At 42.3% G+C, this 72,089-nt stretch overlaps 1 non-coding gene across 1 annotated transcript; it reads right to left on the bottom strand.

Annotated features, from left to right (window-relative positions):
• Nucleotides 1-47,387: 47,387 nt before the first annotated feature.
• On the bottom strand, nucleotides 47,388-47,493 carry LOC134405215 (U6 spliceosomal RNA). Its single transcript, XR_010025942.1, has one exon. It is a non-coding gene; the product is annotated as a U6 spliceosomal RNA (small nuclear RNA).
• Nucleotides 47,494-72,089: the final 24,596 nt, after the last annotated feature.

Below are 72,089 nucleotides of genomic sequence, written 5' to 3'. Positions count from 1 at the left end.
CACATTTCTAGTATTTTTAAATAATCATTGGTTGTTTTTTTTAATGCTCTGCTAATAGCAGTTTCCATAGAAATGAGAAAGAACACCAGAGTCACTGGGAGTGGAAGTAGATGAGTCTATATATTTAGTTGACTAAAAGGAAGAGAAGAGGGCATGCTCTGAGTTATTGGCAAATTTATCCTTTCATTTCTGTGGGAGAAAGAAAGAACAGAAACACTTGGATATATTCATTCTCAACTTGTAGACTTAGCCAAACCATACTCAAGATAAAATTATTTCACATACCCCAAATTTAGGAATGTACTTTAAAAAAAAAAAAAAAAAAGGCCATTAAAGTTCTCATTGAACTCAGTAAGGCTTATTTCTGAACAGCCAGTGTGGTGTAGTGGCTAAAAATGATGGATTGGGAGCTGAGAGATCCGTGTTCTAGTGCCCACTTGGCCATGGAAACTCACTGGGTGACTTTGGGCCAGTGACAGGCTCTCAGGCCAGCCTACATCACAGGGTTGTTATTGTGAGGGTAAAAAGGAGAAGAGGAGGATTATGTATGCTGCCTTGAGTTCCTCGGAGGAAAAAAGGCTGGATCTAAATGCAATAAATAAATAAATAAATAAATAAATAAATAAATAAATAAATAAATAAATTAGAATATATTTATTTCTGAACTGGAAATACTCTAGAGAAATATCTCCCCTTCTCATAGTCCCATATTTCCAGCTCTATGACAATGCAACTCCACCATCCTTCCATCAAATTTTGTAAACCTCAGTTTGGGAAATTAATTCCAAAGGGCTATACAGAACAATCTCTATTAATGGGTTTGGAGGACCAGGTTATTCTGTCATTCAGAAAGCTCAAGTGGATTCCAAATTGGGATCCTTACTGAAATATATAAGCTCCCTATTGGGGACTCCAGGGATTGAACAAGCAACCTTCTGTTTTGAGGCTGGGATGTAGCCTAGGACCTTCCTAGACGAGGCCTTAGCGCGCTTTGTGGGCCGGTTTCCCTGCTGTGCGTCCAGATGACGCACAGGGGAATCCGGCGCCAGGCCGCACTGAGGCCTCCTCTAATGCGCCATAAGCAAAGTCGCTTATGGCGCGCCTTTTTCGCAGCCCCGGCCTCAGGCCAGAGCTGCGAAACGTCTAGGAAGATCCGTGGCTTTTTGCGGCTACTCGCTTGCGAGTAGCTGCGAAAAGCCACGGACCTGGCACAGCGCTCTTACGAGCACTGTGCCCATCGGCCCCGGGGTGGGGGGGAAAGAGAGGGGCAGGGGGAAGGCCGGATCTGGCAGGACAGGGGGAGAGCAGGCATAGGGGATGGCAAGGGGGGGCTTTGCCTGGGCAAGCGCCGGGCACCGCCGCCCGAACAAGCAGGCGACCGGTGCTGCCAGGGCAAGGCCGGGGGCAGGGAGGGGGGCTTTGCCCGGGCAAGCACCGAGCGCCGCCGCCCAATCAAGCAGGCGACCGGCGCTGCCAGGGCAAGGCCGGGGGCAGGGTGGGGCTTCGTTTTTTTAAAAAAACGGACTTACCTGGTCCGGAGTCTTCGGGCCGCACGTGGCCCCTTTAACCAAAAAAAACCCATGGCCGACGCTGCAGGGCTTGCGTCGTCCCTACGCGTCGGCCGTCTAGGAGGCTGGGCAGCACGCTTTAAAGTTAGCACGCTATCGCCCCGCCTCTCTGCCGGCTTATCCCGGCAGGTCTAGCAAAGCCCTATGTGTGCTTAGGGCATAGAATCCTCTTCAGGCCTGAGGGAAAACTGACACTCTTCTCTCAGTAGCATAGTACCTTCTTCCTGCTGGGTGTCAGGCTTCTGCTTTTTTTTAATACCAGCAAATTCCTCCAAATGCACACACACATCTGAATGTGGGGGAAAGTAAACCTCACAGAGTTGCCCATCTTAAAAGTTTGGGTTTGAATCCCTGAATTAAGGTTGCCACGTTCTTTTTTCATTCTTTTTTTTCTTGATGGGCTTCTTATCTCTGGCAAGCAGTTAAGATGTGTTCCTCCCCATTTTGGGAACAGCATTTCCTATTGAATTTGGCCAGCGCAGAAGGGTGAGGATTTAGTTCGGATCATGTTTTGACAATAACTTGCACATTTCTTTATAAACAAGATGGAACAAATCTGAGATTAAAAACTCAAATGTGGAAGAATGTAAAACTGACAGATGCGTCCATCTCTTGGCCAAACTACAGTTTTCCATATTCGGAGAAGATGGGAAATTTTATATTTCCTCCACTCACGTGTGAATGATACGAGAATAGTAATGGTAGCACACAATTCTGAGGTTCATGCTTTCATTATAATAAGCCATGTTTTTTTGTGGTTTTTTTGGTTTATCTGAAGTGAGCTAACATTTTTAAAATAATAAAAGGAAAAAGGTTTTTTTTATTATTATTATTTATTTATCATATTTATACCCCACTCCTCAGCCAAAATAGGCTCTCAGAGCGGCTGAGTCAGTCTGACTCTCAGTCAGTCAGTCTGTCTGTCTCTGTCTCTCTCTCTCTCTGACAGTAATGGTGCTGCTTATGTGTATATTTTTAGGAAATTTGAATCCAGGGCAGGATCTACACTACTGCTTTATAATGGTAATTGATGTGCACTGACAACCGTTGGGGCCCATGACACATGCCGTATTCTACTTTCAAACCACTTTCATAGTGTTATTTCCTGCTTGGTGTAGATCTGGCCCTTGAGCGAGTCCTATAAAAAACTTCAAGTTATAACCTGAAGAAGGTTCAGAAGGGGCTGATGAGTGTCACTTTACATAATCTGAAAGCAATCACATTATAAGAGAAAGGGAATATTTATTATTATTTCTTAAATCCCTTTAGAGAATTTTTCAGAAAAGACCGTTCTGTCAAAAAGTGACTGATACTGCAGATAGGGTTGCCCCCATGCCTCACATCATAAGAAAAGGCACATAATTAAGTGGTAGTGGAATCCAACCTATCATGCAATCTCCTCCGATAATCATGAATGATGGAATTAGGGACGACATCATTTTGTAGGACATGATATATGTCTTAAATAAAATCAGTGTTTTTGCTTTATCCAAATTAAATGTTCTCACTGTTCTCAGTTATAGAAAGACACCCATACATCCCCAACACACCTGCCAACTTAAAAAAACACAGAAGAGGATGATTGAGGCCCATCTCCCCTATCTTCAGGTCTGAGGCCCCTATTATTATGAGACTGAAAAGGGCAGCAAAGGATTTTTAATATTTGCATTTCCACAAAGTAAGCTGAAAGCATCAACAAAAAAAGCACATACGACTTTTCATCATCCTATCATGCTTTAAGGCTGAATAGAATATTGAAACACTATTCTGTTTTGTTAATACATTCTGATCTAGGCATCTCAGTTATCAGGATAAAAGTTTCTACTGTGGCATGTGAGCTTTTGAATTAAACAAAACTCTTTCCTCAGGCTGAATATAATTAAAAATGGGCAAATCAATGTTGCCAGCTGGGAAAGGGCAAAATGTTTAGCCCTGTCTGCAGTATGTTTCAGTCTTAAAATGAGCTTAAAACAGGCAGGATAAATTAAAAAGTGTGCCTTCTTTGTTTATTTTACATATTTCTATGCAGCTTTTGGGACAGCCTTCCAAAGTTGTCAACATGCAACAGCATCGTAACATCACAGTACAATCTTCACTTATAGGTTAGATCTACACTACTGCTATATAGCTGAACTCTCATCCTGCAGCTGCTGCCACCTGCCAGTAACATGGAAGAGGGAAATGAGAAATTTCCAGAGCCCTGTGTTGATAGGGACTTTAAGGCTCCCGTTGGCATGCAGGGGGGTGGGGGAATGTGTGATTTCCCAAGGCTCTGGAAATCCCCCTTTTCCACTTCCATGCTAATGGGGGCTGCCATTAACGTGAACGGGGGAAATGCACAATTTCTGGAGCCTCTGGAAATTGTGCACTCCACACACCCCTGCATTAATGGTGGCTGCCATTAACATGGAGGAGGGAGGGTGTGGTGGAAGCCAGGGAAGTTGGTTGCAGAGCTCTTGCAGGGGGCTAGCATGTGCTTAGGCGCAGGTCTGCACTTGCACTGAGAATGTGAACCGCCCAGAGAGCTTCGGCTATTGGGCGGTATAAAAACGTTATAAATAAATAAATAAATAAATAAAGTCCGAGTGGGTCTGTGTCCTGCCTTATTGGAAGACAATAAAGAGGTCTGCCATGTAATCCACAAACCTTTATTCAGACAATAAACATCTCTTCCCACCTGAAGATAATCTAACCTATAGGAACTTTCCTCTAGGAAAAACTATGCAAACTAAGTGAGACAATTGTCCTTTCAAGAAAAAGGGAAAGCCTTTTCCCAGTATGCTTTAACTTCAGGGAGGCTGGTTCTGAAGAAGACTTTGGCGAGAAGCTAGCTAGGCCAACCTTCTCTCCCTTTCCTTTAGCTCCGACTGAGTCTGTGGCAGAATCTAGGATCAGCCAGCCCTGAAGTGCCCTCCCCCTCTGAAGGATACTGATTTCCCACAGACTGTGCATTGTTAACGGTTCATCCCCAGCTTGTGAAGAGCCTGTGAGAATCACCTCCCTCACTCCCCATGTAGGCTGTTATGTTTCTGGCACTGTCTCTTCTGCTTCAGAATCTGATTCCAATTGATAGCCTGAAACTCCTTTCCCCAGCATAAGGGGAACAGGCCTAGTCAAGACATGGGGGGGGGGGGCTCCTTCACAGAGCCCATTGAATGCTTATGACCACCCAAGCAGTTGTTCCCCATTCTAAAAGGCAGAAGTGCCTCTTCCAAGGCTTAGTTACTGGCAGTAATTGCTTTAAGCTATAATTATATTTGAGAGTAGGACGGGGTTGTATTATTTCTTATGTACTTGGCTCCACTTCCTTTGTGTTTGCCCCCAGCCACACTGGAATTCAGTCTCCATGAACCTCCCCAGAACTGAATTTGGCCCTAGGTTTAAAGAGGTTCCACTTCCCTGACCTAGAAGATTCATTTGTTCCCCCTTTTCACATTTTTCTCTTTTCCCACAAGTCTTGATTTTTTCAGTGCATGTACAAACGTAATGTCCATAGGAACATAGTGAACATATTGAAACATCTGTCTTTCTGTCTCGGTATTGTCATCACACAGATTCTCCAGGAATCCAGACAAGGGTCTTGCTCAGCCCTGTATGGAGATGCCAGTAATTAAATCTAGGACAAGCTGGAGCATGTTCAGAGGAGGGCAATGAGGATGATCAGGGGTCTGGAAACAAAGCCCTATGAGGAGAGACTGAAAGAACTGGGCAGATTAGCCTGGAGAAGAGAAGATTCAGGGGAGACATGATAGCACTCTTCAAATGCTTGAAAGGGTGTCACACAGAGGAGAGCCAGGATCTTTTTTCGATCATCCCAGAGTGGTCTCAAGTTACAGGAAGCCAGATTCCGGCTGGACATTAGGAAAAATATCCTGACTGTTAGAATGGCATGACAATGTATCCAATTACCTATGGAGGTGGTGGGCTTCCACACTAGAGGCATTCAAGAGGCAGTTGGACAACCATCTGTCAGGTATGCTCTGAGGTGGATTCCTGCATTGAGCAGGGGGTTCAATTTGATGACCTTATAGGCCCTTTCCAACTCTACTATTCTATGATTTTCTATGTGCAAAGCATGTGCTCTACCATAGCACTTCCCCATTTATACTTGATACCAAATAGTCACTTTTCACCTTACAGGAAATAAACTTGATGTTGCAGAATTATTCCACTACAGGAATACTGGGGGTGGGTGGGTGAACCACGTTGGGATCTATCAATACCCAGACATTGAAGACCATGAAATCTAGTGTCTAAGTAGTTGTGTCTGCTTTGTTTGTAAAGCTGTATCAACACTTTCAGAAATCTTTACTTATTAAACTCCTCCACTTCCAGCATGAGGACATCTTACTCCTATCTCATGCCTCACAGGAAACTCAACTCATTTAATTAATCCAAGTATTCAGAAAGCAAAGTCTTAAACAGAAGTAATTCCTCACCTTCTACCTTCATTAATAATAGCACAGTTAATCCTTCCATCCATGGTAATTCCATCCAACAGATTTTAAACACTTTCCATAGTGACACAAGAGAGAGACTGTCATCATACAGATTACATTATTTCTGTTTTCAAAAAGACCGGTATTAGCAGACAAATGTTATAAAGCTCTTTTTTACCCCATTTATTCATATGATCAGCCTTGGTGAATGTGATGCAAGCAACATGTTCAAGACTGCCAACAGCGAAATCAAAGCATTATTTCAATTGGACGGTGCTTGGTGAATAAGCCAGCAATGTCATGTGATGATGAATCAACTTGGCATTCATCGCTGTGATGCATTGCGCGATAATCATAATTGATGCAGTGCATTTCTGTAGCATATTATGTGCGCGTGGAACAAAATGGATGCCTCGCAGACGGACACGCCAATGGGGGAAGGCAAAAGAGAGATGGAGAAAGAATGAAGGCAATAGAAAGCAAAAGAAGTTCTCCTTTCAAAGTCTGACGGCACTTTGGAGACCCTACATATATTTAGCTTCTACAGATCTCAAATGCAAATCACTGATCTTAAGAAAGGCAAGTTGCCAGAAACCTCACACTTGCTCACTCTGTATCAGGACTTGGCAACTTGTGGCTCTCCAGATGATTTAGGCCTTAGCTAGATGAGGCTTTATCCCAGGAATCGTCCCTGTGCATCCACATGATGTACAGGGGATCCCGGGATAAGGGAGGGATGATCTCTCCCTTACCCCGGGATCTCGCCCTCCACTTTAGGCCTGGCTTTTCTGCGGTCTCGGGCTGAGCCCAAGACCGTGGAATGTGTGGACAGGCACCGCCGTCTGTCCTTGCTCCTCCCAGTTTCTCGCGAGGAGCTGGGACCCACGCATGGGGCACAGAACTCCTCAGGAGCTCTGCGCCCATTAGGGGTGGGGTGGGGGAGTGGGGAAAGTAATTATTTTTTAAAAAGTCACTTATGTTTTGCGCACGAGTGTTCGTGTGCTGCTGTCCCTTTAACAAACAAAAAATGGTGGGTGCAATGCCTCTCTGTCTGAGGTCATTGCTCACCACATGTGAACTGAGGGGGAGATCTCGTGATAAAAAAATCATGAGATCTCCACCCCTCCGTCCCGCTAAACCGCTAGGTGTAGCTAAGGCCAATGCCAACATCATCCATCATATTGGCTATGCTGCCTTTGGCTGATGGGAGTGACAGGCCAAAACAACTGGAAGGCTACAAGTTGCCCATCCACACTCTGTCCTATCATTAGAATTGAAAAACTCACTCCATGATCTTGAACAGTTCTTCTTTTGTCAGTGTATTTAGGCAGCTTAATATTGCAACTTTCTGTCATTTCTTAGGTTAATCAGAAGCAATGGCTCAGGAGCAGCTATGCCATAGCCTTAGCTGGAAGCTATTTATATCTGCATTTTAAAAAAAGATAAAAGATGATTTGCTGGAGATTTTTTTGCTTGCCTGACTGAGGGCAATTGCACAGACATTTTTATCACACACACCCTCACCTGAAACAAGGACATTAACTAGCTTCAATTTTATGATGGGCTAGTGACCGAGTTACCCACCATGATAGCTGAAGTCAAACTAACACCTTTCTTCCTCCCAGACTTTGAGTCACCAACGGGGTTTCCAACTTTTCTCCTAACTCTATGGAGAAGGGGGCAGCCCTCATTCAAAGTTGCCCTGGACAAAGGACAGACCAAGTAAGGAAAGAAGGGCGCGTCAGAACCCATTAGCTACAGACACGTTACAGGCAATATACAACACTACTGGTTGTATATTGACCTTTGGGTGTTGTCATCTCTATCAGCATGCCATGCTACAGCACATGAACACATATAGTCATCTTTACAACACAGAGCAGAATTTAAGAGACTCACATAATTGCCTGCGAGAAGGAACAGGAGCACTTCCATAAGCGGTGCCCTGTAAATAAAACACATTTTTTTTTGGAGCGAGGGGTGTCAGCATTAACACAATCATAGCAAAAATAAAAGCGGCAAGAAAATGATGGAACTGGAGAGAAAGAGAGAGAGAGAGAGAGAGAAAGGAGAGAGACTTCCGATAAATAACGCAATCTTGTTTACCGAAGAAAGAAAGAAATTGCAGCATATGACAGGCACTTTCAAACTTGTCAGAAATTAGGCTTGGTGAAGAGTAGAGTGCATGGATTACATATTAATGTGCCCTCTTTAGTGTGAAATAGGCTCCATTACACCAGACGCTTAACTGAAGTAGTGAGTCTCTGTTTGCTTCAAGCAAAGAATGTTATTCTAAAATATAGTCAGCTCCACACACTCTCAAACACGTGACAATGTATGTCTTACATTGAATGTCCAAAATTTAGTCACTGTTAAGAATCCCAAACAAATTCCCATTTCTGTGAATGCTCAAAATGTCAGAGATGCATGGCTGCCACCATGTGAAGGAAGAAAAGGGGGCTGCCCAAACTCTCAGCAATGTCGGCAGGAACAAAAGCTTGCTCGGGCATCTCTACCCATCATGTTTATGGATCTTATTCAACAAAAAGGATCTTGTTCAACAAAATCTTTCTTTCATGTTTATTGAACACTGCAACATCTTTTAAATAAAGGATTGTCTAATTCAGGTCATTGCTGGCAGTGCCATGCAACTAATGCTTCTTTTAGACATGTTTTAGCAATGTCCAGTAGTTGCTTCTTTTTGGGAGGAGCTTATTATATGGATAAATTTTGTACAGGAACAGTCTTTAATATTCACTGATCTACATGTGCTTTTAAATTATTCACCTGCTTCGTGGACATTAAAATTTCAGCAGAAATTTTCTATGCCCTTTTGACAGCAAGAAGACTGATAATACAACATTTGGAAGGATAATCGCTCACCTCCTACAATGCCATGGATTGAGGACCTTACAACAATTTCAATGGGTGGCATATAGATATCACATTCAAATGGATACTTATTTGGATGTCTGATCTGCTTTTGTTGAAATCTATGTGTAATTCTCAGTAAGTTGTGTTTTCATATCTATGCATTCCAAATGTATTCATTGCTATGGATATATACAAACTTATGTACATTTTTTTTTAAAAAAACCTTCAAAAATAAGAAAGAAAGAGATACATGGTTCAATATGGACAGTCACTTCAATAGGATAGTAGGTATACATTTGTGAATAGTGAACAGTGAATAGTGAATTTCCCGAATGCTTTCTATTTGAAAGCATTCAAAATCAGAAAATTCATCCGTGATTTCTAGCATTCACATGTGAATGCTGACAATAGCCATATTTTGGACATTCACACCACCAAGGAAAAGACACACAGAGAAAAAAGACTTGTTTTATAACTCAAGGTGACTTCTTTTCTCACATCTTGACACAAATAGCCACACAAAGAATCCAGTTCTTTGTGTGCTTACTCAAATCACAGGACGGGCTTTTCAATCCAGTACAGTTGTAGACAGTACACCACAGTGCAAGAAGAATGCTGATATGATGGTTTCCAAAGAAGATGAAAAAGATCAGGAAAGGTTTAGAATTTGAATTCTTTGTAGCCATAAGATAAGAAAACTAAAAGAGATGGGTATGATTTGGATAGAAAAAAGAAGATTAGGGTTGATGGATCAGGGACAAAGAATCCTAGCCATTAACAAAAGTTGAATAGATACATTCAGTGTAGAATAAGAAACATTTAAACACACACACACACACACACGATTAGTGTTAACCATAACTGAAGAACTTCCTGTCCATGGAAGCAGTTTAGCAGTGCCACCAACTACTTGAGAAGATTGCAATAACCTGAAAGAAGTCATTGAATAATTATCCATTTAGGATTATTTGTTGTTCAGCGGCCAAGAGACTGAGCTACAAATCAGGACACCCCGGTTCAAATCTTGTCTCTGTAAGGATTATAACTAGATAATACATGTGAAGGACGTTGTCAATATGAATGAACTATACAAATTTAAATCATCATTATCATCACTACCCATAGAGCAGTGGTTTTCAATCTGGGATTTCCCCAGGAAATTCTGGAGGATCTCCAAAGCTTTTTCCAGGAGTGCTTCTTTGAGAAGTTCAGTATTGGTGAGCAAAATTCCTTGCAAGATAGCTTGTGTGCCTTTACCAATTGTAGCCTGCAATATGCTGCTACAGCAGAAGATGGCACACCTGCTGGTGTGAAGGCCAATGATATCTCCGATGAGGGTGAAGCCCAACAAATCTCTACAATAGCAAATGAAATAGGACACTGAGAACACACCCAATGGTCTACTTCAAATTGGGGGCATTCTGTTGCAGACCCATGGTATGTTCTTTAGTAGATAAACTGATACAGAAAGAACTTCTGGACACTAGAAAATTTGAAAACCACCACACAAGATGCCTCACATTGGCCTCTTCTAACTCCATAGTCCTATGATGTCTGAGCATAGGTAGCAGGGATCTCAGCTGGTTGCATGAAACCCCCTCAACCAAACAGGAAACTCCCTGTAGATGTTATAATAATTACAGCACTCAGATTTACAAGAACAGGTGCACATATTATGTATTCTTGCTACTTGGATGCTATACCAAGAGATAACTGTGGCATTTTTATCTAGTTGTTTGAAAGTTTCATAGATGTGGCTAAGAGGTAATACACTACAGATAACAGAAAATAATGGGAGATAACTGTGGTCTGTCTTTAGGAAACTATGGGGCTAGATGGATATGTTTCTGGATTAAAACATACTGTATGTACCCAAGGTAAATGTACCAGAACAAATATAATATGTCCACAAGCTCAGAAGATGCAAATTTTACACAAATGCAGAAACCTTTCTTGCCTTCATCTCTGCCTTCGCCGTTGCTCCATGCATAGCTTGGTCACAGTTGAAAACTCAGCCCATCTAGTCTTGTAAGCTATAAACACTGGTGCAACTAATTCTATGTGGGCATGTAATTGATACCATTTAAAAGTTCATTAGATACTTCTTATTCTACTAACAATTCAGTGTCTTGAAGCTACGGCAATTAACTTTTAATAAACAAACAGTAAGATCTCTCTTAAGTGACTGACAAAGTTTGGATGCATCACCACAAGGCTGGTTGAACAAATTACAGCAAATGCTAGACAATACTTTAGAGAAAGTGTTTTAATTATAGAAAGCTGATCTCTGATCTACTGATCTTGACCAAACTGATTTCTGCATGTCTTACTGTTAAGGTTTTGAAATCTATATACATTTTACAGACAGGTGCAAGCAGTCCCAACCTATCAGGGACCACACATCTATCCTCATGCAGAGGAACATGCTGTATGATATTGTGGTACAAGAATATAAACAGCAGCAATTTCTGCAAGGAAGAAGCTGCTAGGATCACCTACTGGTTGGTTATGAAAGCCATGAGATTTTGAGTGTGTCTGTTACAGGGACATAACCAAAAGCCTATACCACTTCCATCACTAAGCAGGAAAATACACTCATCCCTGTTTTGTTCACCTGGAAATCACTGTTCCAGAACTATTCTTTTGGAACTCTTTTGGTACAAGTAGTTTTGAATCCTTGAAATGAGTGAGTCTTTTACTGAACAGGATGCAAAAGGCAGACATTCCTTTGCCTGAGTGCCCCGATGTGGTGCCTGTCCCCTGAGCCCCTGAACTAATAGGTGATTCCAGAAAGGAGTTTGCTGTGAAGAATGAAGCCTGACTCCTAGGTTCTTTCTACACCTCCCCGTGTTCCAGGAGGGGGGGGAGAGGCTCTCATGATATCCTGATAGTGAGAGCCTCCCCCATTGTGCACATGAGGTGTGTGACATCCCGGAAGAAAGCATCGACATCCCGGGTGCCTTTTTTCTTCTTTTTTAAAGCAGCGGGGCCGGTCATGGAAGTGCGAAGCCCCACTCCACTGCAAATGTTAGTTAAAAAAAGAATTTTTTTAACTAACTGCAGAATCCGCAGGTCAGAATCATAAAAACCAGAACACACATGGTTCCATTGTGGATTTCGCCAACATCACTACTTTTCATCCCTGTGCAGTCTCCATGCCTCTCCACCATATTACATCACATGCCCTATACAGCCTCCATGCATCTCTGCCTACTTACTTCTCATCAATGAGCTGATGTCAGGATAGCTGTCCACAACTATACACCATGAAATTACTAATCTCACTTTACAGCTACCTAGATTAATGGTCATCCCCATTAATGGTAGTGCATTGTGTTGAGAAGTCAATCCCAGTGGGATAACCCTGAGTTCTTGTGATACGTGAGAATTCTCCATTCTTTGCAGTAACAAGGTGTGATGCCTTATATTCTCAACCTTCAAAGTAATGAGAATCACCTCTAACAGGCCCTCATTCAGTCCAATCCAATATTTGTTTACACAGTAGTAAGTCCCACTGAGTTCAATGGGGCTCACTCTCCAATATGTATCTAGATTACAGCCAACATCTACTAACAATTTCTCCCCCCACAGTAACTACGTACGTGCAAAATCCTATGCATGATTAGGCAGAAAAAAGTTCTACAAGCCCCAGCATGGCTGGGGGATGCTTGTAGTTATAGTACTTTTTTTCTTTCTAACTATGCAGAGAATTGTGTCTTAAATGACTACATTTGAGAAAGACCCTCTAGGCATGGTTAGACGGGGCGATATCCTGGAGATTGCCCCGGCATTGTCCCTGTGCATCCACATGACACACAGGGCATCCTGGGAGCAGGGAGTGATGATTCCTCCCTTTCCCTGGGATATCGCCCTACCCTTCCATCCTGCTTTTTCCCATGGTCTTGGGAAGATCGTGAGACCACAGGACGTGTGGCCCATCGTCACCTTTTCCCCCGGCTCCTCGCGAGTAACCATGAAGAGTTGGGAACCGGGCATGGAGCTGGGGGAAGCATGAGGATTTTTTAAAAAAAGAAACAGAGTTTGTGCTGAAGCACTCCTGTGCTCCTTTCCGATTAAAACAAAAAGCAAAATGGTGGCCACGCTGTCCTCTTCCTCCTGGGACATCACATGCCACGTGTAGACAATGGGGACGGTCTTGCAATCATAAAATCGCGAGATCATACCCCTCCACCTCCCTCATCTAGCCATGCCCTAGGTATAAGAAGATGTGTTTGCAGTCTGCGTTCTCTCTCTCTCTCTCCCCCCCCTCTTCCTGCCTCACTCTGAACTTAATTATGCTGAACCAACTGTACATCCTTTCCTTGTAGCAGCCACTCAGTATTAAAGCAAGTACGTTTGATTACCCAAGACATGCCAGATTGAATGAGGATTTTATACACCAAAGCAGCAGGTTATGTTGTTTCTCTCTTCAGATTCATTCATCCAGTCAGTCATTTGTAACTTTTTAAAAAAGAGGCATTTGGCATAAAATGAACTTCAGATTCTCTTCTTGAAAACAGTATTGATTTTTAATCCATGTCAGGTGTTATTTTATATTCACATATCTGTAGCTGGAATGTTGAAGGCATCGGACAAACCATCAAGAGAACATTTCATGATTTCACAAACTCATCTCAAGTTTTCCTATTTCACCTAAACAACTTCTGGTCTTCCTGCCAGTTTTTCCACCAATGATTTAACAAACTTAGGCAACTGAGATTTTTGCTCAGGGCGGAAACAGTATAAAACCCCTGATGGTTTTTTGGGTTTGTTTTAAAGCAGGGATTCATCACATAGTCTGCTCAATAAAGAAGAGAAGACACGAGATGTGTATCTGATTGTTTTTGGTGTCTGATAGTAAAACACTATGGCAAGTGCATAAGCTTCCCACGTCTCAAAATTATGAATGCATCTGTTATCGGCTATATTGTGCCTGTGCCTCTAAAGATGTGTACGGGTTTTTTTCTCTCCCTCTCTCTCCTTGAGGTCTTTTTGAAATCTTCAGACTATAAGAACAATATTTTTAAAAAGCCCATCAAATCAATTGCACGAAATTGATACCCTCTCATGTGACACAATTTGCACCGCAAAGAGAATACGGATCCATCGCATTGCTTCCCATGAAAAAAGACATTTATTGACAAGAGACAAATGGGCCTTTAAAGAAAAGATAAAGCCCTCATTATTCATCCACATTATAATTATTTAAAAGTCACATGAATAAATGTCCGGACTCATAAGACAATTTAATAATATTTTTAAAGGAGGCAGGCAAAAACTTTTTTGTTCCAGCAGTGCCAAGGACTTTTAATAATTGTCGCTTTAAATATTTACATGTTTTAATACTGGAACTTATTTAATTTATTTATAATTTCTGTATATTTGTATTTATAGGTATTAAATGTATATGTTTTAAATCTTGTAATGCCGCCTTGAGGCCCAGTATTGGGCAAAAGGTGCCTTGGACTGCAAGAAGATCAAACCAGTCCATACCCCAGGAAATAAAGCCAGACTACTCACTTGAGGGAATGATATTAAAGGCAAAACTGAAATACTTTGGCCACATAATGAGAAGACAGGATACCCTGGAGAAGAGGCTGATGCTAGGGAAAGTGGAAGGCAAAAGGAAGAGGGGCCAACCAAGGGCAAGATGGATGGATGATATTCTGGAGGTGACGGACTCGGCCTTGGGGGAGCTAGGGGTGGCGACGGCCGACAGAAAGCTCTGGCGTGGGCTGGTCCATGAAGTCATGAAGAGTTGGAAGCAACTGAATGAATAAACATCTATCTATCTATCTATTCTTAATTCCTTATAACAAGAAGCAGCATCCTACACAAGGAGCAGGATATCCTCTTAAAAACACACAATAAAAAGCCACACACCAAATAGATTGCTTCGAAAACAAAAACAAACAAAAGATTATTACGCAAGTAAATATTCAGTCCAAGAAAACACACACACACACACACACACACACCATATATATTTATGTATACACATAAATTTGATGCATACATTCCTCCTGGCCATCTCTCCCTGCTTTTTCCCCTCTTAGATCCAAGCCTGGAAATAAATCTAATTCAGATAGGAGGGAGGAGAGACAAAGCAGCAGAGTTCTGGGGGAAGGGTTCATTATTTCCCTGTAAATGTTTCCCCTACTAATGCCGCTACACCCAGCATCACGGTTAATTGGCAAAAAGGTGTTTTCCAATGTAATGTGCATTTTTTGCTTTTAGAACACACTGAATAGTCCCTCAAATATTTTAGCTCAAAAATGTATCCCATTTGACAATACCCTATATATTGAAAAGACACAATTCATACTTAATACATTTGGGCGGGGTGGTGGGGAGGGAATGCCTGTGCTATACTAATAAAAGAGTAACACCAGGTAGCTGGTGTTCTTTTTGCTGATTATTTTTTAAAAATAAATAAATAAATGAATTACATAGTTAAATAAAAATTAATATAAAATAGGCCCTGGAGAAAATAAAGCAATTGACACGTGTGCTAAAGTAAATCTGTTCCTTCTACAAATATCTTTCAAAGCAAAGTTATAGCTCAATAAGGAAGACATATTTCCATCTTAAAGTTAGCTGTAAATATTTTACTATCTGTCTCTTGGCACAGTTTCAGCTCTAAAGGAAGAAAAATTTGCATGGTGTTTTCAGCAATCTGCTCCGAAAGTTGAGGTGAAGGATCTTCAAACTATGTGGTAATGGTACACAAGTTTAACAGTCCTCCACAGTGCTCATACATGGATGGCTGGTATGCGCCGAATCCAGTCTTTAGGAAAAGCTTGTAAAATTCTTGTGGAGTTTCACTGGCATTTGTGTGGGCAGGGGCAGGGGACCAGGCCAGGCTGCAGATATCCACCAAATCTATAGCCCTATTTAGGTATTCATCCCACCCCCAATGTCCCCTTGAGCACAAGTCCACACCCCTTCAGTCCTTATCCTCCCCACACTGAGCAGGAAGGTCTGAAGGGGGCATTCTACTCTCCACAGGACAGTATCCGAGCCTTATATTCTACAATATTCCAGCCCTCAGCCAATGCCCTTCCCATCCCATACCTGTCATTCCTGAAGAATCTGTCAACAACTGAGTTTATTTACCCCTCCTTGTTCCAGTAATTTTGTGGAGGTACACCACCCATCTGTGAAAGAGCAGTACAGGAAATACTTCAGAGTAAGCTTCCTCCTAGGAGTAGCTCCATCGGCATATGAAGAGCTTCTGCTTGACACTTCACACAGTAGTCCAGCCTTCCCTAAGTTGGTGCCCTGCTCCCATCAGCCCCAGCCTGCAGGGCTAATGGTCAGGAATGCTGGAAATTGTAGTCTTCAGGGCTTTAGTCTGGAGAATTCTGCAGCAGACCCTTCCTGAATCTGTTTGTGTGAAAAGCCCACAACCTGCTGCAGACTAGAGCTGGCATCGTTAAATACTCATGACACCAATCATGGCAATGTGAAGGTGCCCTTTCCAACTCTATGTGGGGCTGAGCTAAAAGAGGGTATGTTTTTGTACAAAACAATAAAACCTTCTGGTACTGGCAATATTTTCCCCTCTTCCTTTTGGCGATTTTTTTTTTTTAAAAGAGTGTTCTGAAAGTGGATGAAAGCATCGGCCTGTTCAGAGTAATGGCAATGCTGATCCATTATCCTTACTCAATTGGCTTTGTAATATCACCATCTAATTGGCTACACAGTGTCTAAGGGCTCATCTACACCAAGCAGATATTCCACTATGAAAGTGGTATGAAAAAGGTATATAAAATGCAGGAGCCACACTACTGCTTTATGGCAGTATTGAAGTGCAGACAACTGGGGCCCATTGACACATACCATATACTGCTTTCATACCGCTTTCATAGTGTTATATCCTGCTTGGTGTAGATGTGTCAATGGGCCCCAACAGTTGTCAGTGAACTTCAGTACCACTATGAAGCAGTAGTGTAGATCCTGCCTCTTGTATACTACTTTCATAGTGGAATATCCTGCTTGGTGTAGATGAGCCCATAGTGTCCTGCCTCCTCCAGTGTCTGTGTACTGAATCACTTCTTATCCGCTTCATATCATGCTGTTTTCCCATCAAAAAGATCCATATTGGCTTTTTGCCCTGCCAAGAAGAAGACATGGGCACCTATAGCTTTTTTTCCCCTTCTGGGACAAAAAGCAGCCAAGGAGGTGTAAATTCTTAGTGGGAAAATGGAAGGAGACAATACAGTTAAGAAGCTTCCTTTTCCAGCAGTAATCCACTGTAAATTGCAGCTTCCACAGCTCTATTTCAGAAAACAAAATATGCCAGGGACAACTAAGTGCCACGTATCTTTTGACCCTGCGAATTCACTCTGCTCACTACATGGTAAACATTTGGACATTTTGGAAACCATTGGCTCTTTCATCTCCAGGAGACACATTTAAGGCATCAGCCTGTTTTCAATTTCATGGGTGAAAGCAGTGCTCTCAAAGCAAACACTGAAACGTCCCCCAATGCTCACCACCTGCTTCTTTGCTGATAGACTGCTGCCTTTTACGGGACTTCCAATCTGATTAGCAATCTGCCAGGCAGGATAGTGTCCAGCTGGGAGGTGAAGTGCACAGAATCCGCCCCACCCATGTGGTTGCTTTGTTCACAAACCCCACAGCCACGTAGGGCATGTCTACACTGGGGAGGGAAGGTGGGAGGATCTTGCGATATGCTGATCATGAGATCCTCCAATTTGTCCACAAATGGTGCACGATGTCCAGGGAGGAAGCAGCAGCCAGGCACCTCTCCACCGTGCCTGGGTCCAGCTCCAGCTGAGAGCCCCCTCCCTCCTGCTACCAACTGTCTCTGCAGAGGTCACCAGTGAGGGAGGAAGCAGCAGCCAGGCACCTCTCCACCGTGCCTGGGTCCAGCTCCAGCTGAGAGCCCCCTCCTTCCTGCTGTCAACTGTAACTGCTGAACTTTCCAACTAAGATTGTAGTGCCTGAATTTGCTTTCCTTTCCCCCCTCCTCCTCCTCCCTCTCAATCCCCTTTCCTTTTGTGTCATGTCTTTTAGATTGTAAGCCTGTGGGCAGGGACTGTTAAGAAATACTTTTGTAAGCCGCCGTGAGAGCCTTTTTTGGCTGAATGGCGGCATAAAAATCCTTAAATAAATAAATAAACGTTGCACCTGCCTTTTTCTTAAATTGAAGATGAGTGCATGAGCGCTTCAACAATTTAGTTTTTTTTAAAAAATGATCCCACTCCCCCCATCCCACTCCCGATGGGCATGGAGTGCCTGAAGAGCTCCCTGCCCTGTGCCCAGTTCCCGGCTCCTCACAAGGAGCCGGGAACAAACCAGGATGGCCACCCACACCTCCTGTGGTCTCTGGAAGATCCTGAGACTGCAGGGAAAATTGGGCTAAAAGCTGTCCCAGGCCAGATCTACACCAAGCAGGATATAACACTTTGAAAACATTTTGAAAATGGTATATGTAATGTGTCCTGGGCCTGAATCGTTGTGAAAACTGTTATAAACCATTATAAAGTAGTAGTGTAGATTCTGCCCCGGTTATCCTGGAGAAATTGAGGGATCATCCCTCCCTGCCCCTGGGATCCCCTGTGTGTGATGTGGATGCACAGGGATGATCCTGGGGCGATCCCCAGGATAAGGCATGGTGTAGACATGCCTTTACAGAGCAGTGGCTCGGTGAGCACGTAAATAGAGCCCAAGCGCCTGCAAGAATGCTGGTTCTGCCATGTAATTGACACGTACAGATGGCATCAACAGATCCACAGCTTTTACAAGGCTACAATGTCTTTAACAGTTGTCTGAATCTACCCAGCTGTCATAATTTCCTCTCAGCACTTGCTTGATTATTGTAAACTGATCCTTCTTTTAACATCGTTACCTTTTTGCCAGTGTTTTAAAATATGGCCCTTTAAACACAGGCTCTCCATCCTCCTCCTACAGAAACAACCTTCGGTAAACAGTATACAAGGCACGCTAGCTCTAGCGAGAAGTCTCTGAAAAAATATAAAGGACAAACAAACAAACAGAATTCACACCTGCAGGCACATATCAGAGAACATCCATGTGACTATGGGGGATTGTTCCATCAGTCAAGATATTTGGTATTACAGCTAGAGTACTTATCTTGGAATTTAATTCTGTGGTATCTTTCTAGAACTTTTGCTTTGATTTAGAGAGTAACATCTCTATTCTTTTCATTGTTTCCCAGAATTTAACTAAAAATAATTGTAGGCAGCATTCCCATTCCATCACACAATCACCGCTTCATATCAAATGAACACCCTGCTTACAAGACAAATACAATAGGAATATGATTCATATCATCAGGATGTTCGTATGGAGGAGGGGATGGTTCTGGACTTCTTGCCTAGGAACTGCAGGAAATAAATTTCATTGCTGTTAAGAAATCACACCTATGTTTTCAAAGGAACAACAGAAACTGCCTTAGTCAGGGACTAAGATCTGCAAGAGAGGTCCTTCTGAGGACATCCCTATTTGGAGAGACTCCTGCATCACTTCTGAATGGTGGAATGCTCTCTTTTCAGAGCTAAGACTGGTTTCCACTCTCAAAATGTGAATAAATCTCTGAATTTCAGCAAATTTCCTCCATAGACCAAAATTGGGCTGACTTAGTCTACTGGGGAAATTTGTGTGAAGTAGGAAATGTGGAATCAGGAATGAGATGAACATGAGCAAGTATTCAACGATTTGCAGACATTTTCGGAGGACATGTGCTCGCGTTTGGGACCTCAAATGAGGCATACTTGCATGTTTTGCAAGCAAACTTGAAATTCTCATACATCCCTATTCCTAACCTACCTGGAGATCCCAAGGACTGGATGTGCAACGTTCAGTATTCAAAACATGCATTGTACCACTGAGCAAAAGCCTGTCTGCTCAATACACATTCACTATTCTATGGCAGTATTGCAAGCCTAAAGTTTCTCTGTCCTTGGTAAACACCCATAACTTCCCTTGGTGTTCCCCTCATCAGTATTCAGGACCGTCTGCACATTCTGAAGAAGGGAGGGTCATTACAAGCACATAAATATGACAAGCAACAATAAACAGGGATAGAGCTGATAAACAATTTGGCAAAGTGGATGTAGTTGATGCAGCTAGCTACCATCTCATTTTTACAAAATAAGCATGGGGTACAAAATTGTTCCTGTGCTGTACATTTCCCCCTTCCATGCTAATGGTAGCCACAATTAATGCAGAGGGACAAATGTGCACTTTCCAGACCTTTCGGAAGTGTGCATTCACCCCTCTGTGCCAATGAAGGCCTTAAAGGTCTTATTAATTCAAGGGTAAAGGTTTACCAACATGTTAATAGGGCCTTTAAAGACCTCATTGGCACTGGGGGGGGGGGGATGTGTGCTTTCTGGAGGCTCCTGAAAGTGCACATTTCCCCCTTCCATGCTAATGGTGGCCACCATTACCATGGAAGGGGGAAATGAGCACTTTCAGGAGCCAACAGAAATCACATTTCCCCCCATTAATGGTGGCCACCATTAATGCAGTGTGTGTGTGGGGGGGGGGGAGAGCCAGAAGCCAGGGCAGGCAGCTGCTGAGCACTCACAAGCCTCAAGAGTACTCAGCTGGGGTCACACAGCCTGGCTCGTGGGGGGCAGCCTGCAGGAGCAGTGGGGCATGCACTCACTGATTTGGGCCACCCCAATCTGTGCAATTATAGCTATTTGTATCCAGGAGGCCAGGCACTTCATAGGGCAAGTGATTTTAATCACCTCTATTTATTTACATGTTTAGGTTAAAAACTTAGCAGGACAGACAGAGATTAATTAGTGTCATATACTAAGGTGACATCGTTGAAGATGAGTGGCTGCAAATAATCTTTTCTAAAGGAAATGGTGGAGGTAATCAATTATAGTTTCCGAAAAGTACTGTGGAGTGAGAGAGTCTGAGTGATGAATGAATCATCTAATAGGGTCTCTCAGCAAAATGTTATGTGTAAGTGAAGATCAGGTTGGACATCAAATCTTGTCATTTAGAGAAATGTCTGACCTTTGCGATGTGAAAAAAAATATAAGGGAGATGTAGTGAGAACTAGGTGGCAAAGAGAAGATGGACCCAAAAGCTAGTAATAACTATGTGGTCTTGAACTTTAGCTGTGGTGTATTTGTTGCTGTCCAAAGATGACTAAGGGCATAATGAACATATCTTGCTAGTGGATCTGCAACAGTGTTGGTTTCATTCCCAGACAGTATCTGGAACAGACAGATGAAGGCACTAATTTACATCTGGACCCTCCTTACATTTCATTTCGCTGAAACATTTAATAAGCTTAATTTGAAATATTTAAAAGCTTGAGCATTCCCAAACCAATGAACTAGATATAAAGATGATGCTACAGAAACAGATATTTTATCTCTCTGTCAGAAATTGCTGTCATAAAATATGCATAATTTAAACTGAAGAAAACTCCTCTTTAAAAATGATCAATTGTACTTGATTGAGGTACAGATGGGGAGGGTGGACTTGAAAAATAGGGGGGGGGTTAATTTTAAAAGGAACCAAATCCTATCTTCCACAGGTTGGATCCAGATTGAAGCTGAATCAACTGGTGATTGCAGAAGTAGGCTTCCTCACCCTATCCTACTCATGGCAGTCCCTCCAGCCACCTGAAAATGCTCCACAGAGAGTCATGCAATCCTGTTGAATGGGGGATGACCTATAGTGGGCACAGGCAGGGGGAGAATCCCCCAAAATCAGATTTAGTGACCTTCCTGGGCTCTACTCTTTTGTTAACGTTACTAACTATTCTGGGAGAAAGTTAAATATCCCCTGCTGGCTGACATAGTTTTATGAGAGGAAGAGGAAGGGAATAGAAGAAAAGTGAAGAAGTGGGACTGGTACCTTAATTATGCACTTACAAACCTAAGATTGAAATGATTACTCTTGAGGAGGATTGCTACCATTTCATTATGGACAAAACATGGTGCCCAGAGGCAGAAAGCTAATTTTAAACATAGCCTGCACCATGTCTGTGCAAGAGAATGGAAAACCTCCTACCCTTAAGGAGGAACCAGCAGGTGCTGGTATAATTAAAAGGTAAGTTGATTGAATAATTGTGTCACATAAGGCAAACGGGGCCATTCTAAATGAGAAAGTCATCCCAGATTGTTCCATTTGACTTTCAACACATGCAAGTTATAAGACTAACAATCACCTATAAACTGCTGTGTCCCACTGACATGTAGCTAAATTTTCAGACTGAGCAATTTGTCAGTCTTTTATTTCTTACGCAAACAATCTCCATCATTTTCAACCCAAACCTATGAGTCACCCAGCTGGATTAATGGGGTCTCAACTCGGTTTCTCAGGCACAATGGGTCCTATGCTAGTCTCCTTCCAGAAATAGGGCTGAATTAAATTCCCCCACTGTCGCCATTCCATTGGAGGGCAGCGAAATGCAGAACAATTTTTCCAGGGCAAAATGAGGCAAAATGGGAGTGGAGACAGGGCTTAGTAGAGGCAGTGGCGGCAATAGCAAAGCCCAACACAGAAGTTGCCGGCTGGTAGACACTACTTCCCCCTCCATAACTTTTTCTGAGGTGCTACATCATCATTAAGTGTTATTCACAGGAGCATTGGGAGAGGAAAAATGGTAGCCGCCAGTTATCAGCCACTGAGAGGAATACTGCTGTTGCCAATGCAACAGGATATGACACAAGGACAAACAGGAAGTGGTGAAAGGCAAAGGAGCGCTCATTTGAGAACTTTCAGCCCAGCCTTACATAATGTTTTTTCCAGCAAAGGGGAAAAAAATAATCACCATCAGCTATTCAGCAACAGTTGGGGCATTTTTCAGATGCTGATAAACAAAGAAATAAACCCCACTGCCACATCCCTGTGTTAAAATGTAGCCATAAGATATGGCAACTAGAACATAACAACAACAACAACAACAACAACAACAACAACAACAACAACAGAGTGACCATTTGAAAAGGAGGACAGGGCTACTGTATCTTTAACAGTTGTATAGAAAAAGGTGTCATTTGTATGCATGCAACACCTCATCACTACTTCCTGCCCCCCCCCAAGATCTCTCTACATTTGAGTTAGCCCCCCATTCATGATGCAATATGTAATAAAATAAAAGTGACACAGGCGAAGGTGAAGGCAAACTCAATTTGGACTTTAAATTATGTACACTGGTCATTAAATTGGATTTATAAACTAATTAAGGCATCTTTGGGGAGCAGGAAGAATAATTATTTCTCCCTTTTTAGCTCTGAAAGGGATGCACTGCTCTTCACCGGTGAGGAAAAAGGAGTCATTCACCTTACAAATCATTTTCTCATGAACAAACTCTTGGCCTATATAGCATATTCAAGGCTGTGCACCTCCCCTCAAAATTTCTTAATGGAAATTTAATAGTGTATTTTTGTAAATGGCCTAATTAACATTTTACAAAAATGTGCTTTACAATTAGATATTAGTGTTTTGTGCTCAAGAGATTTGGTAATGTGTTCCCCTGGATAAGTTTTACAAATAACAAACCCTGCCAAGATATTGCTTTTGAAATCCAAAGGGAATGCTTTGGACAGGGGAACTGATTTAAAAATTAAAAATTCATTAAGAATTTCACTTTCACTTCACCTTTAGAAGGTGGTGTCTCAATGACACACTTGGAATGGAAACAGAAGTACAGTCAAAGGAGGGTACGCCGAGATATGATAAAACTGTACAAATTATTCAAAATTCTCTCTCTCAAAATACTAGAACCCAGGGTCTGACTAGTGAGAGTTTCAGGACAGATAAAAGAAAAGACTTCTTTACACAATGCATAGTCAAAATATGGAATTCACTACCACAAGACATGGTGATGACCACCAATTTGATGGCTTTAAAAGGAGGTTAGACAAATTCCTGGAAGAGAAGGCTATCAATGGTTACTACTCCTGATGCATATTTGCTACTTCCAGTATCAGAGGCAGTAAGCCTATGTACACCAGTTGCTGGGAACATGGGTGGGTGGGTGCTGTTGCATCCATGTCCGGCTTGTGGCTTCTTGGTTGATAGATGGTTGGCCATTGTGTGAAGAGAATGCTGACCTAGATGAACCCTTGGTCTGATCCAGCATGGCTCTTATGTTCTTAAGCACCTTTTTACAATGTTTCTAATGGTTAAAGATGGCCTATAGTCAAGGAAGCCAACCTATAAAGTGGTTGAAGATACACATATACCAACAAATTATCCACATGGGTTAAGGGCCAGCCAAAATAGGAATTATGGGATGAATTTTAAATTGATGTAGGTTGAAGTCCTATACACACTTTCTTAGAAGTAAACCCCATTGAATTCCATGGGACTTCTTGAGTAACAGGAAAAGGATTGCTTTGATAGTCAACTGATGATCCAGTATATCATATGGTAAGATTGCAAAGGGAAATTGCTTTTGAGAAAACATGGTAGGATTGAGCTGTAATGAGCAGGCCTTTAAGTGGACACTGTCTACACTACTCTACTTAGTATGATACAAAGCATATCTGTGAGAATCAATATATACTATTTGCTTCCCTGGGAAACAGTTTGTTCAATGTTGTTGTAAAAGCAGAAGAAAATTGATAATAATTTCATTCAGCAAACCTGTATCATCATTTGATAAAGTGGTTTTGTACTGTAACATTTGTGCAAGAGACGAAATAACAATCTCATTTTAGAATACTATCATTAGGCATTTGCCTAATGAAAATGGATACCCTTGAAAGGTTTTCTTGGCATTATCTTGGAGTGCTTTATGCATGGATCTTTCTATGAGAAAGATAGAGGGGAGAAGTATAGTGGAAGAGCAAACAACGATCTCAGATGAACAACATACTATCACATGAAGTAGCAGTGGAAGATAAAAAGATGTCAGAAAAAGACATAAAAATTAAACATGACAATGTATATGGAATGCATAATTGGAAATCTGGAAATAATGAGAATGATTTACATAGAAATACAGTATACCTCACCATAATGAGGAAAACTTGGACCGGGTGACCTGTGTACCTCCTCAATCAGTTGTCCAGGTTTAAGTTAATGCACAACTTAAAGCCCCCTTCTCTCCCTTCTTATGGCTCTTTATCTTTAAGTTGCACTGGGTCCTTCAAAAAGAGGACACCTTCAAATAAAGGACTGTCTTCTGACTGCCCTACCAACAGAGGACTGTCCTCTCTTAGGGAGACCAATTTTCAGGATTTCCCCAAAATTGTCCAGGTTTTTGTTCTATCCTGGGTGTCAGGGAGGGGGCAGGTTTCTGTATTTCCCCCCCTCGCTGCTCCAATCGAGACCTTAAAGGAGAAGACATGTTATTCCTGGACATTATACAAAAGGCCCCAATTGGAACGGGGTGGGGTGGGTGGGGAGTGGAGGTCATGCCTCCTGGAGGCCCCAGAAAACATGCTTTCCCCTCCCCCCACACACACTAAGTATCCTCTTTTCTTGTTTCCTAAATATGATCACCCTACCTCTCCTTTGTAAAGTAGGACCTGTCAATCTGATCAGATGGGGTTGCAAACCACACACCAAGTATCACCTCATGAAGTGTTGATGCCAATTTAGCATCTGCTTCTTTGAACTGGGGACATTAATATCCCTAGTTAAATATTAAGGGAACAGCAGAAAGAAAGAAAGAAAGAAAGAAAGAAAGAAAGAAAGAAAGAAAGAAAGAAAGAAAGAAAGAACAAAAACAAGCATGTTACTTTTGCTATAGCATGTTATCCTGCTTGTTCACATAATCTCTTTGGGGCCAGTGTTGTCCTTAAAGTGAAGGTAACTACGCCACTTTGGTGCCTGATCACCTTCCAGTGTCAGATATGAGAGGACAGGATTCCCAAACAGCGTGTAGATTATTATCTCAGTTGAGACAGTCAGTGAAAAGGTTCAGGAACAAGGCCTCAAACTGCTCCAAAAATATATTCCAGTTTGGTGACATTTCAATACCAACTCCCTCTATAGCAGTGAGTGTGTGGAGGGGGAAGTCAAATGAAAATTCTGACATGCCATACACGCAAAGAAGTGTGAAGATGGAAGAATGAAGGTGGGGTAAGGGGTGTGTGAAAGGCATCATCCGAAAGGCAAGCTTCAGCAGCCTGACATTGGCATTGTCTTTTGTTTTCAATGTGATGCCGTGCCAGGGTATCATTATTACTTCTCGTGGTGCTGTTTTAAGGCTCAGATTTGCATTGATGATGATTTTTCAAAACATTAATGAAGATGTGGGTATTGTTAAGAGTTGTCAAGGCTGCCAAGGAATTGTCTCCAGACAGATAGTTACAAAGAAGTCAGAAACCACATCGGGAAAGTACATGTAGAATTCCAAGACTCATGACTTGGACTTGACTACGGCACTCTCTCAACCATGTGGATGGGCACCTGCCTCTTGATTGCATTACACTGGTGTCCTGCCCTTCATCAAAGAAGCTCAAGACAGCATACAGTGCAGTCCTTCCATTTCCTCTCACTGGCGTTAATTCAAACTTTAACATTTCAAGACAATACGCAGTTTCTGGTTTGTTTGTTTTTAATGGTGGCTCAAAAAGGGGTAGATCTTGAAATCTGTGCAAATGATGTATTATTATTATTTTAAAAAAAAACTGGCAATCTTGAGCAATTCCATCAGTCTGCTGTGTAGCCCGACAGAGCCATATTTCCTCTTGTCAACCCTTCATTCCATTCCTTCCTATAAGCCTCCCCACCTTCCCAGAGTAAACAGGCCAGCAGGCAAAAACTGATGGCAGTGCTGAGGGTGTGTTTGTGGCTTGGCTTTACTCGTTGTGCAAAAACAGAGAGAGGTGGTCTTCCAACTTGTGGAATTGGGTTACAGGTTGCCCAAACTTTGTGATTGCAGAAGTAAATGCAGGCTCCTTTGTTTTCTTTTTGTCATCTAATAAGTTTGAAATGATGCCCCAGGCAGGGATGGCAAAGAAATGGCTTGCCTAGACCACAGATAGGTAGGTAAAATGAACCAGAAGGTATACTCGAGCATTTCTACCCATCAGCTCCTATTCCCTAGAATGGGATGGCAATTTCAGAACTGAGGCTTGGAAAATAAATATCATAAGAAGACCATAAGAAGACTATGAGAAGAACCATGCTGGATCAGACCGAGGGTCCATCTAGTCCAGCACTCTGTTCACACAGTGGCCAACCAGCTGTTGACCAGGGAACAACAAGTAGGACATGGTGAAAGAGAACCCAGCCACCCATGTTCCTCAACATGCCTCTGATACTGGAGGTTGCACTTAGCCATAAGGACTAGTAGCCATTAGATAGCCTTCTCCAGGAATTTATCCAACCCCCCTTCTAAAGCCATCCAAATTGGTGGCCATCACCACATCTTGTGGTAGTGAATTCCATAGTTTAACTCTGCCCTGTGTGAAGAAGTACTTCCTCTTATCTGGCCTGAATGTCCCACCACATTGGTGAACTCTTACTATGAGTTAAGAAACCAAGTCACAATTGTCTTTAAGAGATATTACAAGACAGAACGGCTATGGCAAGCTTATTACAACTGTGATACTTTTTCACATTTCTCCCCTTCCCAAGGTGGTAGGAAATTCCATGGCCAACAATTACTGGGTTCTTTTCCACGTGAAGAAAGAAGACTGTGTCTTAAACAGCTGGAGTTCAGCATAGAATTAGGTCAGGGCACTCATTTCAGCAAGTTTTCATGTGACTACAGTAACTGTGCTCGATTTTGAGTGGAGGCTGATGGTTTCGATTTTGCTGGGGCTGTGAATCCACTCTGGGTTTCAGTTAGAACCCTCCAGAACTCTAAAGGAGTTCTCCAAGGTGCCAAATCTAGTTTGGGAATGGAATTAAGCACTTTGGACAGATCCTTTAGCGTTCTGGCTGGTTCTGACTGAAACCCAGAGTGGATTCTCAGCCCCAGCAAAATCGAAACCACCAGCCTCCACTGATTTTGACCACAGCGCTTCTGAAATATGTAAGGGAATGCCATTTGATATGGGCATGCTTGTGAAGACATTTTGTATGTGCATAGTGCACTACAACTTGGTTATTTTTTATGGCAGACAAAGGGAGGGAGAGAGATTAAGTGAAATAAAATCAACATCTGCTTCGTGTGGTAAAGATGCTCAAAGGAAAATGCCTGCATCCCCAAATCCCATTAATTATTGTTGTTTTGAATGTATTTTGTTCTCTGTAAAAATTAATGAGAAAGCAGGTTTCATACATTATTATCTGAAGAGTGGAATACCCACCATCTCTTTTTTGAAAAGACAGTTTAACAAAAGGACTTACAGCTATTTAAAAAAAAAAATTAAAGAGAGAGAAAGAGACCTTTAGAGATTAGCTTATTTCATGCTTTAAGCTTTTGCCTATAACTAGCTGTTCAAAAAGCTGTAATGATATACGTTAATTCCCTATTATACATAAGGAGCTGCGGCAGATGGTAGCATAAATGTGGAGTTATAATAATCAGAGAAATGCATAGCATTAAACATAATATTAGCAAGATAAAGGAACAGGAAGTCTATTTTTAAAAAAATGCATAGCAGTAACAATAGCATGAATCCTTATAAAACTCAACAGCCACCACCCAAATCATGTCATTTGGCCCAAATATACAAAGCATACTTTAAATTAAACATACTTGAGACCACAATGCCCAAATAATTTTCTCTTTTGTCTCCAGTCATGATGTATTTAATAGCACTAGGTGACATAATCTCACACCGAAACGCATGAGAATCATCAGAACTTGCTATGTTTGCAACCCAAATTGAAAAACGAATGTGTACATTCCAGAACTTGCGATTGCATTCAAAAATGAGTATTTTTTTGGGGGGGGAGGAGAGACACGGACTCATAGAGTGATCCATCCATCCCTAGTTGATTGGACTCATGATTTGTATGGAGGTAGGGGTACCCATAATAGGTTGTGGTTATTCTCCTTCAGTCCTCCTCTGATCTTAAATCTAAAATTAAGATCTACCTATTTAAACACAGAGAAACTAGAACCCAAGACAGCCCTTCTCAAAACCCTGGAAAAGAAATTCTAGAAGATAATTCCCCCCCCCTCAACCCACCCTTCCATTCTTAGGGATGATGTGAGCATCTGACTGGGTCTTCGAGGGCTGCGGTCCCCACTAGTCCGGCCCTCACAGACCCAGTCAGATGTGTCTGGGTGTGGGTGCATTCACTTTGCATTAAGAAGGCCTTTGAGGCCTCTTTTGGAGCAGGGGGAGGGAAGCGCACTTTCCAGAGCCTCGAGAAAGTGTGCCATTAATGCAGCTGGCCAGCACGGGTGGCTGCTGCATGCTCGCAAGCATTGTGAGCACTAAACAGGTCCTCATGCGGTCCAAATCATGGAGACTGGCTGGCAGGGGTGGACCTCACAATCCTGGGCCTAATCTACACCAGGCAGGATATAGCACTATGAAAGTGGTATGAAAGCGGTATATGGTATGTGTCAATGGGCCCCAACAGTTGTCAGTGCACTTCAATCCCGCTATAAAGCAGTAGTGTGGCTCCTGTCACTTATACAGTATACTGCTTTCATACCACTTTCATGGTGCAATATCCTGCTTGGTGTAGATTAGGCCCTGGTCTATAGTTCAGTTAAATTAAATGACGGGGGAAAAACATTATCACAGTACTGTTAATTTCCATTCTTTATCTTAAGTAGAGTTTTAACTTTAAAGGTCACTTGCAAGCTGCATGCATATTAACACTTGTAAACCACTAGACAAAACATGACTACACAGCAAGGGTCATTAAAATTTCATTATTCAGAAGAGATGAGTCTAATTTGGTTTTAAATCTCAGAATCCAGGCGCAATTAAAAACTAGTTCGACGGGGAAACTAGAAATGATGCTAAGTGGAATAATGTCCTCATGGTCTCTTGGAGATTGGCTAGAGCCATGGAAACTAACTCAAGCCATAGACCCAGAACCAGCCCCTGCCCAAATCCTATGGAGCTCCTCACTGATAGCTGTACTATCCTCAACCTGGTGGTTCTACTTCCTATCTAGCAGGCACTGCATCACATCAGATGATCTCAGAGGCCTCCAAAATGTCATGGGCAATCCTGCCGTTTGATGATCTGACTTTCCAAGCCAAGGAGGTTGATTGTTGATGGACTTTGAAATGACAGAACAGCGGATGTTTTTCTTTCAAACCCTTATAGCTAGATGACCCATTCGTGTATCCATTTAAATGCTATGAATGTACATATTTCTTAAATTTAAGAACTATAGTTGATGACAGAGACCAATGTACTGATAGGCAGCTGCAGTTACTCTTTGGATCCAATTTCCCTTTTGTGGCTGACTCCAGTACAGTGATTAATATACAGCCTGTGTGCTTTGAGAGGTAAAAAAAGAGCTTATAGCAGAAAACAAAACCACAGATACTTCCCTCCTACTCAGCATCTGACGGTGTTCATGGTTTAGTTACAGATGCCCAAATCCTTATTAGTAAATCTGTTATTAATAGATGGCTAATCATGTATTCTCTTAGAGTTCAACTCAGAACTTTTAGGGACAAAAGAAGGGAGGGGCTCTGTTCAATTTTAGCAGTTTTATAAGAGAGGTGGCTAACCATGGTCCTTGGCTTAATTTCAAAAAACCTTCTGCAAGTGATCAGTTTAGATCTCAGCCAAGAGCTATCTGTGTTTCCCCTAGCAGGCTGCTGGACAAGGAGGCAAAGGGCGAGACGGAGGGAGAAAGAAGGGGCTGGCTGAAAGAGAGAGAGAAAAGGAGGTGAAAGGAAGAAAGAGAAAAGTGGCTCCACCCACTTTTGGATCTGGCCCTATCCACTGCTTGCTGTGGCTCCACCCACCACCTGAATGTGACCCCATGGGAATGTGGCCCTTGACCAACAAAAAGGTTCCATACCTCTGCTTTATAAGTGGCCATCTCCTTCATGGCTGGTATGTTTGAGTGAAAGAAATTAAGAAGAGGTCCTAGAGTTGTTCTTCCCATGCCCAAATGGATTTGGTCCTCTCTGCTGTCCCATTTTGGCAGTTCTAGGATGGTGGCACACAAGCTCATGCCTCTATCAGGTGAATGGCAACACTAAGGAAAGCATTGCAAACAGTGGCTTCCTGGCCTGTCTAAGGGCAACAAAGTAAGCATGTACAGTACACTTCAGAAGTGATGGAAGGCATACTTTTTCTTGAGGAAGAATTGTCTTCGTGTAGGAGAAACCTCATCTGTGAAGAGGCCTGTAGCTATCTTCCTCAAGAAGAGCAAGTAAGCAATTATGAGACATGTTTCAGCATCAGACTGGGGTGAAGCCATTCTCGCTAATACAAAATGTCTACCTAATGGACAAGGCGCCTGATAATCTGCAAAACTCATATGGAAGAGATTTAACACCCCACCGCTAGTGCAATAATAAGCTAGCACTTCCCAAAGCAACCCCACAAACAATCAAGAATGGAATAGGTCAGTGGCGGTCCTTTCTGCAAGTTCCACTGACTAGCCCAATTTTTATTTATTTATTTATTTATTTATTGCATTTCTATACCGCCCAATAGCCGAAGCTCTCTATGCAGTTTACAATTGGTTCGGGGGATCACCTCCCCACCCCATATGTTGCATTTCTGATAGAAATCTCTACACACACATACACACACACACACACACACACACACACACACAAATACACACCCAGAATTAAGTATTAAAAACCACATGAGGTGCCATGCAATTAACACCTAGTTCAACCCTGAAGAAAACTAGTAACCAGGAACATGGAAAGAACATCAAGCAAGTGTACAGGGGTATAACTGATTGGGCTCTTGTCGGCAATCTGGTGTCCTCTGAGTGTTTTGGACTACAATTGTCATAGTCCCAGACCATTGGCCATGCTGGCGGAGACTGATGAGAGTTGTAGTTAGAGGTGTAAGTATCTACCCATGCCAGGCTTGGGGGGCACTCGCTTCATCACCACTGCCATCCATGAGCACTCAGCAACTGCCCATGCACACACCGAAACCACACCATTCTCCCTTCCAGTGTCAGTGGTGGCTGCCATTGACCCAACAGGGGCAGTGCTCATTTTCAGGAGCCTCCATAAATTCCACATTGCCCTTGCACCACTGGCGCGACCTTAAAGGTCCAACTGATGCAAAGGTAAAGGTGTGGATGCTCGAATGGCAGCCACCGCGCAGGAGGGCGAAATGGGGAATTTACAGAGGCTCCTGAAAATGTGTACTCCCCCCCCCGGTTGTGTCAATGGCAGCCACCATTGACACAGGCAAGGGGAAGTGCACAAGGGTGCACACAGGCTTGCCAGGGCCTTGGGAACACTTGGAGGGGGGGCATCCAAGCTTGCAAGAAAAGCACCTGACTGAATCCATGGGGCACATATGCAGGGGGTCCGCTGGGGTCCCAGACATAGTTGGGTGCTTGTGACAATCCTAGCTGTAGTCTAAATTATTGGGAGTGTGTGTCAGGTTGCCTAACCCCATGGTTGGGTTTCTATTGACATGTCCAATAGAGGGAGTCTTTACTTACATCATGAGAAGTGTGAAACTTACCAAAAAGAAGAGAGTCAAACATGATCCAATGCTATCTCCAAAGGCACATCTGGATTTCTGATTGTACCACATCTCCCAACCACTGGAATACATTTCTAGTGAAAGTTATCAGTGGCGGGAAGACTTTGTGCCGCTCAGGGAATGCTCATGCCAAGCATCTCCACACCTTACACATTCATTCACGTGGAATCCCTGCCATGTTGAAATGTTCTTCAGCAGCCTCCAAGTCATTACTGTAATGTGTAAACCAAACCCACACCAGGTTGTGGCAGGGAGATCAGGGACCGAGACCAGGTCAGGAGCCACACTACTGCTTTATCATTGCATTGAAGTGCACTGACAACTGTTGGGGTCCATTGACACACACCATATGCTGTTTTCAAAGCATTTTCAACGTGTTCTATCCTGCTTGCTGTAGATCTGGCCCTGGACCGCCAATTCAAAACCAATTAGTAGTGAAGCCAGAATCAGAAGAGAAAAAAGAGAACACTTCTGCACTCGGTCTTCTGTTTGGCCCAAGTAGCATTCTCGAAAATACTACAGCTGCAAAGAAGCATTATTCTCTCCCACAGTATTAGTCACAGTGGCTGAAAATTATATATATATATATATATATATATATATATATATATATATATATATATATGAGCCACCCTCCTCATAGTACAATTTGACAGAAATATCATCTTCATTCACTCAGCAAAATCTGAATGAATTAATCTGCACATTGGCGTTTCCAAATTAGTGGCTGGTGCGAGAGTATTAAAAAAAACACATTGCAGTCACAATTCATCATCCTTCTGAGGAAGTAGAACCATTTAGGAAATAACTGTTTTCTCCCCTGGTTGGCAGAATCCAGATTATACACTGTGCTCCCACATTGGCGATATTGTGGCATCTGCCTCGGCGAAGCACATGGCGAGCCCCACGCTTGGCTTTAAAAACTCTCTGATACACTCTACAAGTCACACTGTGTCATATCATCATGTCAGATCCTCCATGCAACACATAACTCAGATAGATGACCTTTTAAAAAAATTCTATAAGACTCTTATAATGGCACATTCCTCTTTCCAATGACCCCAAAAGTCTATTTGTTCTGAATATCAAAAGGAAGCAAACACTCACAATGACCAGATTTAACATTGCTAATAAGTGCAGTCTGTGACAGGATACATTAAAGAGCTGTTATGATTGTGAACTTGCCTCCATGTAGTCTGTTAGCCTTGTACAAGGATCCCACACCATTACCTCTGACTGTCAGGGTTAAATTATACATTATGTTAATCATATAGCTGATCCCTTTCTTGTTTTCTTATTTGAAGATAACTAGAGCTGTGCACAAGTGGCCTCCTGAAACGTTCCACCGTATTTCTGGGTAGAGAAATTGGGGAACTGAGGGGGATGGGACAATTTCACCAAATTTCTCCAGGGGGAGGAGAAATTCTCCAATAAATTCCCACAGGTAGGCATCAACCTTGTTGAGGGTTGTAGAACAGCTTTTCTTTCTTTCTTTCTTTCTTTTTCCTATGGGATTTTAGTATTTCTGCACTGCCACCTCAAGTGGCAACAGCATCAACTGGGTTGGCAGCCTGGCCCCATTTTGCATCCTCCACAATACCCCACACACCGAGAATCAATCTAGGGCATGGAATGTGGGTGGAGGAGGGAATGCAGCCACCACCCAAAAAAGAAAGAAAAAAATAGGTGGAGCCAGGTAAGGGGGCAGAGGGGAGGGGGCTTACCTGTGTCCATCGCGGTCCAGCTTAGGCTTCAACTGAGGCCTGGGCCTAAGTTGAAGCTGGCGCCGGACTGTGACGTAGGCAGGTAAGTGGGGAGAGGGAGGCTTACCTGTGTCCGTCGCAGTCCGGTGCAGGCTTCAACTGAGGCCCAGGCCTCAAAGCAGAAGCAGGCTGCCGGACCGCGATGGAGGCAGGTTAAGTGGGGGGAGGGGGCTTATTCAGCCCCCATTTTGTCCCCACTTACCTGTCCCCGCCCACCGTGGGGGCAAGTAAATAGGGAAGGGGACAAAATCTTAATCCACCCCTCTGGATCTCACTCTGCAGTGCAGAGCGGGGGAGGGTCAGATCGACTCGAAGCGGTTCAGGGTGTTCGTGCACAGCCCTAAAGAAAAGAAAGAAAATTTGGGGGAAATTCTACAAAGTAGCCTTTTATTTTTAGGGGATTAGAAAAAAAATCTCCAGAATTTTCTGAGGAAAAAATGTCTTGTGAGGAATTTTGGCTCAGCTCTATCTGTCATTCAGTGTTGAGCAACTTCTCTAGGGTCTTCCAAATGTTACGTTTCTGAGGGGTGATTGTGGATACATGTTTTCTCTAATGCAGGTACTGGCAACACAGCTCCTTCCCTGAAAGCTCCAAAGCAGGTTAGAGGAGGGGAAAATGTTGCATCCAGCTCCAAGGAAAGGGTGGAGCTAACGCTGTGCCAAAATCCACCCTCTAATTTCCTGAAAGTTTTCTTCCCCATGAAAGAGGCTTCCATTTTTCTGCCTTATTCTCAGGGCATTTTATAATTTATTTTGAATGTGTGTTGGTGTGATTTTTGACTGAGAGGTGGCTGAGAGTACTGTCTGTATTTTTATTTCTATTGAACATCTCACCCTTGCTCTGTAGTCTACCAGGCAGCCTGCACTTCCTCATCTGAAAAGGCCCTACAGGAGGAATAAGTGCATGATGTCTTCCGCTGGGTGGGAAGTGCAGGACGCCAAGGAGGCCACAGGCTGTCAGAGAGAGGGTTGTACAACGAAAGACAGGACAACCATTCACACTCCTCAGCCATCTCATGAGTAACATAAGCACAAGAACCACAAACCAAACTCATGGGAATTTCTCTGAAATTTCTTCTGCTTTGAATTTCTTTTCAAAAGCAATTTCTTTTCTAACAAATTGAATGAGGATGATCGGAATTTTCATGAGAGAAATTTTCAGCACAGCACTAAGAATAATTGTGCATGGCCCCAATCAGGACCTTATCAACTATTTCTCAGGTTCTTATCAACTATTCTCAGGCCCAGGCAGCTGCCCAAGGACCTTCTGGGCCATGACTAGACAGGGGGGTAGTAGGGTGATGATCTTGTGATTTAATTATTGCAAGATTGTCGCCCTGGTCTACACCATTTTGTGTGTGTGTGTTTTAAGGGAAATGAGGGCAGGAGCACTAGAATGCAAGGTAAGTTTACAACAACAACAAAAACCTCCCCCTCCCCCCACTCCACCCCTGATGGGCACAGAGCTCCCGAGGAGCTCTGTGCCCCATGCACAGGTCCCGTCTCCTCGTGGTTACTCACAAGGAGCCTGGACAACCCACAACGCCTGCCCACATATTCTGCAATCTCGGGATCATCCTGAGACCACTGAAAAAGCAGGCTAAAAGGGTGAAATCCTGGGCCAAGGCAGGGATCATCCCTCCCTGTTCCCGAGATCCCCTCTGCATTATGTGGATGCACAGGGATGATCCCGGGACAATCCCAGGATATAGGCCTGGTCTAGCCATGGCCTTGTTCCGAACCCAAACCTGTCCTCCTTATTGCTAGGCATGCGCTTGGGAGCATTTATGTGTGGGGTGGGTGGGTGGAAAGAGGGATACAGCTAGCAAATGAGCAGACGAGGAAGTGGAAGAATTGGATCAAAGAAAAATACAGTATAACTAGCCCAAGAGAGAAAAGGGAGGGGTCTGCAGAGAAAGCAGAAGTGACACAGAAAAGATGAATGCCCTGAATGCTCCACTGAATAGATGGATCACCCTCTTGTAAGCTGCATGGTTCTACACAGCAGATGTTGGGAAAGTATTTGGGATCAGTACTGGACCTTAGAGAGATAGGATTGCCTGCATGTTTCTTGACCATTTCCCAGGCCAGGCAATATCCCTTCCTTGCTTTTAATTGTTTTGTCTCTTATCTTCCATCTCATTGCATTGCCAGAGTTGAACATCGGATGTCTCTTGGGGCTCTCTGACACATCGATATCCCTGCTGTCATGAGATAACCCAATACCACCGATGGTAATTATCTTTGCCACTGCAAGGCACACCGCGAACCCAATCCATTGCAAACGGAAATCACTTGAGATCTCACGCCTGATAGACAATTTCAAGCGAGTCATTTCCTGAAGCCCATTCCAGTCAGCCTAATCAATACATCAGTAAATTAAAGCACATTAGATAACCCACCTACCGCCAGTGCCACCTTCATCTCCACACTTAAAAATGATAAAATCCATAGGATCGTGTGGCTTGATTTATTTCATGCAACATTTAGGTCAACTTGCCTGTGACTTACAGAAGACTTGGGAGCCTGTACCAACATCACATTTTCAAAAGATGGGAAGGATAACACATACAACCATTTGCCAAAGAATTTGCCAAATTCTGGAAATATATCAAACACATGGATTTTTCTCTTTCTTTCTTTCTTTCTTTCTTTCTTTCTTTCTTTCTTTCTTTCTTTCTTTCTTTCTTTCTTTCTTTCTTTCTTTCTTGCCAGTTACTTCTATTCCCACATTCTATTTGTGCACATCTTCTGACTAAGAAAGGGCAAAATTCTGAAAGCCTGTGTGGGACAGTATATGATCAACCTAACCCAATACAAGGTTACACATACCAAAGCATATTCAGTTCAATGGCCATGGACCTGCCAATGTTTCTTTCTATCTTTCTTTGTTACATTTATATCATGCCTTACCTCCAAGGATCTGAAGGTGTACTACATGATCATCTTTCTCCTCTCCATTTTATCCTCACAACAACCCAGTGAGGTAGGTTAGGCTGAGAGTCAGTGATTGGCCCATAATCACCCAGTGACTTCACAGCTCAGGAGAGACTAGAATCTGGGTTTCTCGAGTCCCAGTCTAAGACAGGCTTTGTATGATTGGCAGGTAGTTACAACCTGGTGGATTGTTAACTACTCTGCGCATGCCAGTCACATGTCAGGGGTATTTGTATAATTACCCTTGGCAGAGGGGCTTGCTGTGTCACATGAACCAAGCCACAGTGGCTTACTGCCTGCTGATCATGTGGATCAGGCCAAATGCAAACCACTACACAACACTCTCATTGTTGAACTAAGGCCACAGCTAGACCTAAGGTTTATCCTGGGATCATCCAGGGTTCACCCCTGCCTGAGCACTGGATCCCCTGTGTGTCACCTAGATGAACAGGTTTGACCCCTGGATGATCCAGGGATAAACCTTAGGTCTAACTATAGCCTAAGTGTCTTATAGCTTGGGAGCATTCCTTGAATCTATGCTGTCCCTGGATCTTCATGTGGCAGTGATGGCATAGAGTGTGTTTGTACAATTATACTTGTTTTTACAATTACACAGCTGTGACCCAATCTAACTTGGCAAGCGTTGTCCATGCCTTGGGCACGTCACATCATGGGACTCATCTACACTAAGCAGATATTCCACTATGAAAGTGGTATGAAAGCGGTATATAAAAGGCAGGAGCCACACTACTGCTTTATAGTGGTATTGAAGTGCACTGACAATTGTTGGGGCCCATTGAAACATACCATATACTGTTTTCATACCACTTTCATAGTGTTATATCCTGCTTGGTGTAGTTGTGTCATGGGCCCCACCAGTTGTCAGTGCACTTCATTACCACTATAAAGCAGTAGTGTAGATCCTGCCTTTCATATACCACTTTCATACCACTTTCATTGTAGAATATCCAGCTTGGTGTAGATGAGCCCTTAGTTTCGAAATCAAATCCTTGCTCAACCACAAAACTTTCAAGGTGACATTGAATAAGTGGCCACCAGGATAAGTGGCTACCAGGAAGACAGCCTTTTCTGCTGTGGAATTAGCTCCCTAGAGAGGTTAGTCTGGTGCCAATGTTGTAGTCTTTCCAGAACCAGGTGAAAAACTTTATTCTCCTCGGAATTTTAGCATTTTACCATTCTCGTCTTTTAGCTCTGCTGTTTTAAATTTGTTGATGTATTTTAAATTTCTCCATTGCTACTAGGTTTTATTCTGGTTGTACTTTTATGAGATTTTAAGATTTTCTATTGTTTTTATGCTGTACTTGTGTTTTTAATTTTCTTGACCTGCCCTGAGAACTTTGACTATTGGGTAGTATAGAAATGCAATAAATCAATAAAATAAAATAATAGTCTATTGTTTATAACCCTAAATTTATTGACATACCATGTGAAAATGATGATAGCTTGCAAGAAATGTTTTATGAGATTATGCATCATTTACTATGATAGTGGAAATTCATACCCATGAACTGGAGTGAATGCGAAAAGAAAAGTATTCTTGTCTCTAGATGAATGCATGAAAAGCTATATATCACTCACTACAGAAGATATATAATCTGAGTCAGGTGACAAAATAAGACATTTAAAGTCTCACTGAAAGAAAAAATGCAAACCCCTTTCACCTAAAAATAATCAGCTTGACATGTTAGTTCGATTTGGCTGAATCATTCTCTGTCTCTCTCTTCCCTATGTACATTATTGTCTAAGTTCTAGAATATTTTTTGTCTCATGAGATATGACATTTTAACAAATATAATGCTATGTCTTACCATGAAAAAAGAAGAGGAAAGGAAGAAGGAAGGAAACATTCTGAAAACAGTCAAGAGATGAAATCCACATACCATTCAGTCCCACAGAAAGAATTCCTTTTAATTTAATGGCTTTGAGTTATATCAAAATAACCTTGCAGTAAGCCTCAAGTGACCAACTTCATATAATTCCACTGAAGAGAAAAAAAAATCTAAAACAGAACTGAGGATAGCAACACGTGACTTGCATCAATGGGGGCAGCTGGTTTAAATAAGGATTTTCAAAAAAGAGATATCACAGATGGAAGATTTGATTTATTGTGTGATTTAGAGGAGATTGCACAAGAGAAGTTGGTCAAATAATGGTGACAGGTGATAAATTTCTAGTACTAATCAACAATTTAAAAATTAAGCATCCAAGGTCCAGATAGTACACACCTGAGAGTTCTGAAGCAACTCAAATGTGTAATTATTAGTCTTGTAACAAAAACATATAAGATATTATTACAGTTGGCTGCCTTCGCAAAGGATTGGAAGAGAGAGAGCTTTTAAAAAAGTGTTCTACATGGAGCCAAGAAATGCCAGGTCTGTTACCGTAACCTCTTTCCCAAGTAAATTGCTAGAAACCTTTATTAAAGTAAAAGTACTAAACAAATAGAAGAACTAGCCTTGCTGAAGAAGAATCAGCATTGCCTTTCAAAAGTAAGTCCTGCCTCACTCACCTTCTTAAAAAGAGAAATAAAATTAACAGCGTCATCACAAACATATGGATGAGAGTTATCAGAAAGACATTATCCCTTGCCAATGGCACCAACAGGAAATTTAGCAATTCACAGAAAAACAAGATGAGCTGTTGTTTATAGATTATTAATTAGTTAAAGAACAGGAGAGAATACGAATAATCAGACAGTTTTCACCTTAGGGGACTGTGTTCTTCCAAAGTTTTATTACTGTTTTTCACACATCCCTGATCCCAGTTTTTCTGCTTCCTTTGGATATGGAGACAAGGGCCTAATCTACACCAACCAGCCTTTTGCAAGGGGTGTTCGTGAGTTTTCCTGCTTCTGTGAACAGTGCTCATGGGGCACATGTCTCTGATGTTTCTCACAAGTAAAGGAGAGCTGTTGCAGGAGCACGTGTGCCCCGTTACGGCAGTTCCAAACGTGTATCAGCAGAAGTGCATGGGACTAGGCAGATGGCTACGGGGCATGGATTTTTTTTAAAAAAATACTCCTGAGAGATGCACACCAGCACAGATACATGGGAACATAAGGGAGGACAGGTACTGTGTTGAAAATGTGCTCCTGTGCAGATATATGTTTGTATTTTTTTTAAAAAACACACTCAGTGATGAAACACGCTGATGCCCATGCCGCTCACAGGTCATTGGCTGTTCGTTGATCCCAGAACTCATGGCGAAAAGCAATGACCTCACAAAGGGAGAGCACACTGGCCATGGACTTTTGGATTGTTGTGAAAGAGGGGGGGAAACGTGACAAAACCAGCCAACTGTGTCACGGAATTTTAACTGGTTCTTTTACTATGCCCATGGGTATAGGAAAATGGCCTATCATCCTTAGCTAGAGTTCATAAAGTTCATGGCTTCCTGTTCTTTTAAACCTTGTTTTTAACGCTGCAATTGCTTTTGCTTTTAGAGTTAAGTTGATGCTGAAACTATGTGACAACACATAGGCGTTGTCCACCCCGGCAGTCAGAGGGTGGAGGATGTCTGCAAGGAAAGATAACCAAGAAAATAACAGATAGAGATGTTTTGCTGTTTTTCTGTAACTGTGATATCTTCTAGTCAGAGAAGCACTCATACTCTGTACATGCCTAAATGCTTAGCTTCTTATTGGTTGTTGCATTTTCAGAACTGTATTATGATTGGTGGGAAAGTTCTGCCATGGTATCTAAGGAGAACCGACCCTATAAGTATGTTGACATTTCCTAAAATTATTGGGCAGTTTCCTCAGACTGCCACCTTGCAGCGCTGCTCATAATAAACCTTCTAAGGAGAGAGAAATTGTGTCTTGAGAGTCTTTGACCACCACTCAGCGAACCACACAGGAACCCGTGGTTTCGGGTTCCACCACAGCGGTATGCCTGAATAACTGAGGGGTCAACCCGAGACAGCTGTGTGTCATGTGGCCCTGTAGGGATGACTTCGATATTGTTCAGGAATAAACAGCTGGTGTAGACACAGCCAAGGTTATTAAGGAATGTACAAAGGTTTGACTCTTAATCCCACTTGAATGAATGTGAGTATAAAATCAAACAGTTGTAGTTATTATAAACTAGATAAATCTGGCACAGAGAGAGGATTATTTTGTTTGTGTTGGATCAGATATAAATGTGTTTGCTCTCTTGACAGCATGAGCCTCGTGTGGCGCAGAGCGGTAAAGCAGCATTTTCTGCAGCTGAAACTCTCCCCAGAGCCTGAGTTCGATCCCAGTTGAAGCTGGTTTCAGGCAGCCGGCTCGGGTCAACTCAGCCTTCCATCCTTCCGAGGTCGGTAAAATGAGTACCCAGCTAGCTGGGGGAAAGGTAATAATGGCCGGGGAAGGCAACGGCAAACCACCCCGCTATAAGGCCTGCCAAGAAAACGTCAGTGAAAGCTGGCGTCCTTCCAAGAGTCAGTAATGACTCAGTGCTTGCATGAGAGGTTCCTTTCCTTTCCTTCCTCTTGACAGCAGATAACGTAGGCCAGCTATATGCATTGATGGGTACAATTCAACATAGATACATGTCTAGAAGAGAAGGAATTCTATTTCTCCTTACATCTTGTTCCATGAGAGCAGCCTTCCACAATCTAGTGCCCTCCAGGTGTTTTGAATGTTGATTTCCAACAGCCCCAGTCAGCATGGCCAATGATCCAGAGTGCTGGAGGTTGTTGTCCAAAACATCTGAAGGGCACCAAGTTGGGGAAGCCTACATTAGAGGTTTACCTGTAAGAAAAACTAACACTAATAGCTTTCCCCATCAGTTGTATGAATGCTACCTAAGCCCAAGGGGTCATGAAATGAATGTCAGCGATCATGGGCATGGCTAGACAGGGCGATATCCCGGGGATCATCCCAGGATTGTCCCTGTGCATCCACATGATGCACAGGGCATCCCGGGAGTAGGGAGGGATGATTCCTGGATATCGCCCTACCCATTGATTTAAATTTTTCCCACGGTCTCAGGATGATCCCAAGACCATGGGACATGTGGCCTGCCATAATAGTTTTGTCCTGATTCCTCATGAGTAACCATGAGGAGTTGGGAAGTGCACATGGGGCATGGAGCTCCTCAGGAGCTCTGTGCCCATCAACGGGGGGGGGGGGGGGAGAAGTGCAAGGTTTTTTTTTCTTTAAAACACTTACATTTTGCACACATGCACTCTTCTCCAATTAAAACAAAAACATTAGGGCAGGCATGACGTCCTCTTCTTCCCAGGACATCGCATGCTGCATGTAGACGAGAGGGATGATCTCGTGATCATAAAATCATGGGATCATCCCCCTCCACCCCCTCATATAGCTATGCCTTATGTGACTCTGCTCCCATGGTGTTAAGAAAATCAGAGCACTTTCCCAATCTCCATCATTGCTCCTGATTGCCAGTATTGCAAAACCAGTGGTTTCTAGCCATTTTTGAAGCTCCTTCCATTTGAAGTTAGATTGTATCTCCTCTACTAGTATTCACAATAGGAGGTTCTTCTAAGCAGCTGAAGTAACACGGAGAGTCTCTAGTGGACAGTTGCTGATAGACAATGTTGAACCAAATAGGAAGCCTGACATTTCCTGTTGGTGACTAACGTTTTAAAGGCTTGAAATGCTTTCTCCCGTTTAGATGATGTAAAATCACATGGGCTACTGCCTGGAAAAAAATACGGCACAGCACAGTATGTGTGTCGGCTCTACAATTATTCGGCACATTGGATTTTCCTTGCCTAAGGGGGATGTTATGCACACTATTCCTTGTTGAAGATAAATTTAATAAATATGAATCTTTCTACAACAAGCCTAGCCTGAAACATTCCTCCGTTGATCTGTCCCTGTAAATGGTATTCTGCGAAAACAAAAAGCAATAACGCCATGTAAAATCATTTGGAAGGCATGCATTATTATTGCTATTATTAAATATTCCACCTGTTTACACAGGAGAAGTTGGAGCTGTTAAAAGCTAAGGAAGTATCTGCTCTGGAAATACCTCCCTATTTGGCAGCAGTTTCCCAAGGAAAGGGCTTCCTTCATGTAATCAAGAATACGTTCTCCAATATTCGAGGCAGTAAGCCTGTGCGCACCAGTTACTGGGGAACATAGGTGGGAGGGTGCTGTTGCACCATGTCCTGCCTTGTTGGTCCCTGGCCAATGGCTGGTTGGCCACTGTGTGAACAGAGTGCTGGACTAGATGGACCCTTGGTCTGATCCAGCATCAGGGCACTTCTTATGTTCTTAAGATTCATAAGTTGTGTTTGTTTCTTTTTTAAACAGCCTTGCCATAGGGTGCCTATGCTGGACAATTCACCAGCTGCTGTGACTTGCTTCATAAACGCAGAAAGCTGCCTTATACCATGTCAGACTATTTCCCAGTTAGGGATGCTGGAAAAATCTGCCACCAACCCAAATGAGGTCAGATTCCTGTGACTCTGACTCTGATCTGCGGAGACTGCAGCAAACCAGGGGCTCATCTACACCAAGCAGGATATTCCACTATGAAAGCGGTATGAAAGCGGTATATAAAAGGCAGGAGCCACACTACTGCTTTATAGTAGTATTGAAGTGTACTGCAGGATCTACACTATTGCCTTATAGAGGTACTGAAGTGCACTGTGAAATGTTGGGGCCCATGACACATCTACACCAAGCAGGATATAACACTATGAAAGTGGTATGAAAGTGGTATATGGTATGTGTCAATGGGCCCCAATAGTTGCCAGTGCACTTCAATATTGCTGTAAAACTGTAGTGTGGCTCCTGCCTTTTATGTACCGCTTTTAATACCTCTTTCATAGTGGAATATCCTGCTTGGTGTAGATGAGCCCTAGCTCTCCCTGCCAGGGCATCCTCCGGATTTCACTTCCCCCCTCCCTTATATTTGCAAGATACGCCAGTTGTGGCCACAATTTAGTACCCGTACACTGCGCTCAACATCTAAGGTCCTCCTCCGAGTGCCTACTCCGAGGGAAGCTCGGAGGATGGCAACAAGGGAGAGGGCCTTCTCAGTGGTTGCCCCCCGACTGTGGAATGATCTTCCCGATAAGGCTCGCCTGGCACCAACGTTGTTATCTTTTCGGCGCCAGGTCAAGACCTTTCTCTTCTCCCAGGCATTTTAACAGCATTTTAACAGCATTTAATAACGTTAAGTTTGTTTTAATGGACCCCAGAATTGTTGTTTTAAATGAATACTGTTGTTGTTTTTATACTGTTTTTATGTTTTTAAAATTTTTGTATACTTTTAATGTCTACTATTTTTAATTGTTGTAAACCGCCCAGAGAGCTTCGGCTGAGGGGAGGTATATAAATGTAATAAAATAAATAAATAAATAAATAAATTTCTTGGGCAAATTACATAATGTATTTTACATCATTTTCAGATGTAATTTATGTATAACTAAGCACTTTACTGCCACAAATGGTGTAAAATACACTAATTATGGCTATAATTTGCTCAAGATACACTTATTGCAGCAACAATTGAGGTAACTTGCCCTGTTTACAGAGAAACATCTCCACACACACAAAATCTGGCGGATGTGCAAGGACTCCAGGGAAATCCTCTGAGCCCCAAGAGGGCCAGCTTTCCCTGTGATGGACCTTTCCCCGGTCCCCCCACCCAGAGCAGAGGGGTTCACAATCCCTAATCCAAGTACTTTGATAGAAACTGGCTCTCCCCAGGATTTCAGCGGGAGGATTTCCACACTGCCTGCTACCTGATCCTTTTAACAGGAGGTGCCAGGGGGTGAATTTGGGATCTTCTGTGTGCAAAGCATGTGCTCTACTGCATACTTTAGTCAGAGGCTGTTTACTCAACTTGATGGGGAATCATGTTCGGTCTCACAGTCTTATCACTCTTTGGACATCATGTAAAACCCTGCAACATCAGAAAGTTTTCCTAATCTCCTGCATGGGCTTCTGGTCAAGACCGACCCTACTGTTAGCCAGAGTGAGACAACCACCTAAGATGGCAGATGCTGTGGGGCAGAAAGCAATGCTGAGGTGTTGGGAGAACAAACTTGGCGGTGACTCATGACCTGAGCTCCACCCCTTAAGCTAGCCTACTGCCCTTGGGTGTGGTGGAGGATGCTAGCCCATCACCATTGTTCAAATAAGATTCGACTATCAGTCCACCCAACTTCTGTACATGAGATTGAGGTTGGGAACCAACTTGTCCTTTGCATTAGGCAGAAAAATGTCTTGGACCAGCCCTGCTCATGATGATTATCTAATGCGTTTCCCTGACCTTGTACAGAACAAGGAAGATTATTGCTCACACAAACCTCCACATGGGCATTTTAAAGCTGTTGGATCAATGGCAAAGTTCTTTGGCTTTATCCTATTTCCCGGCTAAATTTGGTGACTTGGCTAAGATGCCAATATACATTTGAAAATGCACCGAAGGAGTTTTTATTTGCCTGGTTCCCCCCTGCCCCGTTTCCTTTAACACTTGGCCCTTTCTTCCTTCTTTGTAAATTGGCCCTTTAAAATTTAGATTTGTCACCTGCAAAGTGTGCACACAAAAAATCCATCTCTCAGCACATATTGACTTCTCTAGTGGAGTCATCAAGATTTATTGATATGAGAGGTACACATTGAGTTCACCTTTATTAGTGTATGAACTAAATCTGTTTGTGAAATGTGCAATTACTTCTAATGTTCTATGGTTTGCTTTCTCTGCAAAAAAAAAGGACTGAACACAAGCTGGCAAACACAGCTTGTGCTCATTGATTTGGGCAATAAAACCAGTCGCCAAATTGGAGAGAGATGGCAAGTCTGTACTAGCCAATTATATTATGAATCCACGCTAGTTTAAGGCATCTGGAATGTACATCTGATAGGGATGCTTAGAAGTGTACCAATTTTAATACAAGCCAATCCCCCTGGTTCAAATTAAGCATATAACAAAATTGTGTGCAACTCTTAACCACCCAAAACTGTTGTCTCCTTTCATGCCACTTCTATTGTTACAGAAAGTAAGATGTGTTAGAGTGGAGGGGGGAACCTTGGTTAAATATTGCATAAGTGATCATTCAACAGAGCCTGCCATCAGTAATCCCATAATGAGAAGTTACTTAGGAGACATGTAACCACTACCTGGGAATTCACAATTATTTCCAGAGATATTTCTTTCATCTAGGTGGGAGAATCTAGACAGATGAAAGGCACTGAACCACTTCCATGCAATTCATGCCATCCCTCTTTCTTCATTCAAATCCATCCTCAACATCAATTCCTTCCATGAAGACTTGGTCATAACCTCTTAGTTTTCACACCCCAATGAAAAGGAAGTATGCTCAATAGCATTTGCAAATATTCAGCTCCTGTTAAGCTTTGCACACTCTCTTCCCTTTCTCTCATTCCGTTCCCTCTTTTTGAAATTCGATTGTAAGTTAAAAACATTTTATCCTGTTTCTTATCATGATAGTTCTGTGATGTAGATCACTTGAATGGTCTTATTTTACAGATAGGAAAATTAAGCTTAGATGCTATGATGGGACCAAGACTGTCAAATGAAGCCACAACTGAGCTCACCAGTAGTAGTCCAGCGCTCTGCTTGCTACATCACAACTCCTTCATAGGAGTATCTCAGGGCTCATCTACATCAAGCAGGATATTCCAGTATGAAAGTGGTATGAAAGTGGTATATAAAAGGCAGGAGCCACACTGCTAGGGTGACCATATGAAAAGGAAGACAGGGCTCCTCTATCTTTAACAGTTGTATTGAAAAGGGAATTTCAGCAGGTGTCATTTGTATATATAGAGAACCTGATGAAATTTCCTCTTCATCACCACAGTTAAAGCTGCAGGTGTCCTGCCCTCTTTTAAATCTGGTCACTCTAATATAGCTCTTGCACTTTAACTCCTATGATGAAGAGGGAATTTCACCAGGTTCTGAATATATACAAATGACACCTGCTGAAATTCCCTTTTCTATGCAACTGTTAAAGATACAGGAGCCCTGTCCTCCTTTTCATAGGGTCACCCCTGACTTTATAGTGGTAATGAAGTGCACTGAAAACTGTTGGGTCCCATGACACAGCTACACCAAGCAGGATATAACACTATGAAAGCGGTATGAAAGCAGTATATGGTATATGTCATGGGCCCCAACAGTATTCGTCGTCATCATCATCATCATCATCATCATCTATTTCTTACACACCTCTCCACTTGGATCAAGGTGGGGAACAACAATGAATATAAAACACATTAAAAACTGATTAAAACATAGCATACATGATTAAAACAAAAATATGGAGCGCTTCACGAATTTACGTGTCATCCTTGCACAGGGGCCATGCTAATCTTCTCTGTATCGTTCTAATTTTAGTATATGTGTGAGCATCAGTGCACTTCCACTATAAAGCAGCAGTGTGGCTCCTGCCTTTTATATACTGCCTTCATACCACTTTCATAGTGGAATATCTGTTTGGTGTAGATGTGCCCTCAGTTCCCCAAAGATAGACTAGAAAGTGCTGCTCTTTTCTTACTGTAAGTCATCAGTGAAACTGGTGTGGGGGTGGGGGTGTCTAGAGATTGGTTGCCATTCTCATCCAGGAGCATCTTGAATTAGGGTGACCATATTTGGGAAACCAAAAAAGAGGACACCTAGTGTGTGTGTGGGGAAGCAGCTTTCTGAGTCCTGCAGAAAGTACGTTATTCCCCGCCACCTTAAAGAACCCAATTGGAGTGGAGGAGGGGAAAGGATTTCATTCTGCACCACCACCATCCACTCCAATTGGGGCCTTTTCTATAATGTCCACGAATGACTCACTTTCCCCTTTAAGACCTCAATTGGAGCTCAGGGTGGGGGAATGATGTGCCTCAAGAAAGCATGTCATTCCCTCCTGCCATGCTAATGGCAACCTTAAAGGGGAAGGTGTGTCATTCCAAGACATTATTGAAAATTATAGAAAATCCCCCCTGACACCATGGAAAGAACAAAAACCAGGACAAATCTGGGGAAATCCTGACAGTTGGTCACCCTACTTGAATATATGGGGTCTCAATGGTCCACACAGCACAACAAAAAGGTGCCCATCCAGGATGAATCCTTCCACTGAAATAGATTCAGCAGCCTTTTGGGGCAAGGGAGCTTCATGGATGCAAAGGAGCAGGGCCAGCCCTCTCATTAGGCCGAGTGAGGCAGTGGGCTGGGTGGAGTGGTACATCATGCCCATGGATCCCCACCAGCAGCAGCTTCAATCTAGGAGCTAGCTGCCCTGCCCAGCAATCACTCCATGGCCTGGCAGTGGACAGGCCTGCAGATGGGGTAGGAAGAGGAGGCGTGACAGGTCCTCGCTTCAAGCAGCAATCTGCCTTGGGCCAGGCCTGATCATTATTGCCAAATGGAAGTGTGTTTGCAGAAGAAATAGCACTGCTAAGACTATAAATATCTCACAGGATTATACAGCTTCAGAATACACTGCATTTGTGGCATTTTCTTTTTTAAAAAAACAAACAAACCACTATGTGTAATCCATCAGAGTTTGGGGAAAACTAACAGATGTGAGATCTATGAAATTTATCAGAACAGGGAGTGGATTATTGAGTTTATTTCGAAGTAACTCATGGTCAGGTTATGGATTTTCAATGTAGGGCAATAACCTGGGACATTTGAATGCTTGTAAGTAAATTATGGATATCAAAAGATTAGTGGGGAAATCCAAAGGAAATAACAGAGAGTATTGCAGCAGTATCGCAAGATAATTAAGCATTTTTAAAGAAAAAACTCAGTTTATGAATTTTGAACATGAATTTTGTTCAAAAATCGCAGGGTTTAGAAAGTGAATAAACAATATGGAAAGAAACCGATTCAATATTTGCATTTTGCAAGAAGATCAAAATGTATTTAATTAAAATACATTAATTAATTAATGTATTTAATTAAAAAGATGATAAGATCCTCTGTAAAGTAATGAGAAATTAATTCAAGCTCAGTTAAATTCAAGCTCAGATTCTTGAGGATAAGGTGAAGGCCATCCTTCATTGGGCCTGTTCAGATGACACTTCGGGCTCTGTGGTTAGCGAAACTGTGGTTCTCTGGGGTTAGCACTAACCACAAGCCATGCTGTCGTACACAACACTTTAAGCCATGGTTAGAGCCCTACTGCAGACAGTCCGACTGTGGTTAGTGAGTGAGCAGGATTTAGCAAAACTCATTGCACAAGATACCTTAAATCGTGCTGCTTAACCAAAAGCTTTAACAAGCAGGGTTTAAGGCATCTTCTGAACAGGCCCATTATTAAACAGGCTGATCTGGGCTTTTATGTCTCAGGGAACAAATTGGTTTGGGCAGCTTTGATATGCACCTTGACTTGGGAGGGGCAGAAAAATGACGTGGGGCAGACTTGCACAAGAGGGCATGTAAGATTGCAAACCAGGGTGATCTGCAAGCAAATCTGCATGGCTATGAAAGAAATTGCTTGTGGATGGATCTCACTCTCTTTAATGGAATCTGGGGAGAGCCCTATCATCTCAAAAATATAAGCTTTGGTATTTGTAAAAATAAAATATGCATCATTCATGTATTCCTTAGTGCTGGTGTAGGCTATCAATGGTTACTAGCCCTGATGGCTATGTGCTGCCTCCAGTATCCAACTCAGTAAGCCTATATGCACCAGTTGCTGGGGAACATGGGTGGGAGGGTGCTGTTGCACTGTGTCTTGCTTTGTTGGTCCTTGGTCGACAGCTGCTTGGCCACTGTGGGAACAGAGTGCTGGGCAGGATCTACACTATTGCTTTAAAACGGTTTACATCAGTAGTGACAGCTCTTAGGGCCCAGGACACACTCCCTATACAGTCTTCAAAACTTTTTCAAAGGGCATGTCTACACCAGCAGTTAAATCCAGGCTGGTCTCGTGGGGGTCCCTTTGCATCCATATGATGCACAGGGAATCCCGGGGGCAAGTGGAGACAGCCACAGGCTTTCCATGGGATATCGGAAACTGCGGAAAACCCAATGTTTTCCATGGTCCTGGGAGCACCCCATGGACTGTGGGTGGTGTGGCTGCCACTCCCGTCTCCTCCTTTCCTCCCCATGAGTAGCAGGGCTCTGAAAATGGGCACGGGGATGTATGGGGAAGCTCTGTACCCATGGAGTGGATGGGTGGGGTGGGTGGGGTTTTTTTGGGGGGGGTACTTACTTTTTGGTAGAGCATAATTGCTCTCTCTCTCCAGTGTTAATAAAATAAAAAGGCGGCCGTGATATCCCTCTTTCCTTCCAAGATGTCACGCTGCTCTTAGGATGCTGGGGGAGGATCACGGAAGCAGTTAAGTCCGCAATCCTCCCCTCCCCCTCCTTCTACGCCCCTGAAACTGCCATATCCTGCTTGGTGTAGATCTAGTCCTGGACTAGATGGACCCTTGGCCTGATCCAGCATTGGCTCTTCTTACGTTCTTAATGTCTGCTAACTATCCCCCACCTCAAACCAAGCTGCTGTGAGTGGCCTTTGAATTAGGCTTTCTGAATCTGATGCAGCTACAGTTGCCCCCCCCCCCAGTTCCTCCCCCCCAAAAAAAGTTCATGAAAAGCTCTGTATAAATCATCATTTTGCAATCACAACACAATATGCAAATCAGATTTTATGCAAAATAAATGAGTTTTCCTAATTTAGCCTAAATTATTGTGTGTGTCCCACCCCATTTTGTAAAAAATAATGAGGACTGTGCCAGGAACTGGAGCAAAGAACTATAACACAAATATTGCTGAATTACCAGAAGAAAGAAAGAAAAAATAATTACTGTTGATATGAACAAAAAAGACAGATTGAAATAATAAAGTCCTATTAAAATACAATAAACCTTTCTTGTTACAATTCCATTCCTTCCACTTTCATGAAAACTTTATGAGGCATAGGCTAACACAATAATTAGATATATTAGAAGGTGTTTTTTAAAAAAAAAATGATGGGAAATTCTGAGATATTGAATACTCATCAAAATATCACTTTTTAAACTTGTTGAGATTATGCTTCTCATTCTTTAAAGCATAGCAGAATGTTCTTTCAAACATCTCCTTCCTCTCATAGAAGGAGCTTCTGTTGGAGGGAAGTGAAGCCTTAGATCCAATCCTATGATGGCTATCACAAATAATTTGAATTACTGCTAGGATAGCCACCTGTGAATCAACCCAAAAAAGAGGACACACATCACCAAAATGGGGGGCAAATTTGCATATAATAATGGTTGTTAGAATTTAACACCTTACCATAGTGTGGGAGGAAGTAGAATGTCACCAGGTGACCTTGAGTACTTTACTCAGTCTGCTGTCCAGGTGCTATTGATAGGGAACTTCACAGCCTAGCTCTTTCTTCTGATGGTTCTTTAACTTTAAACCACACTTGGACAGGGCAGGTCTTCTAGTAGAGTACTCCTTCAAACAGAGGACAGTCCTCTGGCAACCCTTCAGATAAAGGACAGTCCTCTGTAAAAGAGGGCACTGCTACCATAATTACTACCATTACTCCTGCTACTATATTACTCTTTGGGAGATGTAGGGTGACCAAAGGTAGCTTCTAATGCTTTAGAAGTGGGATAGATAAATTCCTAGAGGAGAAGGCTATCAATGGCTATGTGCTACCTCCAGTATCAGAAGCCTTCTGCCTATATACACCAGTTGCTGGGGAATATGGGTAGGAGGGGGCTGTTGCACTCATGTCCTGCTTGTGGTTTCCTGGCCTTTAGCTGGTCAGCCACTGTGTAAACAGGATGCTGGACTAGATGGACCCTTGGTCAGATCCCACATGGCTCTTCTTACGTTCTTAAGTAGAACTACTGAAATAAATGAGAAAAGTTAATCATGACTAACTTAAGTCTGTTTCATTTCAATGGGTCTACTCTACATAGGACAAACATTGGATATTAACCCAAGTGTTGATCCAGTAATAAATGAATTGCATGCTTTTAAACACATTTATTATTATTATTATTATTATTATTATTATTATTATTATTATTATTATTATTTATATAGCACCATCAATGTACATGGTGCTGTACAGAGTAAAACAGTAAATTTTTAATTTCTTGAGATATTAAACATTGAAAATGTGAAATACAATGATTGCTTTAGGGGGAAATCTGAATAAACATCACTTTCTGAAAAAGGTATTTAATCTAACTTGTGGTTCTTCAAATATTTCAGCGAGTTTTCCCCACCAACAGATAAGCAAAGCAATGCCTTAGGTTTAGTGTTTACTCTCTGTTTCCTCATTAATTTGCATAGACTACTCATGAGAAACTTTCTAAAATTAAGCCAACAGCTGGCTCCAACTACTGTCTGCAGAACAATTATTTACACTAAACAATTAGCAATGATTCTGTAAACAGTATTTCACACTTCTAGGTTCTTAGATAGAATGGAGCAGAAAACCCCCAGTACAATGCTCCAATTACCCATTGCCCAAAGTAATGTGGTAAATTAGCACAAATTCCTCCCAATCACCCGACTCTAAGAAGGCATTTAAGTTCATTGTAATGATGCGAGTGCAATGATTTGGAGGCTTGTTAGAAAATGACAAGACTGCCAAACTTCAATTGGGGCAGGGACTAGATTTCAAAGGAAGATGCAGAACAAGGTTGTTTTTCTCTTGATAAGTAGCTCAGCTCAGCTCTTCTATGCATTTCATTTTTCATGTTCAATAAATGACAGAAGACAAACCATGTGTTTGTGTGAAACTGAAGATATGCTTACTTTGAAGTCCAATATCTCAAAATGTGAGGGCTACTTTATTCTATGACAGTGCTGTGTCGAAATTTTCAAACATTCCATTTTTGGCATTTTGTGGGGGTGAGTGGGGAAATGAAAACTCGGACAAAAGAGGATGGGAGAGATGAGAATTCTGGAGAATTTTCTTCTTGGGGAGGAGGACAGGGGGCACATCTACACCAAGCAGGATATTCCACTATGAAAGCGGTATATAAAAGGCAGGAGCCACACTACTGCTTTACAGAGGTATTGAAGTGAACTGACAACTGTTGGGGCCCATCGACACAGACCATATACTGCTTTCATACCACTATATCCTGCTTTGTGTGGCTCCAGCTTTTTATATACCTCTTTCATAGTGCAATATCCTGCTTGGTGTAGATGAGCCTAGGGTTTCCACATACTTTTCAAATGTAGCCAGTTGTCGAGGGGTGTTCTTGCTTTCTTTTCATTTTTTTTAAAAAACACCCCTGGCATTTTCAGGAGCCCAAGGGCCTTGATAGACCTGCCGGCTTACGCCGGCAGGGAGGCGGGGCTGAGGCACGCTACCGTTAGCACACCTCCCCCAGGCTTACAGATGGCGGAGACGCAGGGAGGACGGAAACCCTGCATCGTCCGCCATTTTTTAATTATTATTTTAAAGGGGCCAGGTGCGGCCCGAAGACAGCGGACAAGGTAAGGGGTTTTTTTAATTTATTTTTAGGGGGGCGAAGGCTGGGAGGGTGGGTGGCACGGGGGGAGGGAGGGTGCGATCGCGCCACGCGCCGGCCGAGCCCGGGCAATGCCTGGCATGGGGCGGCAATGCCGCCCCATGCCAGGCATTGCCCGGGCAGCGCGCTGTGCGATCGCACCCGCCCTCCCCCTGTGCCACCCACCCTCCCAGCCTTGCCCCCCCCACCAATGGGCACAGCGCTCCTATGAGCGCTGTGCCAGGTCCGCGGCTTTTCGCGGCTCCTCGCGAGTAAGTGAGGAGCCGCGAAAAGCTGCGGAAGTCCCTAGACGTTCCCCAGCTCCGGCCTGAGGCCGGAGCTGGGGAAAATGCGCGCCATAAGCGCATTGGCTTATGGTGCGTTGGAGGAGGCCTCAGCGCGGCCTGTCTCCGGAATCCCCTGTGCGTCATCTGGACGCACAGCAGGGAAGCCAGGACAGAAGGCGCGCTAAGGCCTCGTCTAGGAAGGCCCCAAGAGTTCTTCTTTAATGCTTATTGGAGAGGGAGAGGCCACGTGGTCTCCAATAGGCATTCATTAAGAGCTTTATCACACCAGTGTTATACTGTGCAATCACTGCGAAGTTTTCCAGTTATAATCTGCTTTTATTGTGAAGTATTCCCATGCATCCTGCTTTAATTGTGCTATAAAAGCAAAAGACTTGCCATATTTTGATACTAGTTTTCGAGCGTAACATCCAAGCGGTCACTGGGGCGGAGGAGCAGGATTTGAAGAAAAATTAAATGCTTACATCTGCGTAAGCTTTAAAGATAAAGACATCAAAATTGGCACAGTAATAAATATTAAAGAGAGCTTTAAGCATACCAAATTTGAGTCAGATTGGGTCATCTGTTGATTTTGTTATTTACTTATTTTTTACATTTTCCCCTTTAACCCCATTTCCTGGTATGCAAAGGATATTGCCACCCAGTAGCAACAACAACGCTGACAGCTTAGCGCTGTAGGGATAATTCGATGGAAACAGGTACATGGGATGAAGCTCTAAGAACTGCTGGGCTCCTCCAAATGGTGAGGGCAGGGGTAAGTTTTTGGTTTTTGTTCCTTTGGAGAAACTAAAAAAAAAAAAGGAAGAAGGCCCCTCAGCAACTGGCTACATTTTTTTTTTAAAAAAAGTGATATCCTTGTCCCTTTCCCCAAAGAGAAAATTCTCTGAATTCCCCCCTCCCTGTGAAAGAGGCAGAAAAAAAACCCAATGCTTCTTTTGCAGGGAGAGAGAAAGTTCCTGAAAATATGGGGGCAGGTTTTGGCCCAGCACTATTCTGTGACTTACCACCCATGAGACATTTAACTTATGAAAGTATTTCCTAGAACATCTGAACATAGGTCATGATGACAGTATAATCCAGCATAGCCATAATGGTTAACCATGGTTAGTGTGATGACACCCCCCCCTTAACTCTTACTATCCTCAAATGTCCATGCTTTAGATTGCTGATGTCACCTTAAGGCTTCCAGGAGAGGCTGTAAAGCCTCTCCTGTAAAGCCAGGAACGGAGATCAAGGCAAGAAGAAATTAGTCCTTGGATAGCTCCAAGTCAGCTCGTTCTGGCTAGAACTCTCTCCTTATAGAACAATAGAATGATGTTGTCTCAGTAAAGAGCTAAAGCCAATGTAAGGTGTCTGTAGACTGACAAGACCTGGACTGAGCTTGGCTCCATCCCTCCTGGAGCAGCTGACTAAATTATTAAAGGACCTCTCCTGGTTTTATAGCCTGAGACATCTGCAAGGCAGGGGAAGACCCAGGCCTTAGCTAGACCTAAAGATTATCCCAGGCAAATGGAGGGGTCATCCCTGCCTGCTCCCGGGATCCCCTGTGTGTCATTTGTATGCACAGGGATGATCTCAGGACAATCCCAGGATATAGGCCTGGTCTAGCCATGGCCCCATTCTCTGAGCCAAAAGACAATAGCAGGACTGTGTCCTCTGGCTGGGAAGGCCCTGAATAAGGCACTGATCATCATACCCATGAGGAAGTAGCTTGTGTCTCATCTTCATCAAAATCCTCTGCTGCACACAGTAAAGCGTGAGGGCTGAGGGTTTGACATCCCTCAGAGGATGAGGTTAGGGAGCTAACAGCAAGTCCTGTTTGACTGTTTAGGCAACAGACTAAGCCATAGTGGGTACACATTTTGAGCTAAACATTATGGCTTGGTGTATCATGTGAACTATGACTTTGCATGTCGTGAACCATTCCTAACCATGGTGGCTACATAACCATGGTTTAAACACGCTCACAAACCATTTTTGTTTGTGTTACTGCCTATCCATGGCTTACTGCATTGTCTGAACAAGCCCACTGTTGACTTATAAACTGAGTCAAGGAGAAATTGCATTCCCACTCAGGGCAGATGTAATACTTAACTAATCCTAATGCAAATGCAAAGTTTTCACAGCCTGTTTTGTAGATAATCTTTAGCCATATTTAGATATAATACTTAATCATCTATAGTTATCAAAAACCAATCATGATTATGGATTATGTCTGCATATGACCTATTAGTCACTGGCCTTTACACCATGGCCAAAATAAGTACGTTTCAGAATGAAAATTGCAATGACAGCCTAGCTCTGCAGCTATATAGCTTTGGTCAATTATTTCAAGGTGCAATTATGTGCATTTTTATCACTTCCTCTTAGAGAGGCAGCCTTCCTTGATTGCTTTCTTCAGAAACCACGATAAATATACCATTTCAACAGGAAACATAAAATGATTTGAACTGTCCCAGTGTACTCTCTTACAACAGTTGCTCTACAGGACTGCTGAATACTTTGCTTTTCGGGAGATTATTATCTGTCAAGCATTTCTACAAGTCTTGGAATATCATATTATGCAGATATAAATGCACATCCATAGATGAGTTTGTCCAAACCCACTTTTATCCAGCTCTTACCCAGAACTGAATTTTTTGTACCAGATTCTCTTTCTAGATTCTTGCTGCCATGTTATCCTCCATCATAAACCTGCTTTATGGTTTGTGTTGCACCAGGCACTAAGTCGAGATATTCAGCCTATATTTGCTGGTATACTCACTCTTAGGGCATCTCCACACTTTACCTAGCAAACACTATAGCTGCTTCATTGCACTGATGTATTCCTCTTAGCAAATAGATAATGCATAGAATCACCATTAGGATCAAACCCTAAGAAATGCCTTATAAATATCCTTTAAGGAACCATGGTTAGTGGTTTCAGAACAAGCTAAGATATGAAGCTAGGCTTTGAAGTTGGTGTAATCTCCTGGCTTCTTCTGAAAGAAGCCTCCAACTCTCAGCATTAACCATGTAGGGCATTTTTCTATCTACACATGCATAGGATTGCTGTGGCTCCTGCCTTTTATATACCGCTTTCATAGTGCAATATCCTGCTTGGGCCTAATCTACACAAAGTAGGATACAGCACTATGAAAGCAATATGAAAGCAGGATATGGTATGTGTCAATGAGCCCCAACAGTTGTCACTGCACTTCAATAACATTATAAAGCAGCAGTGTGGCTCCTGCTTTTTATATACCGCTTTCATACTGCTATATCCTGCTTGGTGTAGATTAGGGTGACCATATTTGGGAAACCAAAAAAGAGGACACCTAGTGTGTGTGGGGGGAAGCAGCTTTCTGAGTCCTGCAGAAAGTACGTTATTCCCCCGCCACCTTAAAGAACCCGATTGGAGTGGAGGAGGGGAAGGATTTCATTCTGCACCACCACCATCCACTTCAATTGGGGCCTTTTCTATAATGTCCACGAATGACCCACTTTCCCCTTTAAGACCTCAATTGGAGCTTGGGGTGGGGGAATGATGTGCCTCAAGAAAGCATGTCATTCCCTCCTGCCATGCTAATGGCAGCCTTAAAGAGGAAGGTGTGTCATTCCAGGACATTATTGAAAATTATAGAAAATCCCCCCTGACACCATGGAAAGAACAAAAACCAGGACAAATCCGGGGAAATCCTGACAGTTGGTCACCCTAGTGTAGATGAGGCCTATGTCACACCACCTGTGGGTGCCTTCATATTAAAAGAATACCACTGCAGTCCAGTGAGGAGTGCACAGAGCACCTAAGTTGCACATGCAGAGCAGGGCCCCCATTTCTCTATTGTGGCCCCCCAGTTGTGGGATCCCCTTCCCTTAGATGCCTGACTGTTACCGATACCGGCTACATTTCAGCGCCAAGTTAAAACATGGCTCTTTATCAAAGCCTTTGAGGGCTAAATTCTCCATGGTCACAAATAGTTTTAATTATTTTTAATTGTTTTTATTTCTTTTTTTTTAAAAAAAAATCTACTGGTTTTAATTTGTTAACAATTTAATACTTCTTTAGCTATGTATATTTATGTTTACATTTTATCTGTACGCTGCCCTGATATCCCATTGATATATGGCTGGTTACAAATGTTTTAATAAATGAATAAGTGAACACCTGGTCAGTAACCTGTTTGATGGGAGAAGGGGAGAATGAATACACCCCTCCATGCCTGGATTCTAGCTTTAAAAAAAAAGTTCCATGTGCATAGGGTTCTTGCTTTCCAAAGGAGATCCATGTGCACAGCTTCAAAAGGCAGATCACGCATCAGTATCTACTGTAGTTGCACACATGGTTTCTCAACCTCCTAGGGATGCTTCTGTGCATATAGTAGCTTCAGCTGTATCAAAGCACACATATCTTAAGAGCAAGTTTACATTTTGCTACCATCAATATTTTGATCACAACTAAACTTCCAAGGCATAACTACCTATGCGTGTTACGGCAAGTGAGGGCAAGCACATCGCTTCTTTAACAAATGCTGAAAATAGTAGCACTCCACGTTCTAATTGTCTGGGACAGCTGAAACAGTGAGACATCTGGCACGCTTCTCCACAGGGACTAAACAAATCATTTCCTATCACTCTCCGCTGAATCAGACTCTGGGAAATATCCAATGCTAATTTGTAATTCTGCTGTGCTCTTTATCATTTTGCAACAATGCTTTGTAAGTAAAATGTTTTCCTTGAATAAGAGGTAGAAATGATAACTTTGGACCGATTTGCTTCTTCATGTACATCCCCGGATATCTCACAGCTCAATGCACAGCTCGATGAAATGCCCTGGCTGAATTGATGGCAGGTGGCTGTGGTGTTTCAGATGCGCACACATCACCGGATAACTCTGTGATCAAATGTCGCATGGCACCAGCCACTGTCGCTCAGCCTCTGTTTCCCATATGTAATTTGTAGATAATACTTGGCCTACATGAGAAGGTTGTTGTAAGGATCATTAAATAATGCAAGAAGACCTTGGTGGAAAGGCTTCAATAATAATATGTGTCACTTTTTTTTCACAAGAAAACTAGATGGACATTCTTAGATTCATGGCAAAAGAATAACAGTATCATCGCACAACAAGAATCCAATGGGAGATATATTTTTTCATTATTACTTGACTTTCTAGCATATGCCTCTATCTCATTTACAGGGAGTACCCTGGTGTAACAAAGTTTCCCGATGTAAAAGAAAAGCCCTTAAGAACATAGGAACATAAGAGGACTCATGCTGGATCAGACCAGCATTCTGTTCACACAGTGGCCATCCAGGAACCCACCAGCAGAACATGGTGCAACAGCATGCTCCCACCCATGTTACCCAGCAACCAGTGTAAATAGGCTTACTGCCTCTGATACTGGAAATAGCACATAGCCACCAGGACTAGTAGCCACTGATAGCCTTCTCCTGCAGGAGTTTATCCCACTTGCTTTTAAAGCCATCCAAATTGGTAGCCATCACCACATCTCATTCCATAGTTCAGCCTTCAATGTGGGGTTGTTACCCTTTCCCCAAAGAAATCAAAGTGACTTCTTTCTTTGGCAATAATTATTTATTTAATAATACATGTATATCCTGCCTCTGTTCCTCTCACTAGGAACCCAAAGTGACTTACATGGTCCTCTCCCTCACCACTTTATCCTCAACCAATCCTGTGACATTGGCCCAGTCACTGAGTCTCAGCCAAACCTTAGTCCCCCAGTGCATATGAAATGCATTTGTCTGTGCACCTTCCCATGTATTATTGCAGAATATTAAACTGTAGAAAGCTAAACTCATTCCTTATGTAATTCCAAATTCTTATCTAAGCCATGCTGATGATTGTGTTGGTCCATTCAACAGGTTTCCTTTTCAATCTTCCTGAAATACAGTGTAGGGATAATGGAAAAGTTAAGCGCACCCTTTAAGAAAATCAAAAGGAAGTTTTAATCTTAGAGTGATAAGAGGTATCATCTCCAAGAGCAAAAGTTGCCTACGTGGGACAATGACCAAAGGCTGGGATCCGTACTGTGGCCCATCTGACTTGACATTTCATTTGCAATAAATGTTACATATGCTGAAAAAGATCAGTCTAATTCAGAGACCTGGCTCTCATACGTTGCTAAGTATGGCTTGTGACATTACCATATAAATTGAGATATAAATATAAATGAACCACCACACACCTGTTGAATGAAATCCTATTTGATGTTTAGACAATTTGGGAACTTAAGTAGATTGCATTTCAAAGTACAGCAAGTCTATTTAGAAATCCGTGCTTGCTAGATGACCTTTTGGATATTAAAGTGTTGGCTGAAATATGACATGATGGAGGTAATCATCACAACAAATAGACATTTGGCTCGGAAAATATGTCTCTCTCTTACATGTGCAAAAGTGAGAGATAATTAAATCTGTTCAAAATACTTCAGGTTCCCTCAAAGAGCAGAGGTATCGACCAACACAGCTAAATGTCTTTTTTCCCAATATTTAATTTAAGAGCAAATGCTATAATCAGTTTGATTTTTTTTCTATTTCCTGAAATGTGTGATGGATGTAGCAACTATACAGCTCATATAAGAAAATATTCTGTCCTGGTTCAAATGTGTGCTGGAGCATTATTAGGGTATATTTTGAAATAAATGCAAACCAAACTTTATATAAAGTGAATTTAGAATAGGGATGGAAGGTCTCATTCGTGTCTGGCTCGGGCAGATCCTTGCCAACCTGCCACCACTGCCCACCCCCATTCACGGCACCAAGCAAGTGCCCAACGAGGCTGCGAACCCGTTTGTCCGGGTCCAGGGCCTCCATTGTTGCCCACAATGGAGGCTCTGGCAATTGCACATTTCCCACATTGCATAAATGGTGACTGAAAATGCTCCGTTGACACCTTTAACCTTCTGTAAATGGGGCCTTTAGAGCCAGCATTTATGCAAAATAGAAGATACACAATTTCCAAAGCCTCTTTTAGATGCCAGGTGAAGACCTTTTTTATTTTCTCAGTATTTTAACAGTTTATCAATGGAATTTTTAACTTTGCTGTTTAAAATTTGTATTTTATATCAGTATTAATTTCTGCACTGCTGCTTGGTTTTATCCTTTTATATTGTGCTTTTTATACTGTGTTTTTAGACTGCTGTTTGTTTTATACTTGAATTGTCTTCATGGTTTTAATTTTTGTAAACTGCCCAGAGAGCTTCGGCTATTGGGTGGTATAGAAATGCAAAAATAAATAAATGTGTGCAGCAATGGAGGCTCCGGAGGAGGACGGGGTGGCTACTGGCACTTGACAAGATGTGCAGGCACTTAAAGCGTGGGCCTGTGAATGCCCCATGGCCTGGCGAGCTGATTCTTGGGGGCAGATGTAGAGGAATCCATCAGACTCTCAGAACCAGTTGGGCACCCACAGCATCCCTAATTTGGGGTCTAAGGCCTTAGCTAGACCTAAGGTTTATCCTGGGATCGTCCCGGGGTCCTCCCTGCCTGCTCCTGCACATGAACAGGGATGACCCCAGGACGATCCCAGGATAAACCTTAGGTCAAGCTAAGGCCTAAGTGTCATGGGAGAGGGCCTTCTCGGTGGCTGCTCCAGTGCTCTGGAACTCTCTTCCTGGGGAAGCTAGACTGGCTCCCTCCTTGATGGGCTTTCAGAAGCAGGCTAAAACTTGTTTGTTCCGGCAGGCCTTTGGCGAATAATCTGTGCCTCCATCTATGTTAAGGACTTGTAAAATTGTCATGTATTTTAAAAGTTTAATGTTTTTATATTGTAATATATTTATTTTTTTTAACTTTTTATTTTCATTATTATTATTTATTACATTTATATCCTGCCTTTTTTCCTCCAAGGAACCGAAGGTGGCGTACATAATCCTCCTCCTCTCCATGTTATCCTCACAACAACAACCCTGTGGGGTAGGTTGCAGTGAAAGTCTCTGACTGGCCCAAAGTCACCCAGTGGCTTTCCATGGCCAAGTGGGGACAAGAATCAGGATCTCCTGATTCCCAGTCCAACACCTTAGACACTACACCACACTGGTATATTTCTTTTCATAGGTTTTAAAATGTATATGTTTTAAATTTTGTAACGCCACCTTGAGGCTCAGTATTGGGCAAAAGGCATGATGGTGATGATGATGATGATGATAATAATAATAATAATAATAATATAATAATCATCATCATCATCATCATCATCATCATCATCATCATCATCTACAATCCTGGACATACTTATAATGAAATAACATATAAAATTTGTAATAAATAATTTATTACATATAAAAATGTAATAAATAAAATAAATAAATAAATAAATAAATAACTCTTGTTAATTCTGGATTATTTTCCAAGTAAATATTTTTAGGATTATGCTTCAAATTATTTTCCCCAGTCCCAACAGGGAAAGCAACAGGGAAATCAGCAATTTAATGATTCACTGATACAGATGATTCACAGAAATCAATAGTTTCAAAAGAATCTATCTAGACACACGCTTCTGGGCTTTTCTGTAATATCACAACGTTTTTTATTCTACTTGAAGCAGACTGGGCTCAGGCCTACCAACAAGCAAGATTGCAACATGGGAGGAGAGAGGATTGCTTTGAAACATCTCTTCAATTCATGCCCATTTCTACAAGAATGTTCCCAAACATTCTTTTGATGAAGTTTAAGTGCATCAGTTGAGATGGGAGCATCATTTGCAGTGGTTTCCACATTTGCCAACTTCCAGGTAAATCCAATCTAGGCTATCTACTCATTTACAGCTGGTTGTTTAAGAGCAAGCTAGATACCTGAAGGGCAAGAGTCATTCCATCCCACAACTACCTTCAACAATATAGACACAGCCCTTTCTCTCCTTCCATAAAGGTGAGTGCTCAGGATCCTGGAAGGTGACTGGAATCCACGCTTGATGACATTTTCTGGGGTCAACCAACTGCCGTGGATCCTTACTAGGATTTGTAACACCTAGAGAGCTTCAGCTAATGGGTGGTATAGAAATGTCATAAATAAAATACAATACATGCAGTCTAGCTCAGTAAAAGGCAGCTTCCTATGTTTCTACGTACCTTCAAGAGCTCAGAGTGGCATACATGGAAGGGAGAGGGAGAGGGAGAGGGAGAGGGAGAGAGAGAGAGAGAGAACGTCTGGCCCACATTCATTCAGTGATCTTCATGACTGAGGAGATGTTGTGTCCAGGTTTCCCTGGACTTCAGCCAGTGGTTTATCCAACACACCATACTGGCCCTCTCCCCATTGTGACTACTAATATTGTTATTTGTGTCACTTTCAACTTTCAGAGGAAGTATTATTGTTGTTTTTCCGCAAAATCAAGCATCCTGAATGTCACTTTCAACTTTCAGAGGAAGTATTATTGTTGTTTTTCCGCAAAATCAAGCATCCTGAATGACAAGCATGTCAAAACAGCAATGCAATGATTCATCAATACAGATGGTTCACGGAAATCAATGGTTTCAAAAGAATCTACCTAGAAACATGCTTCTGGTCTTTTCTGTACGATCACAATATTTTTTTTTATTCTACTTGAAGCAGAATGCCCTCTTGACAAGCAAGTCATAGACATTGGGAGAGAATATAAGAAGAAACATGCTTCTTCCTTCTGGATCTAATATCCAAAGTTAGTCCTATGTAGAGTGAACCCATTGAAATGAATGAGACTTAGGCCATAGCTAGACCTAAGGTTTATCCTGGGATCATCCAGGGTTTGCCCCTGCCTGAGCACTGGATCCCCTGTGTGTCACCTAGATGAAGAGGTTTGACCCCTGGACAATCCAGGGATAAACCTTAGGTCTAGCTATAGCCTTTGTCATGATTTAACTTGTCTCATTCATTTTAATAGTTCTACTCAATATAAGTGCATAAGAGGAGCCGTGCAAGAACAGATTAAGGATCCATCTAGTCCAGCATTCTGTTCACACAGTGGTCAACCAGCTGTTGACCAGGAAAACACAAAAAGATGAGTGCAACAGTACCCTCCCATCCACATTCCCCAGCATCTGGTGTAGGTAGGCATACTGCCTCTGATACTGGGTGTAGCACAGAGCCATCAGGTTGCATAGCCATTGATAGCGTTCTCCTCTATGAATTTGTCCAATCATCTTTTGAGGCTCTTGGGTCGGGGGGGGGGGGGGATTGCTTTGAAATGTCTCTTCAGTTGAATGCTATTTATTTGTATGTAATCAAAATAATGCATGTATTCACTTGTAAGTCCATTCCATTCCATTTCTTTATTAATCATTCATATTAAATGTGTGTGTGTGTGTGTATGTGTGTGTGTATGTGTATATATATATATATATATATATATATATATATTCACATGTAAATTAATTTGCCTTCTCTAGTCCAGGGGTGGGCAACAAAAGGCCAATGTGTGCTGCCCCCTCCATTGTTACCTTTTTAAAAAAGGTAGAAAAGCTCCCAGCGTGCCACTGAAATGAGGCAGCAAAGTGCTACAGAGGCTTATAATGGACAAACTTACCTTCTACTGGATAGTTGGACCACTGACTTGACTTTGTATAAGACAGCTATTTATTGTGTTGGAGCTGGGTGAAGTTAGTGCTCTTCATGACCATTTTTGATAGTCGTGCTGCAGCATTGCCTTCCCTTTTCAGCAATGTTTGAGCGTTCATTGTGAATGTGTTCCATTAATTTTAAATTGTCCTTATTGTCAACTGCCCTCACTCTCACTCTGTGATGTCATCAAGTATGCTCAGGGCGCAGTCCTGTGGCCATGCTGTCTAGAGGGCCATAGGACTGTTCAATTTCTGGGAACCAATTTCAGAAACTGGGCTCCAATCACAGTTTCCAGAAACTGGGCTCACCACCTCCTCCCCCTCCCACATAGCAGACACGGTTCTCAGAGCACCAGCTATGTGTCTGTGTTGAGAAATGGAGTACAGAGGGGGTGAAAAGGGGGTGGTCCCGGGAGCGAGGAGACGTGAGCTGCTTTATGCAGCTTCCTATCAGATCTCCAGGTCCCTTCCTTCCCTGACCTGAAGCCACGACCTAGATGGGCAAAACCACCCATCTAGGCAAAAATGTGGGGTGACCAGAGCAGGGAGTAGAGGTTCCCCTCTGTGCTCCAGTCTTCCTGCCTGCATAGGATAGTTTGCAGCTTCCAATTTCAGAGGCTGGAGACTATCCAGATAAGATTACACTCTCAATCTGGTTAGTTACACAACTCTGTGAAAATATCCCTGCATGGCATCACCCATATGATTAATCCACAAAGGATGAAGAAGCAGCATCCAAAGGGGAAGGGGGAATAGAGCCAAAGCAACAGCATTCTGGGGGAAGTGTGGTGTCTAATAGGATGAGGGGGGGGAGACTAATATTCACAAAATCTGAGAGTTTCTTGAGAAAAAGTTTAAAAGTGTATTCCTGAAAATCAAATCTGGAGAATATGTGGCAAATTTCTATATAACAGTACCACAGTTGGATCTTTTAAAAATAGGAACTCTCTTTCCATGTACGATATTTTGTCCAGAAAATGAAGAACGTTACAAAATGTTAGCAACCTGGACACATTTCAGATACATGTGAAACTTTCAAGAAAAAAGGGCTTCCCATCTGCTGGCAGAGTGATAACATTAATAGAATGTGAGTTTTCACTCCAGGAACAATGTTAAGCAGCTGCAAAAGTAAATGTTTCGGCCTCACCTCAGACATTGGCCACAGCTAGACCTAAGGTTTCTCCTGGGATCATCCAGGGTTCGCCCCTGCCTGAGCACTGGATCCCCTGTGTGTCACCTAGATGAACAGGTTTGACCTCTGGATGATCCAGGGATAAACCTTAGGTCTAGCTATGGCCTTTGACTGCCAGCACAGGAAAGGAAAGTCAGCACCTGGGCTTGCCTTTCATTAGCACCAGTCCGAAATGAGTTGCACAAATTTACCAATATCAAGATCTCGAAGAGGGAATTTAAAAGTATGATGATTTAGTGTGGAAGTCATTCCTTGTGACATAGAGCCAAATTTTAACCAATAACCCTATCTATCTATCTATCTATCTATCTATCTATCTATCTATCTATCTATCTATGTCCATCTATAGGCAAAATACATAGGTTCTTTATTATATATACTCAGAAAAGTGTATATATACTCCTCAAAAATGGCTTTAGTAACAGCAGTTTGCCTTCTGGGAAATGGGTGCTTTTTGACCAGTCACCCCTCACATTTTGTGAGAGTGCCCATGACACACAATCAACTATGGTGTCCATTGACCAAAAAAGGTTAGGCACCCCTGATATGTGTGTGTGTGCATATACAGAAAGGGAGGGGGTAGAAATAATTTAAAAGGTTACTTTGAGAATTGGAAATGTAACACATAGGAAGCTATGAACACACGGGGTCCTCTACAGGCCATGTGTTTTATATTCACATCTGCCTTCTGTTTCTCTTTCCTTGTCCATGTCAGACTAAATTTCTAAATAAAATACATAATTTCACAACAGATTCCCACCTTGCATTTTCCTGGAAGATGCTCCTGCACTTTTCGCTTATAACTGCCATGTGATTTATTTACGAGGCCTTCCTTGCAAGCCTTTCACTAATGCACAACAATATGGAGGTGTAATAGGGCTGTCGGAGCCCATTTCATCACGTTAAACTGAATCAGCTCAAGGCAGTTATTACAGGTTAAAGAAAATATTATGGCATGTTGTACCAGAGTGCCATGCTCAGCTTTGACCTCTCTGAAAGACATTTCAGTCTAGTGGCTTATGTAATGTTAAGAGTGGGAAGATAAAGATGTTTTGATCCAAATGTTTGCTAAAAGAAGAACAGGAGCACTTGAACAATCAGATGCCAAGTGTTCATCTTGTATTATTTAGTGCGAGCGTATTGCGGGCTAGAAATAGATGCATGCACAGAGAACCCCAAGTACATTTTTGTTTATGCTGCTGAGTTATTTCCGACTGTTAGTGCTGATGTCGTAAACCCAAGGGAAGAGATACAACTGAATTTTATGCTTCATCATGTCAACTCTTAAAGTGACATCCCCAGTGAAAACACCAGTCCAGTTAACTCTAGTCCAGTTTTAGACACAATATTCCTTTAGTAACGATATGATGATTGATTCCTGCTACCATCCCCAAGGGATGGTATAACCTTACCTGCCATATCTTCTCAAATCTTTAAATGCTTCAGCCATCCTGTCCTCTCCCTTCCTTGCTTCCCTTTCTTGCAAAATTTTAAGCTGGGCCCTGCCTTTTTTCTTTGTGTTGTACTGTAAAATGTCATGTGAATTCATGATGCAAAATAAATAATACTGTCTATCCTAGGCAGTTTCTGTCTATCCTAGCCTGGCCTGGTCACGGCTGAGTCCCTGTGCATCCAAATGATGCACAGGGACTCCCGGCGGCAGAGGGGGATGGGTTTTCCCAGGGGTAAAGAAACTCTGGGAAAACCCAATTCTTCCTGTGGTCTCGGGATTGTCCTGAGACCAAGGGAGGTGTGGGCGCCTGTCCCGCCTGGTGCCGTGCTTACTCACGAGTAAGTGTGGCACTAGAAATGGGCACAGAGCCATATGGTATGGTTCCATGCCCATCAGGGGAGGGGGTGGCAGCAACTTCTCCACCCCTGGTATGGCAGGGAGGGAGTTGGGGAGCGATTTTAGGTTGGTTGTTTTTTAAAACAAACTTACATTTTCAGTGAAGCGGCACCTCGCACTTGCGTGACCGGCCCTGTTGTTTTTTTTAAAAAAACAAACAAACAAAGAAAAAGACACCCGCAACGTCCCTGCTTCTTCACGGGACGTTGTGCACCTTGTGTGCACGCTGGATCAGGATATTGCGAGAGCCTCCCCCCTCCCTCCTGGAACGCCAGGAGGTGTAGAAAGAGCCCTATTCATTCTTTATTCAGCACCACCTTAATTGTGGAATTTAAGTTAGTATTTTTAAATGCAGTTTTAAAACATTTGCATCATCTTTGCAATGACATCACACTGATCCAAATTACACATGTTTTATTTATTTATTGTTTATTATTGCATTTATTTCCTGCCTTTTTTCCTCCAGGGAACCCAAGGCAGTGTATGTAATCCTCCTCTTCTCCATTTTGTCCTTACATCAACAACCCTGTGGGGTCGGATGGGCTGAGAGTCTCTGTTGGAATGATATCACTTTTTCAGTTAGATCATCACACGCTCACACAGAGTGCTCTTCCTGTTCAGGGTTCCCACTAGATATTCCTTCCAGGAAAGCCATTCATTCTCTGTCTACAGAGCATACTCAGTCCTCATTGAATTTTTAGTGGAGTGCTCTCTTAGGTTTGTTTTTAAATGATTCCCCCCCCCCAAACTACTAATCTCAGAGTTCCTTTGAGAATGTCCTCCTTGTTTCATGGGGGGGGGGGAATGTCTTTTGGCTCCAATCTGGTCAACACTTACCTCTTCAGTTCTCTATTAGAGAGCCATGTATATCTATGAAGGGTTCTACTACTCAGTATTACAAACAAACACACAAAGATGTGTATGTGTGCGTGTGCACACGCATGTGCATGTGGTTGCATTGCTGGGTAGTTGATCCAATACGCAGATTCTGTTTGTTTGGGGTTCGTTAATGGCGGTAATTTGCACAAATTGGTTGGGGCTGGGATCTTGAAATTTGTGCAAATGGGGTTGTAGGTTTTTGTTTTGTTTTGTTTTTGTTTTTGTTTTTTTAAACTAAAACAAACCCAAGACTTTTTTTATTGATGGTCTTGTGCTGGGGCACACAATCACAAGTCCACCTGTCCCCTATGTAGCCCTGCAAGGTCAGGATCAGTGAGACCTCTGCCTTGCCCAGGGAGACCATGGAGAGCCACGTCCAATCAGTAAACAATACTGGGATGGATGAGCATAACTGAGAGCAAAAGCCAACTAATATTTTGACTTTTGTGAGATACATTGCATGTGCACATGTGTGCTGATAAGAAAGCATACCCAAGACTCTATTATCCCCTTACCGTCACCTTGTAATTATTCTATAGAACAGATCTCAAGAGACTGTTGTATGGGGTCTACTAGAATTACTGGTCTGGATCTTATGTACCTTTGAGCAAAATGATAGCTTCTTTTCACTCATCCTGTCTTCCAAAGGAAACCCACTTCCTCGGCCCTCTTCCTCCTCTCTTTCCTAACTTCTTCGCTGACTTATTACTTGACCTGTAAAAGTTTCTTAGTAAGATTGCTTCAAATTCCCCCCAGATAATTGATGAAAAGCTATCTCAACTAATTTTTTTCAGTAACATAACCTTCCCTCTACCTTGATTTTTTTTTCTCTCTCTCTCCAAAGCAGTTATCATTATATCATCAAGTTTTCAAGGGGAATGTATGTTAATATTCACTGGTGACCTGCTCAGCATAAATGCTTTTCTTTGTACCAGGTATTACTTTACCCTTATGTTCTAGATCCACATTTCAGTTTTTAAAGGAAAGTTGACCAGTACCAGAAAAGCATGTATGGATTCAATGCAGGTGTGGGTATGGTGCAAGTGCAATTTTGATACAGACCAAAAAATAAAAATAAAAATGGCATCACCTTCAATTGTAAAGGTCATATACCAATTAGAGATGTATAAGAATTCAGTTTGGGTGGGGTGGGGGTATTGAAATCTCGATGGATTTTTCCAGTTTAGCCTTGGCAGATTTCATTCAGTTCTCCCTGCTGGTGTTGATTCATTCTATAGTGAGTCGATCCAATAAGCAAATTCTATTTTGTTTTGTTTTTTTAATGGTGGCAATTAGGTCTTTTTTGGGGGGCGGGGAATCTTTATATTTGTGCAAATGGTATTTATTTATTTATTTATTTATTACATTTATATACCGCCCCATAGCCGAAGCTCTCTGGGCAGTTTACAAAAGGTAAAAACAATAAACATCAAAAACAAATATACGAAAATTTAAAAGCATAAAAACAGCAATATCCATTTAAAACAGCTATTCTGGGGTCAGTTAAAAACTCAGCATATGTTGTTAACTGCCTGGAAGAAGAGAAAATCTTGACCTGGCACCAAAAAGATAACAATGTTGGTGCCAGGCAAGCAGATCATTCCATAATTGGAGGGCCACCACTGAAAAGGCCATCTCCCTTGTTGCCATCCTCTGCGCAAATGGGGTTCTAGGCTTTTTTAAATTCTTTTTTTTATCTGTGATCTTGTGCTAGTGCTCACAATCGCATGTTCACCTGTCCCCTATGTAGCCCTGCAGGGGAATGATTGATGAGACCTCTGCCTTGCCTATGGAGACGATGGAGAGTATACAATACAAGGGGTGAATGGGCATACATCTGACCGATGTTTCTTCTGGGCCTGCCAGACCGAAAAGCAGGGTATATATTTAGTAACTGTAATACACTGTTTAAACCAATCAGAACTACAGTATGATGGAGGAAAGCTGTCAACCCCCAAAGTTCACAGTTCCTTCCTTTTTGATTTACTTTTCTCTAATAACCTAACTTTCACAATGAAGCTGACTCTGCAAGAAGCAACCAAGAGAACTCGAATGGCAGGAACTTAATTTATGAAAAGATTTAAGTCTGCATTTGTCAGTTTACACATTGTCAAGTTCATTATCAGACAAGCAGCTCTGAGTCAGGGAAAAATCTACTGGCAGGGAGAAAGGAAGTAACACAGTATGAAACATTGCAACAGTGCAATATAGTATGAATTTTCTTAACAGCAATTCAAATTTAATAAATGAACATTCCAAGCTGATGGAGGATTTTTTTTTTAAATGTAGTTGTATCAGCTGCATCTATAGTCCAATTTCGATGTGCATACAATGATAATTAGGATAGAAATGCTCACGCAAACTATCTTGCATGCAGAATCCGCCCCTCCCTATGTGAGAAAAAGTTACAGGTTTCCATTGATTTCTCTGAGATTTGAATTGGTCTTGTTACTTCATATTTGTCAAAGTAAGCAGTAAAAGATGGATTCAAAAGTCAATCTTGAATATGTTCCTGTTTTCCAATCTCTAACAAGAGACGGGCAGCAATTTTTTGCACCCACAGCGTCCACGTACAGAACCTCAAATGAACTATTTTAACATCCCAAATTTTGAAATTCCAAATGCAAATTTATAAATGCAACCTTTAAATAATTTTGACTCATGTCAAAATGTTCCTCAGGTTTTGCAGCACCCTCAGCTAGAGACAAATGTTCTCTTCCAATATGACTAGAAAATGTTCAGTCAAGCATCTGCCTGAGGATTGAATCATACATGCAGGTACATCACTTAATATCTCATCACTCATCACTCAAGAACTCTCAGCTGAATGTATGAACTGGCTCCATTGAACATTATTGTGTTTTGAGATGAAAAGGAGACTCTTGTCTAAAGTGGCTGGTGATAGTGTGATTAGGGTACCCCTTCACATTGCAATCACTGAGTGAGGACTTCTGCTATAGAGATGGACAGATAAGTCAATTTGTGGCCTGTATCGCATCTGTATTTGTTTATTCATATCTCTGTACTATCCCCTTTCCACATTAATATGTGTGTTTGTTTTTTAAAAACTTGGATGCAAATGTGCAATTTAAAGCAAGGTAGATCTGACCTAATACTGAAAGCCCAAATATAACATCGTAGTCATAAGGTCAAGCTTTTTAGACTTTTTTTATTTATTTCAAAACTTGAAATAAATTCATCCTAAACACACACACACACACATATGCAAACACATACACACCAACACCCTTGCAAAATTAGAGATGATTGAGAAATTCGCTCTATTGAGGTTTATTACAGATTTTCCAGATTTGTACCTCTAGGAACTGAAAAGAAGTGTTGGTTGGAAATCCACATACTCCCAAACTTGCGATGTGTTCCACAAAACATTAAAAAAAAATGCATTCAACAAATTGGGAAAATGCACAAAGAACACTGTACATTTCTAAAATGAGCACAAATTTGCTTTAGACCATGGGTACATGCATACATTTGAAAAATACTTGCAAAAAAACTTGTATATTTTTAAATGTGCACAAAAATGTGTATGGATTTATTTGAGTGGGGGAAGATCATGTACAACTGGAACAGAACAGGTATAGTGGTAGGAAAGTAAGAACCTTGACAAATAAGCCCATCCCTGCACAAAATATACAGGTTTCAGACATTTGTAGATGTATTTTATTCCTATTTAGGATAACATGGGAAGCATTTAAACGTCTCTTTAACTTGGTTTGGATCAACCACACAAGCACGCACGCACACCCACACCCACCCACCCCCAC

Source organism: Elgaria multicarinata, chromosome 10 (genome assembly GCF_023053635.1).
Source record: "Elgaria multicarinata webbii isolate HBS135686 ecotype San Diego chromosome 10, rElgMul1.1.pri, whole genome shotgun sequence".
NCBI lineage: Eukaryota > Metazoa > Chordata > Lepidosauria > Squamata > Anguidae > Elgaria > Elgaria multicarinata.
Note: the sequence above shows the minus strand (reverse complement) of the source record. Positions and strands in the feature narration are given on the sequence as shown.